Source organism: Rattus rattus, chromosome 5 (assembly GCF_011064425.1).
Source record: "Rattus rattus isolate New Zealand chromosome 5, Rrattus_CSIRO_v1, whole genome shotgun sequence".
Taxonomy (NCBI): domain Eukaryota; kingdom Metazoa; phylum Chordata; class Mammalia; order Rodentia; family Muridae; genus Rattus; species Rattus rattus.
The window spans coordinates 691,042-743,471 of record NC_046158.1 but is presented as its reverse complement, the minus strand read 5'-3'; the positions used below and the strand labels follow the sequence as shown (position 1 = coordinate 743,471).

The 52,430-nt window shown below is 49.7% G+C and overlaps 2 protein-coding genes and 1 non-coding gene across 4 annotated transcripts in view; 1 reads left to right on the top strand and 2 right to left on the bottom strand.

The window, feature by feature from the left end:
* The window catches only part of Phf19 (PHD finger protein 19), a 21,275-nt gene extending 14,498 nt beyond the window's left edge, over nt 1-6,777 (bottom strand). The window contains exons 1-3 of the mRNA XM_032902670.1: nt 6,698-6,777; nt 4,309-4,494; nt 3,812-3,893 (exon numbers count right to left, since the gene is read on the bottom strand). Of these exons, the coding sequence (XP_032758561.1) occupies nt 3,812-3,893; nt 4,309-4,488 (262 nt within the window). The 5' untranslated portion in view covers nt 4,489-4,494; nt 6,698-6,777. The remainder of the gene's footprint in view (nt 1-3,811; nt 3,894-4,308; nt 4,495-6,697) is intronic.
* A 2,254-nt stretch (nt 6,778-9,031) lies between these two features.
* LOC116902495 lies at nt 9,032-9,134 on the top strand. The gene has a single exon (XR_004388109.1). It is a non-coding gene; the product is annotated as a U6 spliceosomal RNA (small nuclear RNA).
* A 22,691-nt stretch (nt 9,135-31,825) lies between these two features.
* Traf1 (TNF receptor associated factor 1) lies at nt 31,826-51,704 on the bottom strand. 2 transcript variants are annotated; one of them, XM_032902668.1, is made up of 10 exons: nt 51,632-51,704; nt 49,614-49,652; nt 48,584-48,700; nt 48,010-48,157; nt 46,270-46,354; nt 37,837-37,902; nt 36,929-37,339; nt 35,444-35,621; nt 33,827-33,975; nt 31,826-32,645 (listed from the first exon to the last, which is right to left on the bottom strand). In XM_032902668.1, the coding sequence occupies exons 4-10, from the start codon at nt 48,129-48,131 to the stop codon at nt 32,427-32,429; spliced, it is 1,230 nt and encodes a 409-aa protein (XP_032758559.1). In that variant the 5' UTR covers nt 48,132-48,157; nt 48,584-48,700; nt 49,614-49,652; nt 51,632-51,704; the 3' UTR covers nt 31,826-32,426. The 2 variants fall into 2 exon arrangements, with proteins under 2 accessions (XP_032758559.1, XP_032758560.1); XM_032902669.1 differs by having other exon boundaries at nt 48,605-48,700.
* Nucleotides 51,705-52,430: the final 726 nt, after the last annotated feature.

Genomic DNA, 52,430 nt, shown 5'->3' with positions numbered 1-52,430 from the left:
AAGGACGGACCCATCCATACCAGACATCGACAGCAGGGACACAGGGGGCCTGTCCCTCACTGCTGAACAATTATTTTGATACATTCTGGGGGTGGGGATGGAGAGTTCCTTCCTTCAGCTGTATACCCACTGATGATTCTGCTGGACTTCAGTAAGTCGTCCCAACCCAACAGCCACACAGATGTCCCTGATTGTGCAATCCCTTTGGGTCACACAACAAAACCAAAAATCACGCACCTGGGAAAGGGGCAGGTAGGGAGTAGGGAAGAGGAGGGTGGGAAGGGAGGATCGGGGAGGGTTGAGGAGTGTGTAGCCAGAATGGAGATCTATAAAACTGTCAGGGACTTTCGTTGTTAAAGCCATCATAATAAAAACCACAGAGCAGGAACTGAGCTGCTGTGCTTTGAGCTTCACTATCCATCCCACGAGCTGCCTCGCCGAATCTTCCCAGGCTTCCGGAGATGTCTGCTAACACCTGCTCCAAAGATGGGGAAACTGAGGCTCGGGAAGCTAAGGCCCTTGCTTAGCTGGTAAGTATGAGAGTGGGATTCAAACACACAGCCATTGCTCCGATAAGTCTCAGCTCTTCTATCACATCCAGTTCCTTCTCCTACCTATTCCAACTTGTTGGATGTTTAAACATTTTTTGTGTCAAGCGACACTGAAAATGCTTACTAAGCATTGTGATTCAAGTGTAGGTTTATAATGAGATTCCATGTTCCCATCAATTGTGAACTCACAGAAAGTCCTATTTACACAAGAGCCTCACCCACATCTCCTCCCTGCTATTTAAATTCAAGACCCAGACATCCATCCACTTCTCAGTAACCACTGCGTTTCTAACCAGACCTCTCTTAAAGCACACTGAGCCGCCTGTATTGTCTCTAAAGTTATTTTTATTTCCAAATGTGTAGCAAATTAAAATGTCACTACAAATTTGTGTTTTGAATCAAGATCCAAGGTCCAGATTTAGCGACCACTTAATTTGTTTATCTTGGTCTATTTTAAAGCTGGGGTTCAAACCCAGGCCCAGTGCTTGCTGGGTACTCTCTCTCCCACTGAAGTAAACCCCATCCCCTAAATACAAGTTACAGAATAGCTTTCCATTTACTGCTCTCTCCTCAATTTTTTTCTTTTTTGTCTTCTTCTGTTAACTACATTTTTATATCTGAAGTATTTGTATGGCCATGTTAAATATATTTTTCCTTCGGGGGATACAGCGGGGTGCTGGGCATCAAACCAAAGCCAGCACATTCTAGGTATAGCACATCCCCCCACCCACAAATACAACTTTTCACTCTATATACATTCATGCAGGTTAACATATGCGCATGTGTGGAGGTCACTTGATAGGGAGCAGCCATCTTTCTTTCTGAGATGGAGCCTCTCACTACGATCTAGGGTTCACTAGGCTGATTGGCTAGTAAGTTCCAGGTATCTGCCAGCTTTTTACCTCTCCAGAGCTGGGATGACAGATGTGAACCAGGATGCCAGCTTCTTTGAAAGATACACTGTTATTTTTATGAGTATGGGTTTTGTCTGCATGGATGTGTGTACCAATGGTGGGCCCGTGCCTGTGGAGGTCAGAAGAGGGTGCTGGATGACCCAGGACTGCATTTACAGATGGTTGTGAGCCACCATGTGGGTTCTGGAGCATCACATCCAGGTGCTTGTGCTAGCAAGATACGCATCTCACTGACTGAGCCACCTTCCCACACTCTCCTTAAATGCATTTGAAAATGATTTTAAGCTAATTTTCAGTTATGCATATATGTGTGTGTGTGTGTGTGTGTGTGTGTGTGTGTGTGTGTATGTGTGTATGAGTGAGACATTACAGCCCTGAGCTAGGGTTACAGGAGGTTGTGAGCCATGAGACGTGGGTTCTGGGAACCAGCCTCAGGTCTTCTGCAGGAGCAGTACATGCTGGTAACTGCTAAGCCATCTCTCCAGCCCCTTAAACACATCTTGATGCATTGCGTCTGTTTTCTCACTCCAGAAAGCTGCTAGACATTTTTTCTTGTTTTGTTTCTAGAGATTTTGAGTCTTGCTATGTGGCTCAGGCTGTGCTTGAACTGGTGATCCTCCCTCCTCATTCTCCTTAGGATGAAAGTTTTGTAAAGGCAGAAATGATATTTCTGACAGGTAGTAGGTGGTTCAAGATGTATTCGTTCACTAAGTGGCCAGGCAAGGACCCTGCCTTGCTCAACAACCAAGGAAGGTGGTTGGGTCTTAGCTCCCTTCGTAAAGTGATACATCTTATGTTATAGTAAAGTGATACATCTTATCTTATAGTAAAGTGATACATCTTTTCTTTTTTGATCTCTTTCTATTTTTCGGAGCTGGGGACCGAACCCAGGGCCTTGCGCTTGCTAGACAAGCGCTCTGCCGAACCCCCGATACATCTTATCTTATAGTAAAGTGATATATCTTATGCGTTATGCCCAGCCTTGAGCACTCATCTTAGGGGATGCCAAAAGTTCTCTGCCTGTCAGAAGCAATCAGCTGGACATGGGACAGCCTGTTCCTAGTTACAGACCTGCTTGTGACCCAACCAGTCCCTGGTGCAAAGTGGGATGCTTCCTAAACTCTGAGAAGTCGAAAGATCTTTCTTTTGCTGCTGGAGTTTTGTGCTTTTCATAGAAGTGTAACCAGCAGGGGACGATCATAGATTTTTATCTACAGAAAACAGATTTAGATTGCAAGGGACTAGAGTGGAAAAAAAAGAAAAGAAAAACAAACTGTATCCCCTGGCCACAGATTTTTGGAGAAAAAAAAATTTGTTTGTTTGAAAGACATAAAAACTGACTTCATCCCATGGCCCATTTGGCTGGCTTCTCGGAATAATCTTTTTCAGTAACAGATTCTTAGAAACTTCCTTCCTACAGTGCAGAAGCACTGGCGTGAGCGTTCTACACGCATGCGTCACCAACCATCAGGTCAAGCCAGGGTTTTCGACGCCTCCTCCTTTCAGCTGACGAAACGGGGACTCAGAAAAATGACATCACTGCTCGAGGCTGTGTAGCTTGGCAGTAGATAGATCGGGGACGAGGTCCAGAGTCCATCCGACCCTAGAACTTGCCTCAGTGGGTGACATCTGTTCTGCTAAGGATAAGTGATATTTAATACGTATCTTCTCTCATGCCAATTGTCACAGGTGCTGTGCCATCGTCATAGTTCCATGATAAAGACACATGGGTATTGTGTCTGGGGATCACCCAAATCTGTCCAGTGTAGATTGAATGACCCCAACTGGCTATATCTATAACACAGTGTCAGCTATCTGAAGGCAGGGGTGGTACTCACTCCAACTCCCCTCTCATCCTTACAGATGACCCCGCTCCATCTCGGCATGGCCGCTCTCCTGCTTTTCCTACACATCACCCACCTCCCCCACGGCTTCTCTTCACATGCAAATAGGGAACACAGTTCAAATCTATAACTGACACCTCCCTCTCCTCTAGCCTCTTCCTCCTCTCTAGCTCTAGGAGACCCAGAGTAGCAGAGGCCATTCAGGAAGGACTCAAACTGCAGGCCCGAGACCCAGTCCAAGCACTCTTGGTGCTAATACATGTCCGAGCTCCTCTTCCCTCGGCCCTGCTTCCCTTTTGAAGTGTGAACATTCAGAAGGGAGATCCAGGAGTAGACATTTAATTATCACTTCACTTCTAGACGGGCCCAAGATGAGTACTCAAGGCCTAGGGTTCATGGACTAGAACAGATGCCAGGGGGAAAAAAAGGGGGTGACAGAGAGGGCAAAACTGAAGGCAGAGAAGAGGCATGGGGGAGCGGCAGTGGACACTTGGACACTCACCATGCTGGATGTCCTTCCAAAGGACCCAGTATTTGGAATTGTCTTCGAAAGTCACGAGGCAGCTTTGCTTAGGACTGCTGACCTGAGGCGAAGAGAGAAGAAATGTGGAGGAGCAGCAGGGGGCAGCAGCAGGGGGCAGCAGCAGGGGGGAGCTGGGTCTCAGTCTTCCTCCACCTCTCTTGGCCTTGTACTTCAGAAGACAGGCCAGAAGGAGAGGTGTGTTCCCCACCTCAGAGTATGGCCTTTAGGAACAAGGGGACGACTTAATGGGGATGCTTTTAAGGATGAAGAACAGGTCAGAGAGTCGTCCGTGCCCTGCCCAGTCTGGTGCTTTGCTTAAGTTCTCTGAAGAACCTGCTGGGCCACACTGTGCCCGAGGACTTGGAGCCTGCAAAGCCAAGCTCTGGTCCCTTCCACTTTCAGCTTTAGGCATGAGGGGTAAAAGGGATGAGCAGAAAAACACAGGAGCCTGGGCCCAAGGACCAGAGCAGACTTACCCGCTTGATCTTGCCAAGGTAGTATAGCCCGTCTGTCCACCGGCATAGCACAAACTGTCCCTCTGTCACCTTAGACATCAAGTCTTTGAAGTTCTTTTTGGTCTTAGATGGGGCCCCCTTGTTAGGGCTGGTGGCACCAAAGGCTTCCTGAGTCCCTGGTTCCAGAGCTTGCGTCTCCATCAGCTTCTGCTGACACCGGAGGAGAAAGAACAATATTTATCTTGCTTCCTGCTCCTGAAATCCAGTAAGGCTCTCAAACATGTTTATTGACAGTACAACTCTGGGAGGGAGACATTATTATCTCATTCTACGGATAGGGAAACAGGAGATACAAGAAGAAGTGGCTGGTGACCCAGAGACGCAGCCATGGCTCACAGGGAGTCAAGGTGGCTCTATACCACACCATGCTGCTTCTAAGAGCGTGTATCTTCCCGCCATACCTGGCGCAAAGGACCCAGGGATCTGAACCCCACCTCATGTCCAGGAGGCTGAGGCTTTGTCCCATATGTGTGCTCAGTTCCAAGGAAGCAAGCACTTAAAATGTTATGTTTCCCCTAAAACATCTTCAGAGAAAAGCCCACCTAGCAATGAAAATTCTTGAGGTGGCATGGGAACCGCATAACATAGCCATGCGCCCCCCCTTTTGAAATTCCCCTTTCTGTTCTCTATTAACCGATAACTTCATGGGAACCAGTTCGGGGCATTTAAACCTGCCCATGCTTTTATCCACATACACATTGGCTCAAAGCAGCTAAGCCATTGCCATACCAGTCTAATACATCTGGTTCTCTACATCTCATTAAAGAGCTGCCTTTTGCTTCTCTGTTCCTGATCGCGGTATCACCGTGGTGGTGGTCACTTCTCCAACCAGTGCACTGCCACAGCGGGCTCTTTGGACAGTGGCCTGAGAAGCTCCGAATCTCCACCCTAGAGTGGTTGGAGCATCCTGCCCTATTTCCCATCATGTCCTGCTTCCAACTCTTGTCTCATTTTTCCTCACCAGCTATTTCATTCACCTTTTCCAAGCCTATTTTCCTGAGCCTGTTGCTTGCTACTGCCTGGTACCTGGAACGGGGAGCCTCAGGGCACCCAGCTTCTCTATCTGAACCTTCCAGAAGGTTTGTGGCTTCCCAAACCTTCGCTGGTGGTCAGTTATTGCTTTCTCCCCTCCGTGGTCATATTCCTCCACACATACTCTCCTAAGATCAAACACAGCTTCCTTATGTTGCAGTGTAAGGGGATGGTGGGGGGCGCTCCTGTTCAGGGTTCCTCCCTCTGCCTAAGGTGTTGGGCACCTGGTGCCCTGCCAGCCCACAAGAAGACAGCTCCGGGTGTGTTTTCATGTGAGTGCCTCTTCAGAGACTGTAGGATAGTCTATGGCAGTGTGCCAGTCCTATACGTAAAACTAAATACACGTGGGCATGTGAGGGGCCTGGGGCGGTGGGGCATAGTCAGGGTCTAGGGTCTCCAAATGATGGGAATCAACCTCCTTCTGCCTTCTCCTTCCTATCTTTTACTCCAGGGCAGAGGAACAAGCACCAGGTAAGGGCTGTAGTCAGAACTTTTTGCCATCTTCCCTGGCACTTGGCTCTTTGGGAGCTGGGAGATCCCCGCTTGCTGGGTCTGGAGTGTGGCCGGCCTCGGCAGGTTCACAAACTGACATTTCCTCCCCCACTGAGATTTTGGGGGCAGGCCGGGTCGCTGCGCCCCCGCGGCCGTGCTGGGCCCCCGGGTGGTGGCCCCCCCATCTCGCCTCCATCCTCCTGGAGAGGGCCCCCGCGGGCTGTGATTGGCTGATTCAAACCCATCGGCACAGAAGTGCTTGTTTGCGGGTTCCCGTCGGCGTCCAGTTCAAATCCGCGGCACTGGGCGCGCGGGGCCGGGCGGGGGCAGGAAGCGCGGATGATTCATGCGCCGAGGCCTCTCCAGGGCGGCCGTTGGCTTTTTAAAAGGGTGTTCAGGGGAGAGGATAGCTTGCAAAAAGTGTCCCCTTCAGCTACAGGCACTCCTTTCCTCAGTTGCTCTAACTGCAAACTTTCGCGGCTCCCAGCCTATCGTAGCCTGACTTTGGACGTGAGCAAAATCCCAAATGCCCTGCCTATCCTCCCCTCCATAGCTTCAAATGGAAAAGAAAAAACACGCGGCCACAAACAGAGACCTGTCACCCACATCCTGCCCAGCGCTGGGGATGTGGCTGGGACTCCCGCTGCCCTGAGGGTACCGCTCGGGCTCCATCTCCGTTCCCATCCTACAAGCGCGCAGCTCCGCAGAACTCCAGCCCCCGCCCGGGGATCGTAGGGCTCAATCTAGGTTTCTGGGAGAGGGGTCGTGTGCAGGATTGAAGCGTGAAACGCGGACACTCCCGGGGCGCCCGCAGCGCGGGACTTACCGCGAGGCAGCGCGTCAGCCGGTCCCACTTGGAGTCTGGCCACCAGGCACATCGGTGGCGGTGGTGCGCTCGGCCCAGGACTGCCCGGCCGAGTGTCCGCCCCTGGGGCCGGGGTAGGGGTCTCGGCGGGGGCGGGGCGGGGCGGGGGCGCCGCGGGGAGGAGGGGACGCAGGGAGGGAGGGGCCGGTGCGCTCAGGAAGGGGCCCCCCGGGCGCGGGGCGCCATCTTTTTCGCGTTTTCCCGCGAATTATTGACGTCCCCGCTTATGTAATTAGCAGGGGCCGCACCGGCTTTGCCATTGGAGCCCGCGGCCGGCGGGGCCCCGCAGCGCCTCCCGGGGCCGCCCCCGCGCAGCGAGCCGAGCGGGCACACGCGGAAACACAGCTGCACAGACCCACGGCTGGGCAGGCGTACACACACCACACGCGCACAGCTACTACACCCAGACCTTTCACGACCGGGGTAGGTCTCCCAACACCTTGATCTTACAGCACGGACACTCCACGCCACTCCCCGGAGACCAGGGCAAGCCTAAGAGAATCGGACACAGGACACGCACACATATGTGTGCCATAAGTCACAACACTCAAAATGACTCTGCCCTCAGCATAGACTCCCGCGAAACCACGTGCACGGCACACACAAGTCAGCAGCATAGAGCTCCGACACAGTGACCACAAGACCCACTCGAGTATGCCAGTCACGCACTGTAGAGATAACAGTGTAAGAGAAATAGTCACGTAGACCGTGGGTACAAACACGATAAATACGTAAAGGGCAGACCTAAGACAGATCTTGTGGATATGGCTCCAGTCAGATAAGATCTCCCTCCCTCCAGGAGAAAAAACAGAGTGTCCTCAACCAGACTCTCTTGGCGCCAGGGCTGGAGATAACACTGGTAACACCCACTACCCGCATCCCTGCTTTCGGTCTGGGCTGCCCACTGCACCTGCTAGCGAGGCCCCCTGCAGGCACACCCTGCTGGAATGCTTGCATTCTTGGTGTGGTTGTGTACTGCTTTTCCCTCCCAGAGCCTTCCCTGTTCATTTTCCAGGGGCCACACTGGTCCTCTGCTTCCTGCGGGGTGGGCAGTCTGACCTGCAGCGCCTGCCTGCCTTCCACCTTCCCCCCCTCCACCCGCAGCTTGAGATACAGGAGCCCTCTTTCACATGTCCACATCCCCCCTTTCCCCTGGGTCTTCCTGCTTCTCTGGTCTTCCTGGGGATTTGACCCACAGCAGAATCTGGTTAATTTGAGCATCTGTCTCCCTTGGCTGAACCTGGAAAGGAAGTTGGTAGCAGCCCCACCAGACAGGATCTTCCAGCCTAGGAAGGCATAGCTACACATTGCCTTCTGCAGAGATAACACCTCTGTCCAGGAAGCTCTGTCACGAGCCCGTAGGCTGCCCAGAGGCACCTTTAGGATTCCAGAGGCAGAGAGAACAGAGCAAGCCTGTCTCTGTAGCTCACCGGCTGGCGCCACCTATTCTTGGATGTGAGACTCTGCGTCACTTGGTTGTCCAGCTGTTGGGATGGTTAGAGGCACTGTATGCAAAGTCCTTGTCACCCCATAGGTGGGCAGAAGGTAAATAGTGAACTTTGTATCCATCTGTATCCATCCACAGTTCTCTAGTGTAGGACTACAACTGGCTTAGAGCACACAGGCAAGTAAGGGAATTGGGGCCTGCAGTCCAGTGAGGAAGCCAGTATGGGGGAAACACATTAATGTGAACAAAGACCTTTGGCATATAATTTGGGAACTGTTGCTCTGAGGCCAGTTCTGCTTCTGAGCAGAGGGACTGTGGGTAAGCTAGTCAACCCCCACCCCCCAAGGTTTATTTATATACCCCATTCTATCTGTTCCAAAGCAGTGGCAACACTACTCTGCCCCACGGGGCCATCGCCTAGATAAAGGTTAACATAGGCCAAGAAGGAGCAGGTGCTTCAGTAAACTCCAAAGCGGTGTATGAAATGAGAAGCTGTTGACACACCAAAGACAGGAGACTGTAATGTCACAAGAAACGTGGCGTCGTTCACAGTGGTTTACAAGCTAAGTTCCAAGGAGAAACTGGCATTTGGACAGGACGCAGAAACAGAGAGGCATGGATTTCAAGGGGAGGGAATTGAATGGACTGCCCCTCCCCCCAAAAAAAATTCCAGGTTAAAACAATAAGAAGTGCTAGCCAGGAGTGGTAGCATAGGCCTTTAATCTACTTGGGAGGCAGAGCAAGGTAGATTTCTGAGTTTGAGGCCACCCTGGTCTATAGAGGGAATTCCAGAACAGCCCAAGAAACCATGTCTTGAAAAACCAATAGACTAATAAAAAAAATGATCAGTGCTTACTTAGGCAACATATATACTAAAATTTGAATGATGCAGAGAAACTTAGCATGGCCCTGTTCAAGGATGACTTGCAGATTCATGAGCATCCCGTGTTTCCCGCATGTCTTAGGGAAATTGCTGTGAAGAGACACCATGACCAAGGCAACTCATAAAGGACAACATTTAACTGGGGCTGGCTTATGGTTCAGAGATTCAGTTCACTATCATCAAGGTGGGAGCATGGCAGCATCCAGGAAGATATGGGCTGGAGGAGCCAAAGCCTCTCTGTCTTTATCCAAAGGCAGACAGGAGAAGATTGTCTTCAGGCAGCTAGGAAGAGGGTCTCAAAGCCCACTTCCACACTTCCTAATAGTGCCACTCGCTGGGCCAAGCATATTTAAACCACCAAATTCCACTCCCTGGCCCCCATAGGCTTGTTGAAACACATGAGTCTATGGGGACCATAGCATAATGCTAAAACATATAGTCCAACTTCAAAAGTTCCCAGAGTCTCTAACAGTCTCAATGTCTCTTCTGATGTTCATCCAGTCACTAAACTGTAACCCCCTATAAAATCAAAATAAAAAAACAGAGCACAGACCTCCAACATCACAGGATATGTATTACCATTCCAGAATGTCACAGTGAGGAAATCCTAAAAACCACAGCAAGACGAAAAAAACCAGCTGGGCAAACTCTAAACTCTGCATCCACGTCTGATGTCAAAGCAGTCTTCAGATCTGCAACTCCCTTCATCTTTGTTGACTGCAACACACTTCTTCCTCCTGGGCTGGTTGCACTCCCTGGTAGCAGCTTTTCTGGGCAGATATCTTGCAGCTCTGGCATCTCTAACATCTTGAGGTGTCCAAGGCAACTTCAACTTTCAATTTCACAGCTTCCTGTTCCAATATCTGGGATCCACACATGATCTTCTGGGCTCCTCCAAAGAGCTGGTGTCACTTCTCCAGCTCTGCCCTCTGTGCCACTCTAGGCTCTGCTTGACTCCACTCCACTGCCGCTGCTGTTCTTGGTGATCATCCGATGGTACTGGCATATCCAATACTTTGGGGTCTTCCACTGTAACTAGGCCTCACCAATAGCCTCTCATAGGCGCTCTTCATGGTGACAAGCCTCAGCTCCTGTGCATGACCCCTTCAGTCCTGGGCCATCAATTGCAACTGAGGCTGCACCTTCACCAATGGCCTTCCATGGCCTCTCACAGTGTGGAGCCTCAGCTGCTCTCCGTGACTCCTTCGTGTTTCAAAACCAGTACCACCTGGGTGACTCTTACACATTACCAAGTCCAGCTGAACCATACGCTACAACCTTGGCTATTTCTGGAACACAGCTTCTTTGTGCTCGCATAAAACAATCCCCCCAAAAGAGGTCACCTCGGTGATGTTATTCTCTCTTTTTTTTAATATTTTTATTAGATATATTTCTTTACTTACATTTTAAGTGTTATTCCCCTTCCTGGTTTCCTGTCCATAAGCCCCCATTCCCTCCCCTCCCCCTACCCCATATGGGTAGTTCCCCTATACATCCCCCTTACTGCCCCCCATATTCCTCTGCACTGGGAATCCAACCTTGGCAGGACCAAGGGCTTCCCCTTCCACTGGGGCCCCAACAAGGCTATTCTGTTGCAGTTGGAGCCCTGGGTCAGTCCATGTATAGTCTTTCCGTAGTGGTTTAGTCCCTGGAAGCTCTGGTTTACCATTGTTGTTTTTATGGGGTTGCAACCTCCTTCAACTCTTTCAATACTTCCTCTAATTCCCCCCAAGGGGGTCCTGTTCTCAGTTCAGTGATTTGCTGCTAGCATTGACCTCTGTATTGGACATGCTCTGGATGTGTCTCTCAGGAGAGATCTGGCCCCTTTCAGCATGCATTTTTTTAGCTTCATCAATCTTATCTAGTTTTGGTGGCTGTATATATATGGGCCACACGTGGGGCAGGCTCTGAATGGCCATTCCTTGAGTTGCTGCTCTAAACTTTACTTCCAAATCCCCTCCTATGTTTATTTCCCCCCTTTCAAGAAGGAGTGGGAACATCTGCATTTTGGTCATCCTTCTTCTTGAGCTTCCTGTGGTCTGTGGATTGCATCTTGGGTAATTTGAGCCTTTTGGGTAATTTGAGTGCATACCAAGTGTGTTTTTCTGTGATTGGGTTACCTCACTCCGGATGATATTTTCTAGTTCAATCCATTTGCCTATGAATTTCATGAAGTCATTGTTTTTGATAGCTGAGTAGTACTCCATTGTGTAGATGTACCACATTTTTTGAATCCATTCCTCTGTTAAAGGGCATCTGGATTCTTTCCAGTTTCTGGCTATTATAAATAAGGCTGCTGTGAACATAGTGGAGCATGTGTCTTTGTTATATGTTGGAGCATCTTTTGGGTATATACCCAAGAGAGGTATAGCTAGGTCCTCAGGTAGTGTAATGTCCAGTTTTCTGAGGAACCTCCAGACTGACTTCCAGAGTGGCTGTACCAGTTTGAATCCCACCAACAATGGAGGAGTGTTCCTCTTTCTCCACATCCTCGACAGCATCTGCTGTCGCTGAGTTTTTTTTTTTTATCTTAGCCATTCTGACTGGTGTGAGGTGGAATCTCAGGGTTGTTTTGATTTGCATTTCCCTGATGACTAAGGATGTTGAACATTTCTTTTTGGGTGCTTTTGGCCATTCGATAATCCTCAGCTGAGAATGTTTTGTTTAGCTCTGAACCCCATTTTTTAATAGGATTATTTGGCTCTCTGGAGTCTAACTTCTTGAGTTCTTTGTATATTTTGGATAATAGCCCTCTATCAGATGTAGGATTTTCCCAATCTGTTGGTTGCCATTTTGCCCTAATGACAGTGTCTTTTACCTTACAAATGTTAGTCTCTTTTTTTTAAATATTTTATTTATTTATTTATTTATTTATTTATTTATTTATTATATGAGTACACTGTAGCTGTCTTCAGACACACCAGAAGAGGGCATTAGATCTCATTACAGATGGTTGTGAGCCACCATGTGGTTGCTGGGATTTGAACTCAGGACCTCGGGAAGAGCAGTCAGTGCTCTTAACCACTGAGCCATCTCTCCAGCCCGTTAGTCTCTTTTTAATCACCACTAATTTCTTAGTTCCAGCGAACCAGCATCAGTTGTCCCAGTCGTCTCCTCCTCTTGATTCTGAAGCCAGAGCTACATGGCGGAAGCTGTGGAGTTCTGCTGCTTCCTAGAGCTGGAACATGGCCCCTCGTTCTACTACACTACCACCAGCTTTCTGTTTTCCAACTCCATCACTGCCTAAGCTCGGTTGTCCTGGAACTTGCCTGTAGATTGACCTTGAACTCAAAACACGCTCTTCACGAGACTAAACCACAGCACAGAGTCTAAACTGGGTTCTTCTGAGTCCTCCTTTGTCAATGTGATTAATTTGACTCTCTTCACCTTAGCCTTAGACAGACTCTTCAGACAAGGGCGGAAAGCAGCCACATTCTTCACCAAAATACCACAAGAATAGCGTCTTAGCCACATACTAAAACTCTTCTCCTCTGAATCCTCTATAACCAGGCTTGCATAGTTTAAATCATCCTCAGCAACGGAGTCTTCCATATTGCTATCGGGATAGCCCAATAAGCCCCCCTTAAGGCATTCCACTGCTTTCCAAAAAGTGCCAAAATCCACATTCCTCCACACAAAGCATGATAGGTCAGGCCTGTCATGACAATACCCTAGTGCCTGGCACCAACTTCTGTCTTTGTTAGGGTTTCCACTGCTGTGAAGAGAAGCCCTTGACCAAGGCAACTCTTATAAAGGACAACATTTAATTGGGGCTGGCTTACAGGTTCAGAGGTCCAGTCTATTAATAAGGCAGGAGCATGGCAGCATCCAGGTAGGCATGGAGAAGCTGAGAGCTTTACATCTTCATTAAAAGGAAGCCAGGAGCAGACTGTTTTTAGGCAGCTAGGAGGAGGATCTGAAAATTCACCCCCACAGTGACACCATTCCTCCAACAAGGCCACACCTTCTCCAACAAGGCCACACCCTCTCCAACAAGGCCACACCCCCTCCAACAAGGCCACACCCCCTCCAACAAAGCCAAACTCTTCATAGTGCCACTCCCTGGGCCAAGCATATTTAAACCACCATACCCTGTTAGCTGCACTTCTGTGTCTTCGGCTTGTTCCCCCCTAACCCCCCCAAAGTGGTGATGTTGAAAACTTTCAAATAAAACTGATTTAAAAATTTAAAGCTAGGCAAAAGATATCGATAGACCATTCCCAAAAGAGGAAACCCAAATAGCCAAAGTGGCCAAAAATAAGAAGAGATGTTCACCTTCACTGGCCATGCGAGAGGGACTGATGGCCATGCAAATCGAAGGACTGTGCTGCACCATCGGGTGTCCCCATCGTGGCAAAGAGCTAAAGTTTGACCATCTTAGGGAATGCGGTCAGTCGGGGTATAGCACAGGGGCCTCTCAGATTTGCCAATTGAGATGTCAGTTGCTAGGACTTGGGAGAGCCGTTGGGTGATGTCAAGTGGGATTCAAGATGCCAGTGTCTTCAGTTTAGTGTCACTTGGTATGCAAAAACGAACAAACAAATAAAAGAAAAGAAAAAGGAAGAAAGAAATCAGTTACCCACTAAGAGCAGTCCAGATACGACGTAACTGTGATAGGTTCTGTGATAGGTTCACACAATGGAATTGTATCCTGAGAGAAACTAAGCTAAGACGCTGAACCCTAGCAGGCACGCACCCTAGAGGGAAATGAGCACAGAGGTACCTAGGTATCGTGTGGTAGAAAATTAAACATTTGGGGCTCCGCTGTGCACGGTTTAGTCAGGTAGTGTAGAAGTATTAACCAGACTCGAGCAATGAAAGATACCTGTCTTAGACGGGGAGAGAAAGGCCTGGAATTAGAAAGAAGCACAGAGGTGTGTTCAATCAGGTCTGTAAGATTGTCTTTCTTAGGAGAACAACCAAATATGTCAAAGTGTGAGGATCTGACGGCGCTGGGTGCCGCGGCTTTCCCTCACTCCATGCAGTCTGTAGCTGTTTTCCTCAGGAAAATTTCCCTCCTGGAGGGAAGACGGAGGAACTAGAAGCATTGAAACCTATGGGATCCCAAAAATTCATGAAAATTAGAAGATTCACCAGCCCCCCTTCCTCCAAAAGGTTTTAAAAGTAGTCAACAAGGGGGCTGGAGAGATGGTTCAGTCGGCTAAGTGCTTGCTTGATAACCATGAGGCTATGATACCAGATCCCCAAAACTTACAGCACAACCACAGTGGGCACAGTGGATTGCTTCAGAGTGGGAACAGGCAGATATTGCAGCCACCCGGTCTAACTGGAACAGCTCCAAGTTTGGTGAGAGACCCTGTCTCAAACCATACCTTTAATCCCAGCACTCTGGAGGCAGAGGTAGGCAGATCTCTGTGAGTTGACGCCAGCCTTGTCTACAGATTGAGTTCTAGGACAGGCAGAAGAGAAACACTGTCTCAAAAAAAATGTTTATGTCTCCCAGGGAAGAGTTACAAGTAACTAGTCATTGTAAAGGGGGGGAGGCACACAAGACCCTAAAAGGCTAGAGGAAGGCACCCAACCTTGACCTCAGGACTTCACATGTGAACACATGGGCAAACACACCTGCACACACAAGCTTATACCCACCCCCACCAGGGAGCAAACATGTTCTGGAGAGAGAGGATTGATGAAGCTGCCTGTAAGGTGGAAGATCCAAGGGTGTGGCTTTACTGAGCTGTCAGTCATGATGGGGTGGGTTTTGGGGCAATGTAGCTGCCCGTGAGTCACACACATTGCTATAGTTAGTTGCAGTAAACTCATTGGCCTGTCCATTTGGGGTGAACAGGGGTTGGTTCAGGTCTCCTGGGGAAGAGTTAGACTCCATGTTGGGACAACTGGCCACTGTGAAGAGGGGAGGCACAGGAAGTCCTGAGCAGACTGTGGATGGGGAAGCTCGAGGCAGGCAGGGCAGCTCGTTATGTGTGCAGGTGGTTGTGGCTCAGAGCTCTGCTGTGTGGTGTTAGCTGTCCTCCTCCTCTTTTTAGACTTATCTCAATTTGGTGAGCAAGGCTTGGCAGACATCAGGGAGAGTCTGGGGGCTTAGAGTGGCAGTGGGATTTCTACACCACAGCACACACATACACACCACAGCACACACATACACACACACAGCATATATACATCACAGTATGTAGATACCATACACACATACACAGCACACACATACCACACACAGCATATATACATACCATACACACATACACAGCACACACATACCACACACAGCATATATACATACACACACAGCACACAAAAATATACACACAGCACACAGCACACACACATATACACATACAGCACACACAAATACATACACAGCACACACACATACACAGCACACACATACCACACACAGCATATCTACATACCATACACACATACACAGCACACACATACCACACACAGCATATATACATACACACATACACACACTGCACACACAAATATACACAAAGCACACACACATATACACACAGCACACACACATATACACATACAGCACACACAAATATACACACAGCACACACATATACATAGCACACACATACACATACAGCGCACACATATACAGATATAATACCACAATATACAATACAATACAATACACATACAGCACACACATACACATATAGCGCGCGTGCGCACACACACACACACACCACATACACATACGGATATACCACACATACACACACGCCACACACACATATAGACTCACAGATACACCACACACAGAGAAAAACACCAAACACATAGGTACACACAGATATGCACACCACACACACATGGATACACACATCACACACATAGATATACACACCACACACAGATACATATACCCATACATACATACACACACACACACACACACAGTGACACACACAGATACACATACCACACACATAATACAGATATTATGTAGGTGTGTGTACACACCAAACACACACATACCATACACACTCATAGACACATCACACGCACATAGATACACTATACACAAACACCACACATATAGACACACACACCACATCATACACCACACACACACACACGCACGCACACACGCAGGCACACGCGCACACCAGGGCCTGATCCCCCCCCTCAGCTGTGCCTCCTCCCCACTCAGCACTGCTCCCCTTTGTCATTAAGTTAAGGAAGATATGGAATTACGCAGGGAAGAAAATAATGCCCCTGGAGAGGTTCTCCATCTTGCACCTAGAACCGCCTTTCCTGGAATGTAGTTCCCAAACAATAACTCACTTGTTCCGTGCGCTCAGTCACTGACTTTGAGAGAACACCGTTTTGTTTCAGGACCATTTGCTCATAAGCAACTTAGCACCCACGAGAATGCTATATGAAGTAAGCCTGCTTTTCACAAATATTACCGCCTCTTAAAAGATACTTCAATATTCAGTCTTCGGGAATAAATTAATCATGCAGGTGGCTAGCTGAGGTCGTCTAAATCTGGGGGTCAGTTTAGAATGCTCTCTCCACGGAGGTGTTGATTTTTCAAATGCCGGTGGAAAACATTGCATTAACACATTTGAAAACAAAAGTGCCTGTGGCCTTGGTTAGCTGCCAAGCCGTAAACGCTTGTTACCTGGGGCTTTTGTGGATAAGCAGCAGAAGCCAAGCACCTACTTTGTAGCAAGAGAACTTTTGCCAGCCCACGGCACTGTCCCCATCCCAACCCACGTCACTGTGGAACCCAGTGTCTCCTTCCTTTTTCAGTCTGTTCATCTGTTAAAAATTAAGTGGTCCTGCACATCTACTTTCAACATCCGACAGTCAGTTGGGGAGCTGTGCTGGGGACACAGGCTCTCTCTGCTGGGGCTGGGTATACAATGCAGACGAAGAAAGTCCCACTGCCTTCAACATGTTCCTGGCCCAGAGCTGCTGGGGAAGAGAGGTGGGGATGGACACATTGGTAGGTAATGGTTAGAAGAATGGATCGGATAAACAGGCTGGCTTTGAGCACACACAAATGACTTCCAGTATTCCCCTGACGCCCAATCATTGAATCATTTGACCCTGTTGACCTTTGCCCTTGTGTCTCCTTCATGGGGTAACCTGGGACACATACTTACCTAACTAGGGCATTAGAGCGGCTCACTGGTTAAATGTTAAAGTTAGAACATATCTGTGGTTTTCTGTCATTTGAGATAAAGCATGTTACATAAATACTTGGCCTGTTCTAACTCCAAGTCTTTATATTTGAGATTTATTTATTTATTTATTTATTCATTCATTCATTTGAGACAAGGTTGTCCTGGAACTCTTTGTAGCCCAGGCTGGTCTGAACTCAGAGATCTGCCTTCTGAGTGCTGGGATTTAAGGTGAGCGTGACACCACTGGCCCTCCTTGAGAATTGTTTTGTCTCCTTATTTTTATGGTGTGTTGTCCCTTTTGGTCTTGAGGAGATGGTAAATAGGACAAAACCATCAACCTGGGTGCCTGTTCCGCACCCCCCAGCCTTAGCTCCTGTCCATGTGCAGCTTCAGACACCTTTGATATCACGAGGTAGTTCACCCTCAAGTGATTCCCCACCCCATGGCAGCTGCAAGGCATGGGGACGGCGGAGCTCCCTCCCCTTGTGTTTGGCGTGACTAACACTCAAGGAGGTTAAGTGGCTTTATTCAAGGTCACACAGCTGGAACTTAGACACAAAAGGTGGGGTCAGGTAGCTGGCTGAGAAGACCTCCCAGGTCAGCACCTAATTCCTCACTTTCTGACAGGGAGACTCGTTCAAGAACACATAGGGAAGACTTGTTGCAGGCTAAGCCGGAAATCAGTTGAGGAGCCAGAAAGTGATGAGTCTCTCCCTGCCCAGATCAGTACATCAGCTCTCAGGCAGTCCCCTGCAGTCGTTTTTAAAAATTACTTATATATATATTTTTTAAAGATTTATTCATTTTATTTATATGAGTACACCGTCGCTGTCTTCAGACGTACCAGAAGAGGGCATCGAATCCCATTACAGATGCTGTGAGCCACCATGTGGGAATTCAACTCAGGACCTCTGGAAGAGCGGTCAGTGCTCTTAACCACTGAGCCATCTCTCTTCAGCCCATATATTTTTTAATTAAAATATGATGATTTCCCTTCTCTTCCAATTCCTCCCTTTTCTTTCCAAGTTCCCTCCCTTCTACTCCTCCCCCCTCTTAAGGTAATACCTTTTCCAATCATTGTTGCATATATAGGTGTGTGTGTGTGTGTGTGTGTGTGTGTGTGTGTGTGTGTGTGTAAATATAGTCTGCTGAGTCTGTTTCTGTTGTTTGTGTGAGGAACTGAAACCACCAATAGCATGTTCACCCAGCCTTCCAGGCCAATCCAAGCCCTGGGCACACACCTTTTGTGTGGCCGTGGCTTCTCCATGACTGTGCACCAGCCCTAGTATTTCCCATTTCCGTAGTCAGTCCGTTCAGCATGTAGCTGCCTTCGACCATCGCAGGAGATGAGGGCCATCTCCTCTGCGTTGGTTATTCACAGCTTTGTCGTCAGTTTGGCTAGGCTGTGGAGCTCTGGTCTGGGTGGTGCTGTGGAGATGACTCTAAGCCAGATCACACCAGTTAAGTCTAAGGAGACGATCCTCCGTCGTGTGAGTTGAAGGCCTGCAAAGTAAAAAACGAGGCTTCCAGAGGAAAAAGTTCCTCTCAAGACTGCAGCATGCCTGAGTCACAAGCCTGTCAGTCCACCCTACAGATTCCAAACTTGCTGGCCTGACCCAGCCTTATCGGCTAATTCCACAAACCGATTCCTTGTGTATCACTGGCTCTGTCTCTCCCCAGACTGAAACACATTCAGAGTCTGTGAGGGCGGGCAAGCCTGTCAGGCAGGCGGCCCCTTGAGGTTCATCTGCACCCAACAGCAGGTGGGGTTCTTTTCAGTCTCATCTTCTGGTCAAAAAAATCCCCCACCTTTCTCCTTTAGCTCACCATGTTCATGTCCTTCCTGTAGCCACCTTCTCCACACTCGTGACCATTCAAAGGCCAGAGGGGTGTAGATGGAAAAGAAATACTTCAGGGAGATCTGGAACCCCACAGCCACAGGTGAGAGACTCTGCCTGGTCTCTTAGGACATTGGCAGGCTACGGTCACACCTATTGGGCCTGCCTTACAGTATTCCCTAGACCTTGGCAAGAGAGATCCAGAGGGATCCACAACACCACAGGAAAAGGCCATTTCCTTCATCTCTGTAGCAGGACAAAGAACTGCGAGCAAAGTGCTAGCCATGGAGACTCTTCTGTAGCAGCAACCAGGCTAAACTGCCCATCTTAGGCAAAGTAGAGGCTAGTAAGGACCCGAAGGACCAGCAAGAGAGCAGAGAAGAGTCGTAGGCCACGGTCAGGGAGCTGCAGGAACTCTACCCAAGGTAAGGGCTGCAGGGTTCAGTCTGACCCAGTTTCCTCTCTAAGCAAGGGCCATCCTGAGAATGTGATCTGATGTCATTCCAAGCTGTGTTTCAAACATCCTGTCTGCTCTCCCGGCAGGGAGACATGGTAGTTTTGCCGTCTATTTATCATGATGCTGGCCTTGGAAGGTTAAGTGTTACATTTTCCGTTCCTTGAAATGGGGAAATTCTCCCTAAAGGAGTTTTAAGGTGGCGCTAGATGCTTGGAAGATTCCAAGAGCCAGCTAAACCTCCTGGAGCAGTAGCCCAACTTAAGCTGGCGACACAGAACCTAGACTTAGATCCAGCTTAACTCAAGATCGAGTTCTGCCATCTACTAGATGACGACTTTGGTTAAGGTGGCTGATGGACCAGGATTCCCTCCTCTGAGAAATGAGAGTATCAAATCTACAAACTGTAAATGGCAAACTATGAACCTGAGGGTAATGGATGGGTATGGGACTGATGGCCAACGTAGCTTCTTGGTGTGCTCAAGTTGTACAGTTTGCTGAGTAACTTGATAAACAAGCAATCCTCAGTGTCCTAATTTGACCGCTGCCTTTGCAAAAAACGAACAAGTAACACCACAACAAAACTCAAGAGTTTTGTAGCTCCTGGGACTATAATTCAATTTCTTGCCTCGCATGCACGAAGTCCTGGGTTCTAGCTTTAGCAGTGCATCCGGCATGGTGTTACACCCCTGTAATTTTAGCTTGCAGAAAGACATGGAGATGAGGCGCTCAAGGTCCTCCTCATTGACAAAGTAAGTTTTGAAGCCAGCCTGGGTTCCATGAGACCGTGTCCTAAACAAACACTGGGCAAGCAAACAATCCAGCACCATCACCAGCCTAACACAGTGGGCAGATGCCTCTGTACCGCGTTTGTGACTACAGCCTCATAAATGAGCCCACAACGTTGTCTTTTTAGCGGCCCTTTTGACATTTTCATTTTAGTATGTGAAACCTGGCTACTTGTCTCTGGGAGAGTTTATGGGAAAAGTGCTTCCAGCTGGCTTTGGGGCAGCCCATAAAAATGTCCTGAAAACTTTGCCCAGTTAGAAATGAGAAACGGCTGGCAGCCGAGCCAGTGACGCCACAGGCCATGCTGAGGCCCACTGTGCTCATTATCAAGAGGGTCCTCCTTCATTCCTTCTTGGTGTCTGGTCAAAGGATGGGGCCCAGGAGCTGTTAAAGAGAAACCGCAGCTTTCAAATAGCAGATAAATACATCCTTCACACACACACACACACACACACACACACACACACACACACACACACACACACGGCCTCTGATTCAGACTGTTTGAAAGGATGTGGACAGAAGAGGGAAGAATTTCCATAGAATTAGCTGCAGAGGCTGATGAAGACCCTCGTTTTCTGTTTCAATCTCTTCCTGGTCCCAGGCTCGAGTCCTTTCTGGAAGTCCTCCTTGGTAACTTGGCCTCAGCAAAGATTCGTGCACCGACGGGACTTAAAGACCTCCATAGGAAGCTTCTAGATTCGGGGTCAAGTTTAACCCTAGCTGGCATCAGATTCACAACCCTGCCTACTCTCTATCCCAAACTGGCCTTCTGATCTAATATCTAAGACTGGCTGCGGACTGTACTCTGCAGTTTCCACTCAGAATCTTGGATTGTAACTCACCTGGACTGGGCTCTTCACGGCTGGATATTTATTTCCTGGGCAGTCCCCACCTCTTCCGTTGGGGGGGAGTGGTTAGGATCCCATAGGCAGGGATAGATACCCCTACTTGCACACCCCTACAGGGAGCGCCGCTTCTCTGCTCATCACGGTTTTTTGGGGGGATGCCTAGTACAAAGTTCAGTAACACAGCTTTCTGTCGAGCTGGTCAAGGGTTGCCCTGGGCATGGGGTTGGAGAGTGTGGGTGGAAAAGCGTCTTCTAAATGGTTCTCTGACACAGCCATTCACGCGAGCTATGCTCCGGACACCCACTTGCTAGGGAGTGTAGTCTTCGCCTCATAACCTCTGAAGCCCAATGATATGTTGAAAGAAAACGATTCATCCATTTGTCTGGATGGGCAGTGCTTGACTGGATGAGCACCTCTCCCCATCCCATGACCTTTCACAGCCAGCTACAGCAAAGCCTGTGTACCCTCTTCCTGCTTCAGTCTCAGGAGCCTGCCCTGGGACACTGGGTTACCAGATGTTCTGATACACAAAACATACTAAGACTGGCCGCAGACTCCAGGTATCCTGCGGAGTTGGGGAGGGGCATTAGAGTCCAATAGGACATTCACAGAACCGTAGAGGGATGGAATAGGAAGCCAGAACCAATTTTTGCCCTTGGAGAATATGGTCTCCTTGTCAAGTTTCTTTTGTTTTAGAAGAGATTGGCAAAAAGTCTGGATTTGTGTATGTACGAGTGTGTGAAAAATTGTAACTTTACTTTTTTATTTTTCCCGAGACAGGGTTTTTTTGTGTAGCCTTGGCTGTCCTGGAACTCACTTTCTAGACTAGAGCTGTCTTTGAACTCAGAGAGATCCTCCAGATTCTGCCTCCTGAGTGTTGGGATTAATGGCACGCTCCGCCACCACCACCAGGCCAAATTCTAGCTTCTGAAAGCTGACAATTAATTCAAACGATTTCTTTTATGACAGCCCCCAGAAGAGTGCAGCATTAGCTGCAGGTATGCTCTGACCTCCAGAGATTAAACTAGAGACACGCTTGCTCTAGCCTCTTTCCTCTGCAATGTGGGTCTGCATGGAACACGGCTCAGGAATCGGCCCTCAGAGGAGTGTGTTGCATATCCCAGCAGAAGCTGTCTGGGGACATCATTACTCAGGAGCAGCGATGTTCTCTTCGACTCCTGGTCTGAGAGCCTTGGAGAGTTTTATTTGCCTCAGTAACCATGTGTGGGAGTAGACACCAGGAACTGTGTTGTATGGGACCAAGCTTTGTCGTTTAGAAAGCTCTGAGAAGAATGTGGGACCTCTGCACAGAGTATGTAGGACTTCAGGCCTGTCCTCTGAGTCTGTGTCTCATGTCAGGCCTCTTTTGATCCTTCCACACAGTCATAGCTGTGTCTGTAAAAGTATATCCTTTTACCCCTCCACCAAAGACATGAAGAGCTTTCTGGAATAAGGAATGCTATAAACAATTAACTCCAGGTAAACAGCAAATGCTCCAAAAGAGAAAAGATGACTGATAAGCGACTGCTCCGATGAGTCACCACTAGAATGAACCTCCCAGGACTTCACACAGAGCAGGTGCTCTGGACAGAGCAGGGGTGGGGGCGGGGTTGAGGCGGGGGCGGGGCCGGGCGGGGCGGGGCGGGGGTGGGGCGCAGGGCTTAGAGAGGGAGTCAAGGGCCCTGCTGTTTCCACATGTGTAATATTCCAGCCTTGGTTCCTCAGCTACGCAATGGTGATAACCCCAGAGCCTGCCTCATCGGAGTTGTGGAGAGGACTGGTCCGTAAATGTTATTCAGGCATCTAATAGTTGAGGTTTATGTCTGAGTGGGGCCGTTCTCTTTTTGACTAAGTGACTAGAGAGTCTTGGCAAGAAGTCCACAGGTGTCCATATTCTCTGTGCTTCTCGCCTGCTTACCAAGTCAGGGAATAAGCAGGTAGTTCTACTAGTGGTTGCCCCATTACTCTCCCAGCATGCTTAGGGGCTGTCGGTGTTTCCTATCTGCTCCACCACTTGCCTTTGCCCTCTCTGTGTCTGTTTTCTGGAAGTCTCCGGTAGTTTTTTGCAAGCTTCCCTGCTCCGTCCATGGCCCTGAGCTGAGTTGCTTCATTTTTTAAAATGTTACTTTTTAAACATTCATTTTACTTTCAATTACACGTCTCTGTGTGGGTGTGTGGGCCTTCATGCAGATGCTCCAGTTACCAGAGATATCAGATCCCCTTGAAGCTGGAGTTACAAGTGGATGTGAGTTGCCCCACACGGGTGCTCAGAACCAAACGAGAACTCCCCAAGAAGAGCAACACTCTTCACGGCTGACCTGTCTCTCCAGCCCCCATCTTTTTATTTTTATGTGGATGTGTGCATAAGTGTTTGCGAGTGTTTACGTTGTATACATGCGGGTATATGTTGTGTGTGTGTACACACGGAGGTCAGAGGCCAATCCTGGATGTCATTCTCAGGAATTCTATTAGTCTCCTTTGAGACAGGATCTCTCACTGGACCTGGAGTTCCCTAATTCGGCTAGGCTGGTTGGTCAGTGAGCCTCAGAGGGTCTCCTGTCTCCAGGTCCCCAGCGCTGAGATTTTTTTTTTTTTTTTGGTTCTTTTTTTCGGAGCTGGGGACCGAACCCAGGGCCTTGCGCTTCCTAGGCAAGCGCTCTACCACTGAGCTAAATCCCCAGCCCCCAGCGCTGGGATTTTAAGCACACATTGCTATGCTGTGCTTCTGAGGGGTCTGAGGATTGAACTCAGATTGTCATGTTTGAGAGGCAAACCTTTACCAGCTGTTCCCTAGTCCCTCCAGTGTCATCCTGGACAGTAACCTGACTTTCTGGCTTCATAGATGTGTACGTGTCTCACGGTATCCTGGAGGGGTCTTGGGGATGATGGAGTGCAGTTCCCGAGGGTAGGACAGTTAGGAAAGTCCAACTCTCTAGCACTGCTAAGTGGCCTGTGGTCCACTCAGGGTCTGCCTAAGTGCCAGTCATGGACTGTTGCATCATCACTGTTGTGTAGGGGATTCCAGGTTAAGAGCATCAACATTAACCTGGGGCCTGTCACAAATTCTCCATCCCATCAAACCACGGAAGGGAGGGCCTGGCATTATGGGTCATAACATGGGAGAGCAGGTTTCCGGCCAGGTTTGGGACCTCTGGACGCATTAGTGGATTTCAGTTTGTGAACAGCAGCAGTTTCTAATTCTGGTGAAGCTCTCACAGACCCAGTCTGGCAGATGGTGGGTGTTAAGCAATGGTTTCCTCAGACCGGCTTCCACTGCTCTGTGACAGTCCCAACCCCATGATGAGACCTCAGCTACGTACAGGAAGAAGGAGGACAAAGGGTCCCTGTCCAGTGCGGTCGTGAGTGTCAACCTATAATATTACTTCCCTAAGTTCATCCCATGTGCTGAGACAACCCACCATCTTCGCTTTCTGTTTTTTGACATTGGAATTAGGAATCATTTTAACATACTTTATGTGTTTAAATTTTAGGTTTTCACCTATCCTGGATACCATCTTATAATTGAAAATATAAACCCAGAAGGCATGAACTTCCTTACAGGATTTCAGTTATTAAGCGGTGAAGATATAGGAGAAGTAGAAAACCATCCATAGAACTGCAGGTTTCCCCGTCCATCCTGCCTCCAGCCGAGGCTCAGGTTACAATCCTTCAATAAAGCCCCAGACCCTTGGGATTTGCTATCTCTGGGGCCACCTGGCCCCTTGTCTCCTTCTAAGAAGGTGACCTGACCTAGAGGCAAGTTGGGCCCTGGCTTAGCTGGGTGGGGCAAGTTGCAGGCTACCATAGGCTGTCAGCTGAATGTGCCCCACCCCAGGGGGTCTTGCAGGAGCCTGGGGGGCAGAGTTCATTTGGAACAGTTTTTCCTGCTGTGGGGGCAGGGGCACCTGTCAATGTCTACGGACTAAGTTCCCCTACCCCTTAGCTACCGGCACACCTCTGGCTGCCAGATAGTGCCCTGAGCACTGGCATCAGCCCTAGGCAGGGCTCCGGGAAGGCATCGAAGATAAAATGAGTCTTGAAGCTCTGTAAGGAGGAAGGAAGCCCTCTCACTCCATCTCCGCTGGCCTCCTGAATGAGGTTCCTCTCTGGAGCCCTCATAGTAACAGACTCATAAGGTTAGGAACTGGACCCTTAAGGAAACACAGCCCAGAAGCCAGCATTAAGCCTCCCTCTGCTGCCAGCATCCGGGGGTTTAGGGAACACGATTGATCGGTGCACCTGTTCATTTGATAGCTAAATGGCACCTTAGTATAATTATCCCAATGACGCTGTTGATGTCCTATTTACTTAAAGTAGGACATAACCTTATTTTGAATTGTGATTTATTTTGTACACTTAAAAACAAACTCACATTTAGAGATCATGTTGCGTGAGGGTAAAATAGGTCTTCTAAACTCAATCATTTGGGTTGATTTATTGCGAATAACTGGCTTGATTGTGGAATCCGCTGAGGCCAGTAGACACCCCCTCAGCTGGTCCCAGGACCCGCAGTGGGCCAGGCTGGCTGCCCTTCCTGCACACAAGGTGACTTTCGTTTTCAGAGAAGCCTCAGTTTGGTTCCAAGCACCTGCTAACAGATCAACTAGGATAACCCTTTCATTAAAACTGACCAATTATAAATGGTAATTACACCCACAAAATTCCTTTCCAGTCACACCTAGATGATTACTGAATAATTAGAGGCCATAAAGAAGCCAGATCCGTCCATCAAATTAGCCAGGGCATTGATGAAGCTGCTACCTCCCCAGGCTACTGCTATGCACAGGAGAACAAGGAGGCAGCCTCAGCCAAGGACGAACCTGGAGGCTTCATCTAGGGGGTCGGGGCAGTACTGTGCAGAGGGAGGCCTGGGAAGAGAGGGGTGCAGTAGCAGATCGGGGTTGTTTAATAGCTTCCTGATACAGTAACGTACTCCTGTGTGTGTCTTCTAAGCATCCCGGGTTTCAGTCTGCAGGTTATAAAAACAGACACCACAGCCAGCGGATGTTTACTGAGAGCCTGGGGATGTAGCTCAGTGGTGGAGCGTGGACTTAGCACATAGGAGATCCCGGATTCAATCCCCAGCATAAAACCATACATGAGAACTGCATGTGTTCTGTTCGACGCACTGGTGTTCGAGAAGGTCCAGTGAGGTATCGATCAGCATTGGTTATAACGAATAGTTTCCTGAGCCAGGCTTGGGGCTGAGGATTTATGCAGATTACTTTCTTTCCTTCACGCTGAGCTTGTATGGGAGCACATCTGTGACGCCATTTTATTAAAAAAGGAACACTCGCAAGCACTCTTGACCCTGGGCCGGTGGTTCAACAAGTAAAAGGTTAGCGTGCCAGCCTTCATTTTGGTGCTGGCTAGCTCTTGTCTTGATTAGAATACTTTCCTAGGGCTTAGTACACCAGCGGCTTCGGGCGTTGGCATTTGTCTAAGCTCCACCCCCCTCAGCTACCTGGCAACAGCCAGGTATGCTCCGCCCCACAGTTGCCTGGCAACAGCCAGGTATGCTCCGCCCCACAGTTGCCTGGCAACAGCCTGGCTATAAAGGGGGCTGCTTGCTCCCCCACCCCCTTCTTGGTCCTTGTTCTTCTCCTCTCTGCTCTGTTCTCTTGCCCTCTTCCCTGGCCCTTCTCTCCCCATCCCGCCTCTTCCTCCACGTGTTCATGGCTGGCTTCCTTTCCTTCTCCCTTCTGCTCTTCTTCTCTCATTAAACCTCTCCACATGGAACCATGTTGGTTTGGTGTGTTCTGTCTGGACATGTGCCGAGATTTAAACCCCAACACTGGGGTCAAGCCCATCACTGAAAAAAGAAAATCAAAGCCAGAAGACCTTTTCAAAGTACAAAGTGCCACCCCTCTGTCCTGGAGAAGCTTGTGTGAGGCCCCAGAGCAGCTGGCACTGGGTGCACAGATCCACAGCTTCAGCCTGGCCAAGTGTTGTGGTGCTAGAGGAAGGTTTCCTTCTAAGATCTAGTGCAGCCACCTCTGAGCCTTGCAGGAACATCGGTTTCGTTATCCAAAAAACACGGACTATGGTTATCCTGGCCAGGGAGGTTGGGAGCTTGCTCATAGGCCCTGAAAGGCCCCAGAACCATTGAACCAACCTCTCCTGAGACCCTCGTTGGCAAGGAGATGGCAGTTGGGGCTGGCTTACACCCAGCAAGGTTTCAGAGCCAGCTGTGCTGAGCCAGCGAGAGCTAAAAATAAGACACGAGGGGCGGGCGGTAGGGGGCGGGAGTAGGGGAGGGGTGGGGGACACTCACCTACCACCAGTACTCCCCATCTGAAGGGGTGTGTGCGCATAGGGGGATTCCCGTCTCCAGGCCACTCGGAGAGGGTGGAGCCTGTTCCTTTCGGCCAAGGCAATCCAATCCCGTGATTGGATGTGAAGCTCACGTGGCCTGGTGGCTAGGTTTCTAAGTTTCCTAGAAATCTAATATCCAGAACGTGGAAATCTTTAGCATGTCAGCCACATGAAACGTTGGCGAGATAAGCGAGATTCTCTCTTTGCTATCAAGTCCGTGTGTGTCATAGATTTCAGCAAGTCCCAACTGGGTGCAGCCACGATTCAAGGGCCCCGTTCATTTCCTGTGACTGCTGGAACACATTACTACAAACCTAGTGGCTGGAAGCCACGTGTCTCCTCCAGCCCTGGAGGTTAGCAGCCTGAATCGAGATTTCCAGGGTCAGATCAAGTTGTCAGGCTCTGGTAAAGGTGCCCCGTGTGCCGCACACACGGGCCTCAAGGTCAGCCGCATACGAAAGTTTCTATTGTCGTCTCTGTTTCTCTCTTCATTTTCCTCTTCTCTGCCTTGGGGGTCTTATTCTTTTCATAATCTCTCTGGTGATGACCTTGGGCCCCCTGGGGGAATCCAAGATGCTCTCTCAAATAAAGATATTTAACTTAATCGGAACTCACTTCCCACATCCAAGTCTGCGCAAATGAAGGGCTGTCTCAAGCCTGCCTTAAGTTCGCCCACGTGCTTTAGTGATCGCTCTGCTGGATAGGTGGCTGGAGGGGGGTAGGGGTGGGGTGAGAGTGTAATCAGACTCCCACTGAAGCCAAAGCTCAGTCACAAACTAACTGTAGGCCATGGGGCAAGTTACCTCCTATCCCAAGACAAGGCTACACTTGTCTTACCTGTGAAATTGATAACTCTCTCAGATGAGGGCCACTTGAAGTGCTTGTATCTGCAAAGGAAGCTTTCCGAGCAGAAATGTGTGTGTGTGTGTGTGTGTGTGTGTGTGTGTGTGTTGTATGTGTATGTTATGTGTATGTGATGTGTGGTGTGTTGTGTGTATCTGTGTATCTGTGTGTGTATGGTCTATGTGTATCTGTGTGTTGTGTGTGTGTGTATGGTTTATGTGTATCTGTGTGTTGTGTGTGTGTGGTGTGTGATGTTTGGTTTGTGTTGTATGTGTATGTTATGTGTGTGTGGTGTGCAGTGTAGTGCGGTGTGTATATGTGTGTGGTATGTGTTCCCATGTACTAGGATACCTGAGTTCTGGCAGTGTGTGGTGGTGCGCTGAGAGAGCTCACAGGGTTTAGTGGCCCCATTAGATAGATAGGAAGACTGAGGCTGGGTGAAAATGGGCTTCTGAAAGGTTGCTGCTCAGGGCCTATATCTATCACCACTCTTCTGCCTGTGGTGTAAGCTCAGAGATAGCACATGCTCTGAGGCCCTTGGGGTACCCTTATCACCCCACGGTGCACAATGTACATGGGACGCCAATGACTCAGGGAAGACAGATGTAGCAGAGAGGAGCTGTGTTTCAAATTGGCTCCATCACTACTGGGATGGTGAGTACTGCATGGACGGATCTGTGCTTGGGGGTGAGAGTATGCAACGATATCAGTTTTGTAGACAAGGGGATCTTCTACAGAGGGACCCCAGCAGGCTTCTGGCTGTACCAGTATGGCAGGCTATGAGGCATGGTCGGAAGACTTAGGCCCACGGTGGCTTGGCTCTTCTGGAGGAGTTGCTTCCCTGAGTGCCCTCCTCTCTCCCCAAGCTCTTTCCCTAAAACCTCTACAAAGGGGCCTGACTGGGGAGACGGCTCAGTCGGTAAAGTCCTTGCTGCATAAGCCTGACGACCCGAGTTCAGTCCCCAGCACTACATAAGAAGCCACCTTCAAGCACCTTCACACACGTAGATGTGTGTACACACACATGCTCACACACATACACATTGAAAGAGAGAGAGATGGGAGAGAGAGACAGAGACAGAGAGACACACACACAGAGACAGAGACACAGAGAGACAGACAGACAGACACAGAGAGAGAGAGAGAGAGAGAGAGAGAGAGAGAGAGAGAGAGAGAGAGAGAGAAACCGTTCGTTCGTTGATAACTCTGCAAAGGAGTACAGTCCCTGTTGCTGGGGGTGGGGTGGGGAATGGATCCAACTACTCCATTGGCTTGTGGGAGGCTGAGGGTACAGGTTGTGTGTGTGGTGGGGGGAGGCAAACTCCCAACCTGGTAGGTGGCCTGGTCCAGTGTCTGCCCTACTCTGGGTCTTCCTATTGCTCTTCAGTGGTTTCTGGCTGGTCCTGTTAGCACGGCCCCTCGCCTCGCCTCTCTGGCTTTCCCAGGAGGAAAAGTCTCCAGACAGGTGGGCCCTGAGGAAAGTTCCTAACAGAATGCCAAAGGCCCAGGTGACTATAATACCCAGCTCCCTGTGGCATGCTCCCTAAATCTCATCTGCGCCAATGCGTGCTCTCTGCCTAAACAGATCCATGTGTGTGCATGCGTGCCCCAGATGGGGAGGCAAATGAAATGCAGCTTCTGGTGCAGGGTCACTAGGGGATCCCACCCAAGAAGCGTCCCGCCAAGCGAGTGCTGAGAGCAAAAGGCGCCGCTGTTGGGGAGGGAGGCTGGAGGGCTGGCAGCTGTTCCAGGAGGCGTGCCACTTCTCATCTGACATCCTACCACTCACCCAAGTCCCTGGGGAGGACGCCACCGCGAGTAGTAAGCTTCAGACTCTGGAGGCAGAGACTCCCCTATTGCCTGTTTGTCCTTGAGAAAACTGCCTGACCTCTTTGAGCTGGTTCACCCCTGCAGACAGGAAAACTTCCCCAGCAGTGCCCTCAAGTATCTGGGATCATGGTGACTCTTCTTTCTGCCTGGTGCTTTTTATGGCTCTTCTGCAAGTGTTTCTCATCTACAGAGAACCTCACAGTTAAAGGCACAAACCAGTTCTTCCCACTTTTTAGTCACTGTCTGCCGGTCGCCTGTGAACTCAACAACGTGACCTGTGGCCTCCGAGCGGATGCAGGGTTGTCAATATCCTGCAGAGTTGACCCTCAGGCTGGGTGAAGGACCCCACCTGTTGCTTTTCAACCGTGTCATGGCTGGAGGTGTCACTGGAGGGAAACCTGCAGGCAGGGAGGGAGATTGGACACTGAAGATGGGGCTTGCAATGCCAGTGTTTCTGCCATGGTTGCTCTGGCCTCAGCTTTCCCATCTGTAAGTGGGTGCAGGCCTTTGTTCCTCAATGGGTGGCTGTGAGGGTGCAAGGAAATGAGATCTGCCAGCAGCTTACCTCCCTGACCCCTTGGTCACCCGGAAGAGAACAACAGCGCAGGGCTTCTTTGGAAGATAAATGGTCTGTCTGTTTAAACCACTGTCTCACCCTTCTGTTAGCAGACCCAGGGCACTACTAGCTCGTATGTGGTGCTTTCTGTGATCTGGTCACTTGGCCTATCTGTTTTGGCTGGGTCAGCCTTCCTCTCCAGCCTGTGGTCACCCAGCCCCCGCTTGCAGCCTAGACTTGTCTCATCCCTCCAAGGCTGATCTCTCCTCCACACCCGGATCTTCTGCGTTTTAACATATTTCAGGCTGGCGTTTGAGGCTCACTTCCTCCACGAAGCCTTTTCTCGTTCGTCCAGTGGCTTCTATGCTTTCCCCGACACTCTACTTTTGCTAATTATAAAAAATGCTGGCTTCCAGGTGAACTAGAGGATACAGGAGAGTGGGCTGCGTGTCTCGCCATTTCCCCTGCAGTGCCTAGGCACGCGGCACACGGAGCTCTGTAACGCTTCGCCGAGAGCACAGTGCCTCTCACACCGTGTGTGTGAAGACAACATTCTCCTCCCATCAGAAGCACGCCGCCATCAAAGGTGTGGGGATGTAGCTAAGCAGAGAGCTGGCCCACCATGCAGGGACCCCTGGGCTCGATCGCCGACACCTCATGTAACAGACAGGATGACACACGCCTTGGATCCCAGCGCTTGGGAGCCAGAGGCAGGAGAATCAGGAATTCAGCGTCATCCTTGACTATAAACTGAGTTTGAAACCAGTCTGGGCTACATGAGACTTTTTCTAGAAGGAGATGGGGGAAGGAGGGAGGGAAAGGAGGAGGAGTAAGAGTCGGAGGAGAGGGGAAGGAGGGAGAGAGGGAGGAAGGAGGGAGGAAGGAAGATGCATGGAGAGAGGAATGGCGGACCTAGTAGTGTATTCCCCCTTTGGCTGGGCACTCTGTGAGCAGTCATGACGGTGCTTATGTTGGACACCAGCCCTAGACTTACACGGCTGGGTGTGCTTCTGTTTGTTGGGTAACTGGGCTGCTAGGTGTAGAGGTTTAGGTGAACGGGGAGCTGGAGGGCCGAGAAGTAAAGGATTCTATTTCTCCAGAATCCTCTGTGGGATTGTCTCACCAGCAACAGGAAGCTTGAAATTCAAGGCTTTTGCTGTTGTTTGTTTTATCTGTAAAAGCATCAAAGGTCTTCAAATCCAGCCGGCGAGCATTTCCCAGGACAGCTTCTGGGTTGACCTGTTTACATGTCTGTCAATGTAGGTACTCAACCCAGCACAGGTTAAATTCACATTCATGTCTGTCCCTTCTGCCCTGTGGTCCTAGTTTTCAGTCTGAACAGAGAGATGGGGCATTTTTCCCAGTTATACCCTGACCTCCAGAGAATGTCCGAGTAGGAGTGCCCCTCCACTTAGGCTCCACAACCTTGGCTCAATGTCCATGCCTCAGGCCAGGTTCTTGTCGTCTTGACCTAAACTGGTCTCAACATTCAGGACTTGCTGGCGTGCTGGCCTCCTGGTGTTGTGGTCTGTGTGAAGAGAGCCCTTCTGTCTTCTCCTCCACTGTCTCTGTACCCACAGCTCAAGTTCCTCCAGTCTCACATTAGCCACAACCAACATGTTATGGCACTCAAGTCATGCCAACCTCGGCCCATCCTTGTCCTGGACTGTGGGCTCCAAGGGCAGGGCCTGCCTGTCTAGCTAAGTCCCCCAGCCTAAGCTGGTTCCCTTCAGGAGACACTCCCGCCAATCTCTAAGCACTGGTGTCCACAATGCATTTGAGGAACATTGTATCATCTTTTACGTAGGCGTGCTTGGGTGACTGCAGCTTGCTGAGGGGGAAGAAGAGCGGGCAGCCGCTGGCCACGTTGGTCTCACTCTGCGGCCGCTGGAAGGAGGCTGAGCTCAGGTCAGGCCGGAAGGCATCAATGGCGTGCTCACGGTTGTTCTGGTCAAGTAGCATAAAGGTGACCTGTAGGGTAGGGGCAGGTAGAGGGTCAGGCTCCGTAAGACAGAAGCCCAGTGTTTGGGGTCAGGGGGCTCTGCATGCTCACTGCTTGGGCTGTGCCTCTGACCCTTAGTTCACACAGAGTGGAGGCGTCAGTGTCAGGACTTCCCATCTGTGCTAGGGAGTTGAAAGAACATTGGATACTATAGCAGCTTCAAGCTTTGTCCTTCTCTGGTCCACACAGCAGGAAAGCAGTGGAAATCCTCTCTCTCTCTCTCTCTCTCTCTCTCTCTCTCTCTCTCTCTCTCTCTCTTTCTGTGTGTGTGTGTGTGTGTGCGCGCATGTGTAAATCAGAGGTCACCATCAGGTGTCTTCCTTAATTGCTTCCACCTTTATTCATTCATTCATTCATTCATTCATTCATTCATTCATTCATTCATTTCTTTTCAGACTTAGAGATAACCGGTTACTGTAGCTTGGCTGTCTAGAAAGTCCCAGGGGTCCTCATGTCCCCTCCTTCTCAGTTCTGGGATGGTGGGTGCCTGTTCCTGGCTTTCCATGTGAGTTCTGGGGAATTGGACTCATCTGAGCCTTCTCCCTAGGCCAACAGCAGTGGGGATTCTGATGTCATAGTTACACTGGCAGCCGGCACTAAGATGTACTGACAAGGAGGCGGCGGGACACACGTACCTAGCCTTGGATCCCAACTCAGAAACTCTAGCTGGGACCTCCCTTGACCAGGCAGAGGAGGAGACTTCCTCTGGGGATTAGGGCTTCTGTCAAGCCTGGGGACCGGTCGGAGCATCTGCTGTACCCAGAGCTTCCCTGAGAAGTGGCTCCCCTAAGCAGGATGCAAACTCCGCCCTGGCACAAGCCCTTGACTGTACTCTAGGAAACGCAGCTTCTCATCGCCTACTGAAGCTGTTCTTAAACTTGCTGGCACCAGACTCCCTGGGGAGGGCTTTAGACAGCCTAGCACTTGGGTCTTCACCCTCCTCTGGGTGTTCTGTCCCCAGACGCTGCAGCGCCTGCTCAGAGGGCCGGGGAGTCTTGGCTGTGGAATTTGCATTTGGTTTCACTTTATAAATGGAAATTGACTACAGTAACCACAGGAGACTTGCCTAGGCCTTTTAAGTCAATGGCTAAAGTCAACGGGACCCAGGTTACCATGCCCTCCCCCAAACCATCTTCTCTGACGGCCATACCTTGTTCCGGAAAGGCCAGGGCAGCAGAGCGTCATATTCTCCCCTCATGATGACAATGAACAGGGACAGGTGGGTCTTCTTGCCTGAGCCATCCCCATTCAGGTACAGGCGCAGGCACAACTTGTAACCGTACTTGGCAGTGTAGAAAGCTGCAAGGTGAAGCCAGTGTCAGTACAGGACAGCACCGGGCAGTGTGGATAAGGGGATGGGGTCCAGCTGGCATGGACCTGAGGATATCGGGGGATGGGGCCCAGCTCTCTCCTCTAGAAGAGTGTTGAGGAAGGCCATGCTCTTGTTGCCTAACCCTGGGGCTGGCACCCGGCCTTCTGGTCACAGGGAAGGCCCCATACTTGACAGTGCTGACTCAGCAGTGGGGTTGAGCTAGCATTTGTGGTTTTAATTACTTCCCTGGGGTCCCTTGCTGCTTGCCTCCCAGTTACACATGGGAGCTACCATTTTAACCAGCCACCAAATAACCAGAGACTGAGCTCAGGAAGGGGAAGTGGCTGCGTATTGTTTTATGTCCTGGGACAGAATTGGGGTTAAGGCCCAGGCCTCCCAAAACTTGTCGTTGAGTTTTCTCTGTTGGGCCCTCCCTGGAGGCTGGTGTGAAAAGGGCACTTCTTGCTTCTGCTAACCCTTGGGAATGGCCCTATGAGGTGAGGTCACCAGTGACCAAGCATGGGGGCCTAATGGGAGCTCTCTCCCTGGTGGCACAACCTTGGGCAGAGCTCTGCACAGCTCTAAGCCACCCCTGCTGGGGACCCCACCTCCTTGGCTTACGCTTATTTTTCTGTAAAATGAGGCTGTGAGGACAGGCACTTGGCAAGGCTCTCAAATGTCACATCCAGGAATGGCCTGGCCCTGGCAGATGGTATGGCTTCAATAGACCCAGAGCTGTGTGTAAATATTATATGTATGCCATTTATATATACACACACACACTCACACACACATATACACAGATATACACACACATACACACATGCACACACATACACACATGCACACACACATACACACACATACACACACATATACACACATACACACATACACACATACATACACATATACATACACACATGCACACACATAGACACACACACACACGCACACACACACGCACACACGTGCACGCACACACGCACAGATGCATGAACATTTTATTACCAGTGAACAACAGAATAACAACAGCTATCAAGTCACTACTCTGTTAAATCGTTGTTCTGAGCAAGGGACCCAGAAATAAAGAGCCACTCATTTACTAATGCCGTGGTCTTCCTGTCCTGCACACAGCTCCCCAGGGCTGCCTACTGCCTGGAGAGTCCCTCCATCTGCTCCACTCTCACCACTGACCTTAGGCTCCCAGGTCCCCTTCTCATCCCACTGCCTCAAGAAGAACCCTGACTTTACCGAGAGTGCAGGTGAGATTCAGGAGGAGAGAGGACTGCTGCTGTGCTCCTAAGAACCATGGGTCAGAGCACGGTCTCTGTCTCCCTCAAATCACTGGCCGGGACCCCAGCCTGATCCAGCATGGCTGTTCTCACTCCATGCCTCTCAGGCCCCTAGGGCCTGTCTCCCCTACCAGTCTCTGTGCCCATGAGGTGGAGTTACCTGGAGAGAAGAGGCTGACAGTCCTGCCACACACTGATTCGTGGCACCGCTTGGTGACATTGGTGATCTTCCACAGGAAAGTACCATCAAAGGACGCCTCCTCCATGAGTCGCAGACTGTGCTCAAGTTTGCCCAGGACCTGGTCTTTTTGAGCCAGGGTCTGCTGTAACTCCACCACCTGCAGGGAAGGCTGGTCAGCCACAGGTACCAGCACCCGGCTTGGGAGACTGTTTCGGATAGGGGAGCATGGGAATACATTCACCCCAGAGAGGTTTTCCTGACTAAGCATCATCCAGAGCCTGAGCCCGCATTTGTACTGTCCTGCTGCCCCATGCTTGGAGTCCCTTTCTCTTCTTGCTCCCCTGGCCACCAACTCCTAGTCATCCAGCAGGAGCCCAGCCCACGTATCCCTTCCTGTAAAGCCTCCAGCCATTGCCCTTAGCTGGCTGGTCTCCCTCACCATGTTTCACAGCTCTGACAATGATTTCCATCCTCCTGTCCAGGCTGTCCCCTCCCACCCCCATCCTGGGCCCTGGTGGGCTCCTTTCCTCTCTGTTCATATCTTGCATGGTACCCAGTAGTGAGAGTGGAGCCAGAAGTCTGGTGAGATGGAAACCCACCTTGGCCTCAGGGAATGTACTTTTCAACTGGGCTGAGGGTGTAAATGGTATAGATGGAGGCTTTGCCTGCCCATCTGGGCCCAGTGCCTGGACCCTGTAATAGGTTACCCAAAGAAATTTGAAAGAATAAACTTCAGTCATGAGAGAGAAGGTGAACGGCTCGCATCTTCTCAGCAGCTTAAGTGGGGGTGGAACTAAAGGCAGGAGTGGTTAAGTGGGAGACAATGACACAATGTTGCTTTTTATTTTAAACAAAGTAACAGGAGTCTGGCACTGGCTGGCTGAATTATGGAAAGTAATAGTCTTGAATACAGGAGGTGGGTTGAGAACTATGGACTCGAGTCAGTCTGAGGCTACAGTCTGCGTGTGGAGTATTATAGAGACAGAAGTGGAGAATAAGAGAACACCACCGCCTACCATGCTCTGAAGAGCAGGCGAAGGCGTGGAAGGAAACGGTCTGCTAGGATGTGAGCACTGACTATGGTTCCAGAGCAGCCGTGGGAGAGAGGATGCAGGTTGTTCCACAGGCCCTGAGGGGCACAGCCAAGAACAAGTACAGGGAAGACACGGCTTAGTGGAGAGAATTCTACAGCAATCACAACTGGTCAGCAATGGAGTGGCCAGGGAGGGGGCCGTGGAGGGAGGGTTCCCAGTGAATTCTAAGCAGAGGGCCTGCTTTGCATTGGATAGTGGGGCTCTGGTTTTTAACCCAAGCTTCCAATTCAGGGTCTTAATAGCAGGTCCTGGTACACAGGGGAGATGGTCTTGGATGGAGGCAACTGCTTTGAGAGGGATGACTGGTGAGGAGGCTGGATGGCAGAGGGGCTCTCTGAGCTGACACTGAAAACACAGCTATGTCACTTACCCTCTGCTCCAAGTTCAGGACGTGCTCTCGGTCCAACTGACTCTGGTGGATGGAGGCGGCCAGCGCCAGGTGGGAAGCCTCCACTTCCTTGTTGAGGACAGCAACGATGTTCGCGAACACACGCAGCTTCTCCTCCAGCTGAGCCAGCAGCTTCTCCTTCAGGAGGTGCTGCAAAGCCAGTTCTTCCTGGCTCTCACAGCAAGGTGCCCGGTAGCAGTCTACCTCCAGGTCCCCTGTCACTTCCACAGCTTCCTGAAGCTGCAGCTCTGACAGGTTCTGCTCCAGTGCCATGGGTGCAGAGCCCAGGTTGGGACCTGGTGAGGATTTCCACTCCTTTAGGACCCCCAGAAGCAGGTACAGGTGTGAGGACTGCGAGGTGGCCTCATGCTCCTGCACGGATTGTGGGCTCCCCTGGTGAGAGAGTGAGGGTCTTTATTAAACAGTGAAGTAGGAGACCCTGGGTACCAGCAAGGAGATGTGGCACCAAAAGCCACCAAGCAAAGCCAGATCCACTCTCTCAGCAAAGGGGAAGTAGCTGTCAGTATAGGGTAGAGGTGGAGTGGAGCCGTAAACAGTAATACAGTCCTTAGATAGGCCCACAGAGAGCATCATGCATCCCGGTCTCTAGTGTGACCCTTCTGCCCTGCCCATTAGCGTAATGACAATTCAGGACCATGGAGAGGGGTGTGAGTGGGAGACACTTGAGTGACACTTCAGCGAGAGCTCAGGTGAAGCCTTAAGAGCCACTTCCCATTGTGCAACAATGACATAACGGCGGGATTTGTTGCTTGGTAGCTTACTCGTGTAGGAGCCGCACGCACGGAGGAGTAGCTTGTGTTTTGGGAAACTTTGGTGAAGTGAGGGACACAGGGTCGGGGACCATGGACAGATTTGACACTGTCACTTACCTTGAAGGAACAGCCAACACCTGCAAAGGGACACACGATTCCAGCCTCAGCCACATCAGGGAGAACCTGGAAATGACACCTGTATCACTGGAGGCTGGGAGACATCCCCAGGATTCACTCAAAGCAAAAGGAACGGACGAGGCCAGAACTGGCCAGGCACACGACTTGGCCCACTCTATTCCTTCTGCCTGGCCTACCTTGTTCTACTATAGGAGTCTCAGTCCTGCTATAATTGTCCTACAGAAAGAGGACCAGAGCCCTACTGTACACAGACACACAGCAAAATGGAGCTAAGCCTCACTCTCTAGTTGCAGCATCATAAAAAGAAGTACGTAAAGGTAGAATGTGCTGAAGGTGGTCCTTTGGCATCTTTGTGGGTCCTTCTTTCTCCTACCCTTTCAGCCCCCTAACACTAGAAAGGAGAGAGAAAAAGAATAGAGAGAAAAGGAAAGAGATCCCCGGATAAAGTCAGGGGTCTGAGGGGGCGATGCTATCATTAGACTACTTCCTGCTGATTAGGGAGGGTTGAGTCCCTTGAGGCAAGTTTTATCTTTGCTGTCAGGATATCTAATTTCTTCTTTTAGTTTCTTCTTTACACACGAGTACTTAAATAAGTCATGACCAACGGCGACCACTAACCAACCAACCAACAAGTCACCATGTCTCTCAGGGCCCTAGCATTTATTTACTGTCTAAAAAGTCCCCAGAATTCCCAACGTCACACAGAAACCACCTGCAGCTGGCAAAAATCACACCCCTGTGAGAGAGCACGAGGCGAATCGCAGACAAGTTCTGGGAACGATCTAAAGCAGCCCCATATCTCACACCTGATTAAAATGAAAACGTGTTCTTATAATAGTTCTGTGTTCTTTTTTTTCCCCAAGAAACCAGAACTCGAAAATTGTCACTACAACGTGCTGTATGTAACCACAATGAGAACAGTCTACATTTGTCAGGGCGGCTGAGATAAAGGACAGCAAGGTTGGCCCAGCAAAGATGTGGGTAGGGTAATGAAACGGGATAGACACCTTGGAAAACTCGTGGAAGCAATTTATCATCAATCACTTAGCCCTGGCTGGTCTGGAACTCATATATAGAACGGGTTAGCCCCAAACTCACAGAAACCTCCTGCCTCTGTTATCAAATCCTCTCCCAAGTGCTGGGACTAAGCCCTGTGCCATCGTACTCAGCCAGCTTTGAACTTTCGATTCTCTGGCCTCCATTCCCTGCACACCGAGTGTAAGCATGTCCCACAGTCTCGGTGTATGAGATCGGGGGATTGAACCCAGGGCCTTGGGTGCCACATTAGCATTCTACTAACTGGGCTATGTTCCCAGCCCTATAGAAGTATTTTACAAAAAGCCAAGTCCTACTTAAATCACTTGCTGACAAGTCATAACTGACCCTACTCCACTCCTAGGAATTTATTCAAGAGAAACAGAAACTCACGTCTACACAGAGATGTGTGTGAACCCACATAGCGACTTAATTCACCACAATACCAATGTATTGGCAACTTTGGTATTTATTGATTTCTTAAAAAAAAACCCACTGGAATATTATAAAGAATATGTTTGCATTTTAACCTCAGGTGTGGGGGTACATCCACGCTGATTGTCAGATTGTCCGCCTGGCTGACTGTGATTTGCCTCATGCTCTAGCAGAGGTGTGATTTTGGCAGCCACAGATAGTTTCTGATACTGTGTGACATTTGGACTTCTGGGGACTTTTTAGAGGGTAGATAAATGCTAGGGCCCCGGGAGGGGAGGTGGGTTGTTGGTTGGTTGCTGTTGGTTTGTTAAGTAGTCATGCACAAAGAAGATAAAGGAAGAAAAACGAATTAGATATCCTGCTGGCAAGGTCAAACTTGCTCCAAAGAACTCAACACCCCTAACAAACAGGAAGTAGTCTAACAATAATGTCTCCTCCTTTCTGACCCCTGACCTTATTTAGGGACCTCTTTCCTTTTCTCTCTATGCTTTTTTCCCCTCTCTCCTATCTAGTGTTAGGGTGGAAGAAAGGGTGGAGAAGTGTGGGAGGAAGTAGTAAAAAACGGGTGTAGCCTAAACTGGAAACCATCTGGAAACAGACAGAGGGTCACAAAATGGATCACAAAAAGTATCTTCTCTAATCAAATGGGATTAATGCTAACACCGGGCATAACATGGGGGAACTTTGAAGCTATAGTGTTAAAGGAAGAAGTCAGATGTTAAAGACCTCCTACTCCAGGATATCCTTCTGAAGAAGCCTAGAAGGAGCAAGGTGGCCCTGACCGACAGCAGACATGCTGCCTGACACTAGGCCAGAGGGGCTGTGAGTGCTGGGAGTGACCAGCTCTTTGTAGGATGGAGGCGTTTGTCGCCTTAGCAGTGGGGACTCGCCTGATTTTATACATTAACCAGAACTTCATCAAAACGAGCACATTTTTTCTACATGTAAATAATGGCTTGATTCTACGAGAACTTGCTTTGACAGAATGATCAAAGGGGATTATGATGGAAGGAGGGAGCCAGAGGGCTTCAGGCTGAGCAGATGCAAACCCATGGGACTTGCTCTTCTCACAGCTGACTCACACAGTTGGTTTGGGATGCAGAGCCTGGCCTAGCAAAGCCCCACCAGCCTGCCCCACTGCCCCATTGCAGGGACAGGCTGTTCCCAATGAAGAATAGGAAACAGATGTCCAATGGGAGCAAGCAGAGGGTGGCCACATCAGGGAGACACACTGGCTCTGAGACTCCATCTCATTGAAGCCTCCCCCACAGGTCACTGCTGTTGACCTGTGGCTCAGGGACACTAGATGCAGGTATTTCTGACCCTGAGACTCTCTAGGTGAAGGTTCTGTGACTCCTTCAATCTACAGTTCCTACCCTTTGTGGCTGGAAGTTGACAGTCCTCAGACCGATAAGGAGAAGAAAGTGGTGCAACTAACACTGGGATTCAGACATTGCCTACACAGCGGGAGGTATCCACAGGTAAGCAGGGCTTATGGGTAGGACAGCCTGCTGTGGGCCTCGTGGGTGTCTCGCTCATCCTAATGATGAGGAGCACACAGGAGTTTACTGTGATCAGCCTTGAATCTGAAAGATGGGCAGGGGTGACTCAAGAGATCTTTCAAGACCCTAGGGTCAGCCAGGCTGCCAGCTTTGGCCTCACCCACTCCTTATGATGCACTTGGAGCATGAGCTCCAGAGGCAATGTGTGTGTGTGTGTGTGTGTGTGTGTGTGTATGCGTATATGTGTGTATGTATGTGTGTGTGCATATATGTGTGTGTATATATTATATGTGCATGTGTATGTGTGCGTGTATATATATGTGCATGTGTATATGTGTATGTGTGTGTATGTGTATGTGTGTGTATATATGTGCATGTGTGTATATGTATGTGTATGTATGTGTATGTGTGTGTATGTGTGTGTATGTGTGTGTATATTATATGTGCGTGTGTGTATGTGTGTATGTGTATATGCGTGTATGTGTATGTATATGTGTGTATACATGTGTGTATATATTATATGTGTGTATGTGTATATATGTGTATATTATATGTGTGTATATTATATGTGCATGTGTGTATGTGTATATGTGTATATTATATGTGTGTATACATTATATGTATGTGTGTATGTATATGTGTGTATGTGTATATGTGTGTGTATATATATATATATGTGTGTTTGTATGTGTGCACGTGTGTGTATTACTGCTGGTGTGTTGCTGTTATATTAATTCTTAGTGTCATGGCATTGGGAGAGTTACTAAGTGGTCGTGTCTTAGTTTCCCCATCTGCAAAATGAGATAACCCTAACCCATCTGTACTGGCTGGTTTTGTGTGTCAACTTGATACAAGCTGGAGTTGTCACAGGGAAAGGAACCTCCTTTGAGGAAATGCCTCCATGAGACCCAGCTGTAAGGCATTTTCTCAACTAGTGATCAAGGGGGGAGGACCCAGCCCACTGTGGGTGGTGCCGTCCCTGGGCTGGTGGTCCTGGGTTCTATAAGAGAGCAAGCTGAGCAAGCTAGGGAAGCAAACCAGTAAATAACATCCCTCCATGGCCTCTGCATCAGCTCCTGCTTCCTGACCTGCTTGAGTTCCAGTCCTGAATTCCTTTGGTGATGAACAGCAATGTGGAAGTGTAAGCTGAATAAACCTTTTCCTCCCCAGCTTGCTTCTTGGTCACGATGTTTGTGCAGGAATAGAAACCCTGACTTAGACAACATCTTACAGTTATCATTAAGACTATGAGGCAATATACGTAAGTGCTCATATGGTTGTCTCTTGGTGTGAAAACACACTCATGTGTAATGGCTTAACACAATGCACACTCATGATTGTGAGGGCTAGAAACCTACCAGGACACACTGGCAGTAGCATGTTCCTCTGGAGGCTGCCTGCAGCCTTGGCCTGTGGGCCCTCTCTCCATCTTTAAAGTCAGCATCCCCTTCCTAACTCCTGAGAATGCTTGTGTCCTTCTCACAAGGCCCCTAAGGTTATACTGGGTGTGCCCAGGTAGTCTAGGGCACTCTCCCCACCTCAGGAGCCTTGTATCTACAGAGTGTTTGTCTCTCATGACTGTTCTGCCAGGTTTGGGGCTGATTTTCTTTTTGAAGTTGAAATGAAGATAATGCCATCAGTCTATGAATCAGGGCATTGGAGAACAGCTTCACCATGGAATTTAGATTCACCTACCAGCGGCTTCTTTGCCTTGGGCCTTGATATTGCCTATCAAAAAAAAAAAATCAGGGGTTGGGGATTTAGCTCAGTGGTAGAGCACTTGCCTAGCAAGCGCAAGGCCCTGGGTTTGGTCCCCAGCTCTGGAAAAAAAAAAAAGAAAAAATGTGCAAAAAAAAAAAATCAATGGGATGCCACTGGATTGCCAAGATTATAGGTGCAAACTGTCCAGTTTAGGAGTGTAAGGATGGGGAGTTCACACTGGTTATCACACTTCAGAGAACACAGGTATCGAGACTGGGAGAGACACGGGAGAGTCTACCCACACACGGGGACCCTGAGAACAGACAGCTGACTGGCCTTCCTCAAAAGAAGCCTGCTTCAGCTCAGTACAAATAAAAAAGAAGTCGGTACTGTGGCCAGAACCCAATATATGAGTGGTGTGTGTGTGTGTGTGTGTGTGTGTGTGTGTGTGTGTGGTCACTTTATAACCCCACGTGGCAGGAGCCCACTATATATACACACTGGAAGTTAGACTCCACTGCTTAAACTCCTGTCATTTGGGGCTCGAGAAAAAGCCATGGCATTATTGTGAGCCACAAATCTATCTTCTTGACTGAGCCTCAGAGGGGAGAAAGTAAGAGAAAGAGTTTCCTTTGGGGGGGGGGAGGGGTGGAGGGTGGGGGGTCTCAGCAAACAGAATCAAATATTATTTTCTAGTTCCTGATTTGTGTGTGTATGTGCGTGAGTGTATGTGTGTGTGTGTGTGTGCATACATGTGTGCGTGTGTGCTGTATGTGTGCACCCAGGTGCACATGGGGAGCAGAGGACATCAGATACCCACACTATCCTTCTCCACCTTGAGACCCCGTCCCTTGAAACAGGGTTTCTTACTCAACCTAGAGCTAGGCTGGTAGACAAGTCCCAGTGAGCCTCCTGTCCCTACTCTTTACAGGGCTGGTGGGACAGGTATGCATGGTTAAGCCCAGCCTTTTTTTTTTTTTTTAAACACAGGTGCTGGAGATTTGAACATGGGTCCTCATACTCACATAGCAGGCACCCTTATCTGCCCTGCCCTGCCCCAGCCCCAAGACCCTGGTTTGTCTCCCACCCTACTCTCGATTGTTCAGGAAGGTCGTTCCAGGCAAGAATAGTCCCTCTTAACTAGGTTATCACTGCTTTTCTAATATTTGCTTGCTATGTTGGTAACTGGGCCCCTTAGTAAGGAGACATTGATCTATCATGGCCTCGGGATGAGGATGACAGGCTAATAAGCAGGTGGTTTGGGGAGGGTGTGAGAGATAGGCACCTGGCACTGAACTCATCTACTCTCCTGGCCTCTCTGCCTAGTTTTTTTTTTTTTTTTATCTCCTAAGTATCTGAGACACAGACAAACCTGGGAGTGACCACGTGCAAAGGACTGGCTTAGTATTAGTCCCTTTCCTTAGGCAAAAGTCCCCCAAAGTTCCCATCAGGGGCAGGAGCAGAGTCATCCTTGCTGTAACTACCCAGTGTTCCACGAAGCTTAACCACTGAGCCTTCAAGTAGCAAATTTCAACCTGTGCTCTTGCAGAGCCCTAGATGTCTCTCAAGTCTCTTAGAGGCTGGGGCAGGAGAAAACCATGGGTTAAGTCAGAGACCTAGCTCCAGGTGCTTCTTCCACCTAAACCTTCTGCTCCTATCGGGTTTTGTCAGGATAAAAGATGAAATAATTACAGATGCCAGATTAAGTGACGTTAAAGTCTATCTGGCCAGTGTTACCTAACACTTACATAAGTGGTGTGTTTTAATTTTCCTAAGAAGAATGGACAAAACAAGCCTTGGAAAGTATACAGCTCATTCCTCATGCTGTACACGTGGGGTGCAGAGGCCCATGGGAAGGCATCTGTGTCCATTCCCATGTGGTAGCTGGTTCAAAGACAGCCAAACAGGGAGGCTCAGAAATTCTTCTGTGGAAATGAACTTGATCCTTATTATTGTCTGAGAGTCCACTGGAGGTGTGTGTGTGGGGGGGAATGCCGAGAAATAGAAGGGAAAGCCCTTCAGTCAGCTCTGGGCAGGGCAGGAAGTCCCTGTAGTCTCTGAATGACATGAACTGGTGCAAAGGAGGGGATGAGTGAGAAGCCCCTACTACATCTGGATCAAAGGGTAGGAGGATGGGGAGCCCTGGCAGCTGTTGACTTATGACTCATATGTCACAGATCCTGGGAAGAACCTTCTAGAAACAACGTAGCATCTCCAAGCAGTTTACCAAGGGAGAAATAGTCTAGACTTTGTCTCTAGCCACACACTGAGGGACATAAACCCATCCTGCACACCAAGGCTCTATAAACCACTGTTAATGCTAGAGGGAGTTTCGGCTGAAGGCAGCCTGTATTGTCTCACTGTGGGGACAGAGAGGATGACCAAGGAGATTCTGGCCACTGAAGAGCTCTGGCATTGAAGGTCCCAGCGTGCCTTCCTCACATGTAAACCAAGAGGCCAGGTTTTACGCAGCGGCATCTCCGTGGCTGGACTTTCGGACTCACCCAAGTTTCGTTTGGGATTTGAACTGTGAACATAAAGATTTCCACCCTTTTTCTGTATCTAGTAAAAGATTCGCCGCAAACTCGCAGCTATCGTCATGTCATTTCCGCAAAGAAATATAAAGGAAGGCCACACTCAGAATAAAGGTTGACTCTCTAAATGGAGATGATTGAACTTATAAAACTGAATATTTTTCTATACTTTCGTCATTTGGTCATGAGCTGGTAGGATCTGAAAACCTCTGTGCTACACAGGCACCCCATCAAGGCCCTTTCAACTTGGAGGGGGCAGATTTCAAGGTTTTGTTGAATGTCTGTCTGGCCCCTTCCAAAGGTACTTTTACTCCTGGACTCACAGCTTGACTGATGCAAGAGACGATCTGAAAAATGGCTTCTCTCTGTATCAGGAACTGGCTGATTTTCTCAAGTCAAGGGCCAGAAATATTTTGGGGTTTTGAAGTTTCTATTATAAGTGCTACTGTAGGGAGAAAGAAGTCATAGATAACAGGTGAGAGTGAAGGTAGCTTTGTGGACCTAGACTTTGCATTGTACAGAGGCTTCATGAGTTCCTAAATATGGTTTCTTCCATCAATTAGAAGCATATAAACCTGGGGTTGGGGATTTAGCTCAGTGGTAGAGCGCTTGCCTAGCAAGCGCAAGGCCCTGGGTTCGGTCCCCAGCTCCGGAAAAAAAAAAAAAAGCAAAAAAAGCATATAAACCATTATCATCCCGTGGGCTGCATAGAAAACCAGGAGGTGGGCTGGATAGGCCCCTGCTCTAGTCTAGTATACAACTGGTGGTTCCAATTGTAAATGGATTAGAGCCTACCAGGTGGCTTAGGACGATGGGCTGTTGTCACTATGAATACCTTACCTTGCTCATAAAGAAGATTCATTGTAGGCTCAAGACAAAGGAGAGATGCACCTGTCAGGGGTTGCATGGGCAATGACCTGCTTTGCGTCTACCTGGTTGAGTGCTCCTCCCTGCTTTCTCAGGAGTTGTTCCTCAGGAGCCTGCCATCCCACTAATTTTTTTTTTTCATTTTCTTTTGAGACAAGGTTCTGATTAGCCTGGAAGTGACTACATAAGGTAGGCCAGCTGGCCAGTGAGCCTCAGAGATCCTCACACACACAGCTTTTATTACATGGATTCTAGGGAGCAAACTCAGGCCCGCACAGATGGAGACATCTCATCGGTCTCCAAAAGACGGACAGACCTTCTTCCTTGTGCTAACATACCTTCTCCTGAGTCAGAAGGTTTCCTGGGCTCACAGGTTGGAGGCCGTCTCCTCTGCATTTAGGACAGATCTGTTCCTCATCGTCTCTGGGAAAACATGAACAAGTCTCTCAAATAAGGCACATACCTTGCTGCCACCTGCCATTGGTCACTCCCACCTTCCTGACAGACTTCAAAGCCCAGACCTTGCCTCTTGCAGTAATTCCCTGATCCTAGAATCACATTGCCAAGGCCTATGAAACCCTGGGCTTCCACTGTTTCCTGAAGCATGCTGTGAGCTGCTTTCCTAGCTCTACGTGCCTTCCCTTCCTCATCCGTGTGGTTATGGTTGTCCCCCCGTAGAAATAATCCATGCAAGCACCTGGTTACAGTGTCTCTTCTGGAAGAATTGCCTCATGCACTGACTTGCTTTTTCCAAATTTGCAAAAATTTTGAATCCCCCCAATATGTCCAATCCCAAGGGATTAGTCAAGGGATTCTGGGCTTGGAACACCATGTTTTTCTTAGTACCCTGTATGTGGTTCTGGTCTCTCCTTTTTCTGGTCATGGCAGGGGATCTTGGCCTATTAGAACAAGGAAAGACCTCAGAGTCTGTCTAATGGAAATAGGCATCAGATTCGAACCACGATGCTCCATGGGACACCTGGTACCTAGTTCTGACTGAGAGCAAGTGCTCAAAATGCTCTGTAGGGGATAAAACCAAGGTCATAGGACAGTGAGGCAAATCCAGAGCAGGGCGCCTCAGGCTGGACCCCTGGCAGCACACTCCAGTCAGCTCCTGCTCTCTCTTCTGCCAGGTTTTCAGTGGGGGTGGGGCTTGGGGAGCCCGATATGAGCTCAGGGTATCAGTTGGCCAGGAAGCCCATCAGTCGTGGCTTCTACCCCTGCCCGGCCTTTCCACAGCCACAACCTCCGGCCCTGCTCCTGCAGCCTCCTCCCCTTAGTCACCGAATGTGAACTTCCCATTTGACTGATTCAGTTTCCCCACATTCTAACACCGCAAGGTCCCAAAGAAAAGATTTTGTTCGTGGCTCAAGGCCATTTAGGAGTATCTTCACCAGGGAACTCACACAGGCAAGGCGACTTGATCTCTCCGAGAGACTTTGCGGTTCTCATCTATGGGATTGTACTGACCTCTGCGAGCTGGTGTGAGGGCACAGGGGCAGGGGACTCAGCACACAGCATATGCATAGGGAGTGCTCAGGGCAGGGTGTCAATGCTGCTGTTAGTGCAATTACTTGGTCTTTAAGCACAGATGTATGCCCTGCTGTACCTCTGCCCCCTTTAGCTGGGTCTAATAAAACAAAATTGTGCTTTTTATCACAGTTTGATATTTGCTGGGGGGAGGGGGGCTCCATTATTGTAAGAAGTTCTGGGAATGTTACTGATGGATTCTTATAACAATTCTGCGTGGCAGAAGACAGCTCCACGGGCAGGACATTGGGGCTTGAAGATATCCAAGGTTCACACCTGGCCACGCAGGAAGAGATAGTTGAGCAATGCTTAAAAGTTCTACCTTAACAGTAGTTGGGCTGACTGACGGCTTTCTGTGGCTACTGATCCATCCACCCACAGCCGGGGAGGTGGAGAAAGGGACAATATTCAGAAGAAAAGTGTGTGGAAATTTAGGCCCAGAGTTGATGTTAACCTCCTCACAGTCACCTGTTTCCTTCAATCCCATATCCCATCTGGTTCCTCCCAAGCAGTCTCTCCCACAGGCCCTCGGCTCTTTGACCCCTCACCTCAGGTTCTCAGAGAGACAGGCTGTGCAGCAGAGAGCTCTGGGCTCCGATGGGTCCTGGCTGGGAGCAGGGGGGCAACCAAATTGAAACTCGTTTTCATCAGGGGCTGAGCTGGAGGCCATCTTGGGCTTTCAGGTGGCCAGGAGGTCTGTCAAGTAGAGTAGAGGACCAGCCCTGTGGAGTCTGTAGAGAGAGGTGGGTTCTGGTCCCGGGCCACCCCTTCTGGTGACTTTATCTTCTCTCTGACTTGTGTGGCACTACGTCATCGCTGAGTCACAGCAGGGGTGGAGTAGGAATTACCCTCTGTGGTTAAAAAAAATCCCCTGAACAGAGGCTGAAAACTTTAAGGAGGGTCCAGACATTTTTCAGAGCGAGAAAAAGCAAGAGAAAGAGTCAAAGGAAGAGAGCTTGGCTCTCCAGAGTCACGGTTCCTCTGCCTGAGAACCACAGGCTGCCACTGGCTTCCTCTGTCTCCTCCCAGGGCTCTCGGTGGAGAGGCCAAGTGGTTGGCCACTTGTCTTACCAGCCAGCCACCCCCCTCCCGCCAACCCCCCAGTTCCTCAGAGCCACATACCTCTGGGACAACGGGGCTCACCTCTCTGATGAGAAGCCCCAGGATCCAGCTCTGGGTCCTCCGGGTGACCTCAGGCAATATGTCACTTTCTTGTACTGTCACTTGCCTACCCTATGTCTGGAAAAAAAAAAAGGGTTGCCACTAGTGATCTCTAAGGTTTACAATTGAGGCAACCAGAGGCAGCAGAAAGGCCTCTGATGACCCCACCCTGCCTGTGGCATTGTGCTTGAGTCATGATGGTGACAAATGAACACAGCCCTCCCTTGCTTAAGACCAGGACCTTCACACCTCAGACTCAGCAGCACCTTCCTCCCAAGCCCCCACTCAGGAAGTCAAAGGCAGCTGTGTGTCTGGTCAGGAGCCACCACTTCCCTGTTGAGAACAAAGATCCAGAGGAGCCCAGGTGCATGGGGACCTGCTCTCCGCAGCCCACCAGACTGGAGATCCATGTGTGCATGAAACGAGAATGTGGGGAAAAAAAAAAAACGCAACTGACTGTGTGCTGGGCAGACTTTCTCCTGCGATCCTTACAGTTCTTAGCCACGTACAGCTCAGTGACGCAGGGTGTGAGGCCTGTGGTGGAGCAGTGGGAGCCCAACCAGGGCTGTGCTGTTCCAACATGGAAGAGGTAAGAAGGAGGCAGCCTGGCCAAGTTTCAGAGCCTGGGATGTGCGTTAGAGCACTGGGCTGTCTCAGGCTGTCAAATGACAAAATGATCCCTGTGTACCTTTCCGTCCACCCAAACTGCCATAGGGCTTGTAGATGTACACGCTGCTTCCAAACCATGGGCTCTGAGCCCAGACAGGTCTGGAATGGGATCACGGATTCATTACATGGTCTCTTAATATTTATTATTGATCGATCGATTGATTGATAGGGTCTCACTATGCAGCCCTGGCTGGCTTAGAACTTGTGTAGACAAGGTTGGCCTTGAACTCAGAGAGATCTGCTTGCCTCTGCTTCCAAGTGCTGGGAATAAAGTTGAGCACCACCATGGGCCACCACACCAGCCCCACCACACCCAACTTACCACACAATCTTCAATGTGTCTGAGCTTCACTTTCTGCATCTGTACAATGGGGGATAAAAATGTCAAATGAGATGCTGCTATAGTTTCATTTCTTTTGCCGTGATAGAGCACCCTGACAAAAAGCAGCACGAGAGGAAATGTATTTGGCTTACGATTCCATGTTAAAGCCCGTCACTGATGAGGTGGGTCGGGGAGTCAAGGTAAGACTGTAAACAGCTAGTCAATCACATCCACAGTCAGGGACAGAAGGACACAAATGCATGGATGCTTGCTCCTTTGCACTCAGCTCAGTTTCTCCACTCTTACACAGTTTTAAATGCTCTGCCTAGGGAGTGATGCCACCCACAGTGGGCTGGATGTTCCCACATCAGTTATGACGATCTCCCACTTTGTGCCCATAGGCCAACCCAATGTAGACAATCTCTCATTGAGACTCTCTTCCCAGGCCATGTCAAGCTGACAGTTATAGCTAACTGGCACAGTAGATGGAGGTATGGGAGGGGCCTTGGCCCAAGTGACATGCTCCAACAACTTTGATAATTTACTCAGGTGCTGGCCACAGCTTTCTTGTTCCTCACAGTGGGAGGTTTAAAATGGCAGATTACACTGTTTTTGCTTCCATCAGCTTCCTTGAGCCTCCCAGGTGGGTAGGTCAAGTTAGAACTCTGATATGACCCTAGATAAACCCAACGGTCTGTCTACCTTCCCTGGGATGATACCAGAACATCTAGTGGCTGTTGGCAAAGAGGTTACTCCATCTGATGGACGTCCATTCTCAAATGAACCCTGCCCAGCCTGCTCAACTAATGGCCTCCCATCTCCATCCCTACTCTCAGAAAGGCATTCCCTTACCTCCATCCTCAGTCTGAGCAACAACCCCCTGCACCCCCACATGTCCTTTCCTTCTCCAGTTGGGACACACGGGGAGGCCCCCAGCATCCTGCTCCATCTAGCTTCTGGGTCTTTTCCTCCCATCCTATTCCCCTCCCCCTCATTGACTCCGCCTCTCCCAGCTCCGAGAGATCAACATTAGAATACTCCCACGAGGCTGTGTGGAGTAAGGCAACAGGCGCTGCTGTTCAGTGCAGCCAATTAAGTAGTTTGTTTTTCCGATCCAAACCCAAGGCTGCACGCAAGTGCTTGCTTACTGAGCAACATTTTCAAGCCTCGTTTTAAGTACTTTTTACAAACATTTCATGAATATTTCCCTCCTATCTTTGGAGACCCTCTTACTCTAAAGCCGAGGTGCAGATAAATTGAGTGCCTTGCTCAAGACCTTACAGCTAGCGAGGCAGGAAGGACTGAGCCCAGACCTGCGCTTTTCAATGAGCTTGGCCCTTATCCCAAATTCCTCTTCCATATCTAACTCTTACGCTGCAATAAAACGTTTAAAGAAGATTGTTCACACAGCTGCTGAAACTCCAGGGAATCTACTCGACCCTGTTAGGCGCCCACACACTGTCAAATGCTCTGGGTCTGCCCTAGTTCCTGTCCTATTAGAAGCGGGCCAGTGGGCTTCGAGCCTTTCTTTTTATGACAGCCCCTTCCTTTGCACCCCTCAGAGCTAATTTTTTACACCACTGTGTAAAAATTTCTTTCACTGCCACCCTACCTCCATCTCCCTTGATTCCATCTCAGTGGCTCCCAGAATGGGGAATTGATCTGCTCAGCAGAGGTGTCCCAGTCTCCTTCCAGTCTTTGGGGGCGCACCTGGGTCACATTCCACACTTTGGTGACAGTGCCTGCATTGGTATCCCACGACGCACATGCTGCCCATAGCCTGGACATGCTGTCCAGTCGCCTGCGTATGACCCCCTGCCTGTCCGCCCCCTTTCCTTCAGCAACGATGTCCCCCTGACACATCAGGACGAGCTCAGAGTTGAGGGTAGAACTGAGGTGACAGCTTCGGGACCAGGGCACCGCTCCGGAAGGGCGAGGGACTAAGTACCCTGGCGGGTTCCACAGCGCGAACTCCCATCCAGACCCACGTGGGGACCTGAGGGTGTCGGGCAACCAACCTGAGCGCTGCCTCCTGCTCGTACGGGGCAGGAGCGTCCTTGCTTGGGGCAGAGAACCCGGCTGGCGGAAGCCAAGGGAAGTAGGGCCTGGGCAGGCGGGTGGGACTGGGCTGGGCTGGCTTCGGAGGCCGTCCGGGGGGCGGGCCTAGCGCTCCTCCCTCAAAGAAACCTAGAGCTGGATTGCAGCTGCTGGGGTCCTGGCGCTAGCTGACTCCTAGCACTCCTTCAGTGACTGCACACGCGAGAAACTCAGCACACACACGAACTACATTCAGCTCCAGCCTGAAATCCCGCAGCAGAAAAGCAGCAAGCCTTACCACAGTGGATTCTTGTAATGAGCCCAGCACCCTGCAAGCTGTGCCAATCTCTGTGAACAGTGCAGATGGCAGTGAGATAGTGCCGTACTCTTGGCATTGGGTGCTAAAAAAACTGGGTGAAGCAGGGAAGTGGTTGTATTTCTTAAGCTAAACATACACAGCATTTCATAAACACACACACACACACACACACACACACACACACACACACACTTAATCCAAAGAGTTAGGGAATTTTGTGTCAGGATACAAGACAAAAGCAAAAAAACAAAACTGTAGATTTTGCAAACCAGCAATCTCACAAGGCACTGTCTGTACTTAGATGTCCACTGCCTCCTGGTCTGACAGTCAGTGGTTCTTTATCTGGTTAATTTGGTTTGGGCGCCTCACTTGATTTCTAACTGGATTTGTTCGTTCGTTTGTTTGTTTTGAGACAAGGTCTCCCCGTGTAGCCCTGCAGACTCTAAACTTTACGTAGTGCT

Excerpts from the sequence above, each read along its gene's own strand:
- Traf1 (XM_032902668.1), bottom strand. The coding sequence starts at position 48,131 with ATGGCCTCCAGCTCAGCCCCTGATGAAAACGAGTTTCAATTTGGTTGC. Across the intron at positions 37,340-37,836 it reads GTGTTGGCTGTTCCTTCAAG|GGGAGCCCACAATCCGTGCA; the intron begins GTAAGTGACAGT and ends CTCTCTCACCAG. Across the intron at positions 32,646-33,826 it reads CCTGGCCTTTCCGGAACAAG|GTCACCTTTATGCTACTTGA; the intron begins GTATGGCCGTCA and ends CCTACCCTACAG.